Raw genomic sequence first — 72,089 nt, 5'->3', positions numbered from 1 at the left:
ACTTTTGTCCACTTTTTGAATGCATCGTATACTTCAGTAAAAGTTTACTAAAAAGTAAAAATAAAAAAGACGTTGTGCTTCTTGTTACCAAAATAAAACCATGGCAGATATTTTGGTAAATATTCTATTTTTCCCATCTTCTACTGTTGCTGATGACAGGGATGGTATTCAGGTGAACACTTTGTTACTTATAATATCATTTAGCTTTAGCCTGTGCAGCCAGTGCAGCTTCTTCACGCCACTTAGGTTTCTTTGCCAAGTTCCAACTTGTTAAGGATTCATGTGGTTCTACAGCCTGTGGGGGAGGGGGGAAGAAATATATATATATAGTTATATATATAATACATAAAACTATATATATATTTATATAATATAAATATATGTAAATATATACAAATATACTATATTAATATATAAATATATATATAGTTTTATATATTATATATATAACTGTTACTCTCTGGAAACTGGAAAAATTTGTATTTCAAATAGAAATACACAGGAGAGAATAGAATTAGAAGTTCTAACATATGTTAATAATGGGAAGAGAGAATAGACTGAATGGGTAAAGAGGCCATATTCAAAGTTATGACAGCATAGACTTTTTCAGAAGTGAGGAAAGCTGTAAGTCCTCAAACTGAAAGGCATACAAAGTCCTTAGGGAAATAAATAAAAATTTAATATATATTGATGGATACCTAGTGTGCATCTCACACTTAATATAGCCAAAATAGAGAGTTGACATATTTTGTTCCCCCTGCCTACCAGTCTTTCCCTAGCCATACACATCTCAATAAATGGCAGTATCATCCACCTACTTGCTCGAGTCAAAAAACCCAGGCCTTTTCACTTCTTTATTCCATTTTCTTTTCTGCTTCCACAATGAATTCACCACAAAGTTCCATTCTTTTTACTTCTCCAAATTTATCTGAACTTGCTAACCTTTTCTCCATCTCCATCTGCCACAATTTCTTTAAGGTACATGCATTGTTATTAAAAATGAAAAATGAATTGGGGACGGGAAAGTGGGACAGTGGTGGGACCATTTAGAAGATATTACAATCAACCAGGCAATAGATGTATATTGGTATGTCAGGAGAGATACTGAGGAGTGCTCCAATTTGGCTATATTTTGAAAGTGGAGCCAATGGGGTTGCTGATGACTTATCCATGAGCAGCTAGAAAGATAGAGTGGATATCAACTGAGAGGAGGAAGACAGTACAGAAAGCAGTGGCTTAGGGTTGTATGGGGGAAGATCTAGAGTTCAACTGTTGACACACTAAGTTTGAGATGATCATTAGACATCCAAAGGGAAATGTTAAGTAAGCAACTGACTATATGAATTTGAAGTGCAGAAGGAAGATATTAGCTGAAATATAAATTTGAGAGTCCTTGGAATGTAGAAGGTATTTAAATCCAGAAGACTTGGTAAGATCATCAAGGGAGTGGGTATAGATAGAGAATGGAAAGACTAAAGACTGATCCATGGGGAGATTCCACTGTTATGAAGTCCAGGAGAATAGGAGAAACTGGCAGAGTAAACTTGGAAGACGTGGCCAAGAGACAACCTACGTCAGGGTGGTACCACGGAAACCAAGTGAAGAAAATGTTTCATAAAAGATAAACAATTTTCATTCCCAATGCTCTCACTTCAGAGCTTCTGAGGATTTTTATGGAAGGACAATGGCTAGTATGCATTCTCCAACAAAGGGTAAGTGAAAGATGCCACATTGGCCTATTCCAGTGTTTTTCATATATCCATTTATAACCAGCTATTTCCCTATGTGCCAAAAATATTCTTTTCTTGGTTGAAGAATGGGGAGACTGGCTACTGTGTGCCAGAATTCCTGTAGAGGGGTGACTTTGAGGTGTAGGTAGACCAAATTCCTTTATAATCCTGATATTCTCAACCTAGACATATTTCAGCAGCTCCAGTAGATTGAACTCAGATTGAGCAGAATCCAAGGGAGGGAAGATACTGATTCGGCAGGAGAAAATATTTGCTAATCAGCAGAATTGTCAACTGCCTCTCCAAAATGTAATGAGATTTATCAGTACCCAAGCATCCAAACGTAGTGTCATATTGAGTCTAAATAAACAGTCTTCAAAGTAGGATAAGAACTACAATGTCCACTGAGGTCAAGAAAGCAATAGCAACACATTTCATCTTTTCTTAAAAAGAAAAACTGCTAACATTTAATAGAATAGTTGAGGAATAGAGAATTCCTATGTCAGAAGTTAGAGATATCTTGAAGAACCTGTGACCATTCTATAATACAGAAGAATATAAAAGCACATCTCACTTTGTTGTGCTTTGCTTTATTGTGCCTTTCTTTCTTTCTTTCTTCTTTTTATTTAAATTGAAGGTTTGTGGCAACCTTGCATGGAACAAGTCTATAGGCTCCATGTTTCCAACAGCAGGTGCTCACTTCATGTCTCTCACATTTTGCTAAGTTTTGCAATATTTCAAACTTTTTCATTTTCATGACATCTGTTATGGTCATGTGTAATCAGTGATTGCTGTTGGTACTACTGTACTTGTTTTAGGGTGCCACAAGTTGTGCCCATATAAAAGAGCAAACTTAATTGATAAACATTGTATGTATTCTCATCACCCACTAGCCAGTCTCCCATTTCTCTCCCTCTGCTTGGGCCTCCCTATTCCTTGAGATGCAACAATATTGAAATTAGGTCAATTAATAGCCCTACAATGGCCTCTACATGTTCAAGTAAAAGAAAGAGTTGTACATCTCTCACTTTAAAAAACTAGAAATGATTAAGCTTAGTGAAAAAAGGCATGTTGAAAACCAAGATAAGTCAAAAGCTTGGCGTCTTGTGCCAAACAGTTGACCACGTTGTGAATGCAAAGGAAAAGTTATTGAAGAAAATTAAAAGTGCTACTCCAGTGAACACCTAAATAAATCAAAACAGCCTTATTACTGATATAAAAACTGTTTTAGTGGTCTGGAAAGAAGATCAAACCAGCCACAGCATTCCTTTAAGCCAAAGCCTAATACAGAGCAAAGCCCTAACTGTCTTCAGTTCTGTGAAGGCTGAGAGAGGTGAGAAAGCAGCAGAAGACAAGTTGGAAGCTAGCAGAGGTTGGTTCATGAGGCTGAAGGAAAGAAGCTCTCTCCATAACATAAAAGTGCAAGGTGAAGCAGCAAGTGCTGATAGAGAAGCTACAGCAAGTCATCTAGAAGATCTATTATAGCTAACATCGTTGATGAAGGCTATGCTAAAAAACAGTTTTTCAATGAAGACAACATAGCCTCATATTAGAAGAAAATGCCATCTAGAACTTTCAGAGATAGAGAGAAGTCAATGCCTGGCTTTAAAGCTTCAAAGACAGGCTGACTCTCTTGTTAGGAGCTATTGGCAGCTGACGACTTTAAGTGGAAGCCAATACTCATTACCATTCTGAAAATCCTAGGACTCTTAAGAATTATAGTAAATCTACTTTGCCTGTGCCATGAATGGAACAATGAAGCCTGGGTGACAGCATATCTGCTTACATAGCTTTCTGAATACTTTAAGCTCACTGTTGAGACTTACTTCTCAGGAACAAAAAAGGTTCCTTTCAAAATATTACTTCTCAGTGACAATGCACCTGGTCACTCAAAAATTCTTATGGATATTTACAAGGAGGTTAATGTTTTCATGACTGCTAATACAACATCCATTCTTCAGCCATGGAAAAAGGTGTCATTTCAACTTTCAAGTCTTGTTATTTAAGAAATACATTTTGTAAGGCTATAGTTACCATAGATAGTGATTCCTCTGATGGATCTGAGCAAAGTAAATTGAAAACCTTCTGGAAAGGAGTCACCATTCTAGATGCCATTATGAATATTTGTGAATCATAGGAGGAGGTCAGCATTAATAGGAGTTCAGACAAAGCTGATTCCAATCCTCATAGATAACTTTGAGGGGTTCAAGGCTTCAGTGGAGGAAGTATGAGGAAGTAACTGCATATGTGATGGAAATAGCAATAGACCTAGAATTAATAGTGGAGCCTGAAGACAAAATTGAAGTGCTATAATCTCATGATAAAACTGTCACAAGATGAGTTACTTCTTACAAATGAGCAAAGAAAGTGGTTTCTTGAGATGGAAACTACTGCTGGGGAATGTGTTGTGAGCATTGGTGAAATTAGAGCAAAGGATTTAGAATATCACATAAACTTAGTTAATAAAGTAGTGGCAGGGTTTGAGAGAACTGACTCCAAATCTGAAAGAAGTTCTACTGTGAGGAAAATGCTGTTAAACAGCATTGCATGCTACATGGAAATCTTTCATGAAAGAAAGAGTCAACTGATACGGCAAACTTCATTGTCATCTTATTTTAAGAAATTGCCACAGCCACCCCAACCTTCAGCAACCACCATCCTGATCTGTCAGCAGCCATCAACATCAAAGCAAGACCTTCCACCAGCAAGAAGATTACAACTCATTGTGTACTGTAAACATAACTTTTATATGCATTGGGAAATCAAAAAATTGGCCTGTCTCACTTTACTGTAATATTCACTTTATTGTGGTTGTCTGGAACTGAACCCACAATATCTCTGAGGTATGCCTGTTTTCATTCATTTCAATACTGTTAGAATAGATATTAATAAATAAGAATGGTTTCTTGTTTGGCCAGAAAATGACATGGCATCTTTAAATACTTATATGGATAATCTTGTAAGCTTAAACAAAGTCTCTAAACAATTTATGGGGTTTTGAATCCATTTGGTACAAAATTCAAAACTACTATATCTTCCAATTATTTTTGCAAGAATGAAATAGCTGAAGAACATCAGGGAGGGTAAGAAATTACTGGGCACATTTCAACAAAAGCTTTGGCATAGTTGGTGGATAAAATTAAGTATTAGCACCACCATTTAGTAATCACAGCTAAAGAGATATTTCTTTTACTAGATCTATGTACCAACAACATGTGGCATATTTTCAATTACAATATTATAACGAATATAAAATTGCAAAATTATAGACAATAATAAAGCATTTCAATTATATTGTTATTACATGAAAATATTATGTTAATATATAATATGGTATATTATGTGTCATACATATTAATACAATTTTAGGGAAAATGTTTTTGTGTCATTCACAAACAAAGTGCAATTGATTGGATGCATGCAGTGACTCATGCCTGTAATCCCAGGACTTTGAGAGGCCAAGGCAGGAGGATCACTTTGAGCTTAGGAGTTTGAGGCCAGCCTGGGTAACATGGCAAAAAGTAATTTCTACAAAAAATACAAAAAAATTAGCCAGGCATGCTCATTCATACCTGTGGTCCCAGCTACTTAGGAGGCTGAGCCTGCAGAATCCCTTGAGCCTGGCAGGCAGAGGATGCAGGGAGCCAAGATCGTGCCACTGCACTCCAGCCTGGGTGAGAGTGAGACCCTGTCCTCCTCCACATCCCCCTCCCCGCCGACAAAAAAGAAAAAAGAAAAGAAAAAACAACACAAGCAAAACACAATTTATGTAAATTAAAGAAAAAAGAGGTGGACAGACCAACTGTGTCAAATGCTGATAGGTCAATCAAGATGAGTGTATCATTGGTGACCTTGAAAACAGCAGTTTGGTGGAGGGTTTGAGGCAAGAGCCTGATCAAACAGGGAATGAGACAGGAAATCAGAGACAGTGTATATAGACAGGTCTACTGAAAAGGTTTGCCACAGAGAAATGCAGCTATATCAAAAGAAGTTTTGTTTTTGGTTTTGAAGAGGGAAATAGAAACATTTCTATGTTTTGATAAAAAATGATACAGTAGAGAAGAAATAAAACTAATGACGAGCAAAGAAACCTGAGAATTCCTGCACAATTAATAAGAGCTTCTAGATTGGAGCAAGGATCATTTATAATAGGCAGAAAAGCAAAATATACAGGATTATGTGTCATAAGACTGGAAACTGCTCCTTGGGCTGCTACAATTCTCTCAGTGAGGTGGAAGGAAAGGTCATCAATGGGGAGGACTGTGGAAGTATAAGGTCCGAGGAGACAGAAAGCATGAAATAGTTGGACGGCTAGACTTCTCTTCCTGTGTTTAAGAGGCATGTGCATTTCATTTTCTGCAAACTCTGCCTTTTTGTATCTTTTACCCATTTTTTTTTAAATAAAAGGTTGTTGCTGTTTTATTTAGTGCAGCTCCTTATAATTTAAGAAAATTAGCTCTTAGTTTGTGATCTATTTTGTATTTCTCCCAGTTTGTCATTTGTGTTTTTACTTTATTTATGGCACTTTTTTACCAAGCAGAATTTTAAATACATTTATATGATTAAATTTACCTATCTTTTCTTCTCAGTTTTGTTTTATATTTAGAAATGTCTGCCCAACTACTCTAAATAATTCTCTCATATATTCTTTTGGTGATTTTAAGGCTTCGCATTTAATGTGAAAATCTTATATCCAACTGCAATTTATTTTATGTGGAAAGTATAGTTGGAATGTCCCAATATCATTTCTTGACTAATTTATCTTTCTCCGCTCATATACAGAGTCACTATTTCATATATTAAATCCCTATGTAGTGGGTTATTTATGTGATGTGAATTCAGTTCTATTAAGTTGCCTATTTGTATGTCAGTACTGCAGTTTTAATTATTGTTGTTGTTTTGTTTTAATATATTTTAGAGCTAGTCCTCCCTTAGAACTATTATTTTTAGTATTTCTTGTATATTTTGCTTATTTTTGTATATGAATTTTAGACTCAGTTTGTCTACCAAAACAAATCCTATTGCTATTTTTATTGCAGTCATGTCAACTTTACAGACTTAGAGAAGTTTGCTGTCTTTAAAATGTCAAGTCTTCCTATTCCAAATAAAAATTTCTTAGGTTATACCTTCTCTTGTGACCACTGGTAGTGTTTAAAAGTTGCCTTTATATAGATATTGCATGATTTTTAATTTCATTCTTACGTGCCTTAGCTTTTTTATTTGTTTGTTGCTATTTTAAGTAGGGACCTTATTTCTGATCTTTCACTGGGTTTTGAATAAAGAGGAGAGTGAAAATTTTTAAATCTTGTCATATCTTGCTTAAAACTCTTCATTGGATTCCCCAATGTATTTTTAAAAACCTGAACTATTTGCAGTGACCCATAGGCCGGATACTATCTGGACTCTCCCTGTTTCATACCATCTTCTCTTTGCTCATTATACTCCATCCACACTAGCTCCTTTTTATTTCTTAACACACCAGACCCTTTCTCATCTCTAAGCTTTGCACATGCTGTTCTTTCCTTCCCCTGGTCTTCTCATGGCTAGCTTATTCTCATCCTCCTCAGAGAGGACTTGCCTGACCACTCCATCAAAAATGGCCTCTCCTAGAGTGTTACTATTTTATCATCCTGTTCCTTTCCTTCATTGCACTAAGAATTCCTCAGATCTTTTTAGTTTATGTGTTTACTTGACCACTCTCCATTTTCCCTACTACAAAATACCTGTATTTTAATTCCATGATATTCTAATAATAAAATGCAGAGTGCCTGGCATGTCTCAGGTGCTCAAAAGTGTTTAGTGTATTAATGATAGAAAATCAATGTTTGCTGTCACACTTTTGGAGAAGAGGAAACAGCAATAACTAATGCTATACATAAAACTCAATTTATTCTCAGTTGCTACTTTTTGTGTCAGATTCACACAGAGAAAAACCCTGGCTATTGATTTATAATAGAATTATATTTGAAATATGGAATTTTAATAGGAAATGGAAAAATCTTTCCCTCAATTCAAATCATATGTATTGAAAATAAAATGATGACATCAGTAGATCTCTAATAGGCCAACTTGCTCATAAAATATATATTAAGTGTAATTGGTCTTAATGTCTCATTTGGAAACTTGTGATTACCATTAAAAAACATTAAAGTGCCATTATAAATAAATTATTAGAGAGTGATTCTAAGTACACAAATTGTCTAATTAATGTTTATCTTTTTGATGTAGCTGAGGCAATACACTAATCATCAAAATATTCCTAGAAACTAGAGAATCATCAATTTGGCAGGCAGTCATTTATTTAAGGTTAGGTTAAAAACATAATATTATCAAAGTTATTTATTTACATGCTTGAGTGTTGAGTCCAGTAAACATTAAAAAATTTCTCATTTGGTGAGAACCATTTCATAGCATAGATTTTTTTCCAGGCTAATAGGAATGAAAAGACATTTATATAATATCAGTAGGCTTGTAAGTCCTAATCCCTGCGTGAAGTTAGTGGGCTCAGATATACTTGGGCACCTGAGGAGTAAAGGACAGAATCACAGAAGTGGGCAGAATAGTAAATAGCTAAATATGCCCAGAGAGTGAGGTTTATGGAGCCAAGCAAACTATTATGAATGATATGTATGCACTATTGAAACGCAGTGTTCATAACCAAAAACGTTATAATCCAGGTCTAATGGCTTCAGTTGCAGGTGCCACGATGAGGAGGGGCACTGTTAAAATGGAGTGTGTTGAGAACAGCTCCAAGGTACAAAGAAGTTGTTAGAGTGGTTAAAACTGAAGAAGCAAATACTCTTAAGGATGTGTTAGAAATGTCAAAATACTTGTGGGGCTGCTCTTTGTGGTAAAAAGTGACCAGTAGATGGAAGGATTTTGGGAGGCAGAAAACAAAATTAGAGGGTAGTCAGCTCTTAATTTCCCTCTAGAGGTATTAAACAGAAACCATACATTGGGAATGGCAAGGAAAGGGCTGACATACAGGATCCAGACACACGAGATGACCTTGGCAATCACTTCCAACCTTTGCATTTCTAACTAGTTCATATCTCTGTGCAACAGCTAATTGAGTTCCTGATTTAATGAATGACCTAGTCTGGATAACCTTCAACGACAAAGTTCTCCGTCTTCTGCAGATTTTAACCAGGGTGTAAACTGTCTTGTTTTTGTTTTTAAGTTGAAACAAGCATTTGTCCCTCCCGGCCATATAGTGTTGATTTGTTGACTCAAATTTCCATGAACGAATATGTCTCCAGTACTTTTTATATATATGACTTCAAGTCTCAAAGACAAAATTGTTCTTATATTAAAAGACAGCAGTAATCCTGAATCGAGAACAATGTCCATGACATTTCTTAAAATTCACCCTTTGGTCTAAGGAGGTACTCACCCTTTTGGTGAGATACTCTTTTAAGGAGGTACTTAAAAAGAGGTACTCACCCTTTTGGAGGTACTCACCCTTTTAACTGACCTGCTCTTTTAAGGAGGTACTCACCCTTTTGGCTGACACTATCACAGCAAAGCAGGCGATAATTGTGAGTCCAATCATTATGTAACAAGCTTTCACTCGAGCTTTGTTTCTTGCAGTGACTATCATTTCTGGCCTAAACGAAGATGTGTATTTTGTTAAATATGTAAAAGTAATATGGTTTTCTGACAGGCATGATAGATAATTTTCCTTGTAAACATTCCAAAAAATTCCCTGAATGCAAACTGCATTCGGTGACATTTTCATGTGAAAGACATTGAAATGCACGCTGGTTATTTTTACCAATTTCAAATTAACAAGTATTTATTCAGATCTTAAACTAATGTTAGCCATTATGAAACCACTGTATAGAATATTAGTTTCTAATTCCACAAAATATAACTACTAAAGAGGCTAACTTGCTCTCCATTGTTTTTATTCACTAAGTTGGATAAAGGAAGAGTCAAAGCATATTTAGCCTCTTTGTTAAGTAGGCTTTGTTTTCCATTTGAACAGTTTTTTTTTTTAAACTCATTTTTATCACTTTGTTTTTTTCACTGGCCTCCCAATCTCTTGTCCCTTCACATGCTACCCCAAAAAGACACTATTATCCAGTTCGTGAGAATGTCTGTTAGAAAAATATTTCTTTCATGACTTTTGCAATAATTTTTTTTAAAAAAGTGATCAAAATCACAATAATTTGCCAAAGAAAAAGATAAAAGAGACCTTCATTTTCATGTTATTATTATTCTGAAATTTGATATACTTAAATTTTAGATATTCTTATTCATTCATAGTTTTACGCATGTTGTCCAAGATTTTAATACTACTACTTACAAAGTAGTGATACAAAAGCCATCATGCCTGTGGAACTTTTACGTTGAAATAAACTTTAACAATTTTCAATAATATGAAGTGGCAGTTTATAAATAGGCATAAAGAATTTCATTCATAAGAATATATTCATTGGCAGTCTTTTCTATCTATGTGAAGTTTAAATAGAGTGTAGTTGCATTGAAAAAAAAATCCAGAAAGACAAAGTTGCATTTTCTTTTAAAAATGGAAAACTTTTGAACTTTTCCACTGGTTGAAAGACTATAGAAAACTCCTATGTAGCCTATTTTCTTTAGATTTTAGGCAGAATGATGTAAGTTTTAAGATGTTAGTTGCAAACAGGTCCAATTAGTGAGTATGGAGAAATTATTAGATTATATTTGCTGCTAACTTTCGTTCCAGATGGAACCTAGAGGCTCTGATCTTTTTTACCTAGTCATTTGTCTTTAATCTATTATAACAAATTAGTTTAGCACTGAGAAAAACAAGACAAAGTACAGTTATTATTAAACATAATTAGTGTATGATACAAAAATTATAGGTCACTTGTTCATTATATGTCCATTAAAAGGTAAAAGCTGTTTACATTGTAAGTGTGACACTTAGTTTAACAGGAATCTCTCTCTTAAATAGTAATGCTTAAAAAATTATAGAAAAATAATAAAATGAAAAATACTCAAATACTTTTTGTTTCCAATGCAAAACTGCAATGCTTTTTATAGGCATCTTGTTCTTAGTGAAGTGTTCCTGCTTATAATACATCTTTTGACTATGATCTTGGGGAAATTAAATTGTTTCTGTAAAATGAGTCTGTTCACACATACAGCTATGTTAAATGCAATACTGGGTATAGGTTTTCTCGACAAACAATATACAATAATGTTGGTTCTTTACACTCTTGATTACTTGGTTAGGCCACTGGAAATAAAAATTCAAACCAATTGAGGGTGGTGGCTTATTTATTTTAATTATTTTTTACTTTTGTTTGGCATTTAATGTATTAAATTTTCCGGCATCAATTACAATTTGATAACCAGAGCTTATGATGATAAAGACTTTTGTGAGGCTAATTTTTGCTTTCAGCTAAGTCTGTAGTTTGGAGTGTATAGATCTCGTGGAAAAGTAATCTTAGAAAGTGCCTCTGTAGTTGAATAAATACTGAAAACGGATTTAAATGCAATGTTATTTCAAATTCCATGTCCATTTCCCATTTAGTGACTTGCTCCAATAAAAGAACGAAAATGCTGCAGAATTCATTATTGAGTGTACATTTCCCGCCATGTTCTCCCACCCCGCCCCCATCTATCTGAGATGCTCTGCTAACTGATAAACTGCAATTGTTTATAAACAATAACATTACAGGCACCATGTGAAAAACAGAAAAATAGGCCCAGTTTCCATTATCCATTCTAATAGGCATTCATTACATTGTACAAATACACAGAATCTCTAAAATCCTTCTTTCACGTTATGGCTTTAGTATTTTTTTTTAAGGTAAACTTAAAAAGTAGTAGATTGATTTTATTCTTAGTTTCTGTCCCTCTCTTTTTTACCCAATCCCTTGTAAAAATGCTGCAAAGGTTTTTGGGCTTGGCAGAAACAGAAACTTTGGAAAGATTTTTTTACAAGTTACATTTACTTATTATGAGCATTTAATTTACAGGTTACATTACTCTAGAGGGGGAGTTAACAGCTTGAGTTTTATCTTCTGTCTTGGTGGGTTTAGCATGCTGAAGACGCCCATGGTGCTGACTCCCGCGCGTCCCACCCTGAGTAAACCCGGAGCCTCGAGGGCTGCAGAAACGCGTCCGCCAGGCGTCTCCTGCCCCAGAAGAGGAGGCCGCATGGATGCGGCTTTTTTTCCAGAGACCCGGCCCCGCCCAGCGGCCCCGCAAGCCAAGATCAGGGAACCCCTTCCTTGGGTGGGGTAGGGGGGCGCCTCCGGCCAAAGCGTGGATTGCCGTCTGGCGTCCCCGCAGCCATCCAGATGCTTGCGAGGACCTGTTTGGCACAAGCGCCCCACTGCCTCCCCGTTCGGGGCTTGCTGGGGACCGGCGATCTGGGCGATGCTGGTGTCCCCTGAGCCTCTCAGTTTTCACCCACCTTCTGCAATCTCCCTGAAAGCTTAGTTGACTCTTGACACACCGCACTGGAGGCCGGGTGTGTGTAGGTGAACTCCGTGTGCGGTGGGTGCTATTGCTAAGTGTTGGCACTGCGGCCGCTTTCGCTCCTAGGTGGCCGCGGTCGGAAGGTGGGTGACCCCTCACCCTTGCGGCCGGGGACCGACTCTCTTTCGCGCAGCGCTCGCCACACTTACGGGATCCGAGGCGGGATCTCCTCCATCGATTTGAAACGCCCCGTCCACAGCAGGATTTTTTTTGTCGAACTGCGAAGGCCGGCGCTGCGCGGGAACTCGGTGAATCTCCCCTGCAGCGAAAGCAACCCAGATGGGCGAGGGGATCAGGGCGCCCTCAAACCGACTCCCGGGCCGGCCCCTCGCTGCCCTCCCGCAACCTCCCCGCTCCCAGGTCCTCCCCGTCCGAGCGCTGGCTCACCGTGACCTTGAGGCCCAGAATTGCGGGGGGCCCCGCCGCTGGAGTAGCAGGGGAGACCCCGGGGCGGAAGAGCCTGTGCAGGCCGCCGCGTGGCCTCGAGAGGCCCCCCGGGGCCGCAGCGGACTGTTAGCCCGCGGCCGAGGCGCAGTAGGCTCCCGACTCCCGCTTGTCCCGCGCCGCACCCGCACCTCCGGACCCAGCCACAGGCGTTCTCCCCGCAGCTCTCCTTGTCCCGCCCTGCAGCGCCCCGGAGAGCCTGGGACGTGCAGCTGGAACCCCTGGCGCTCGCACACTCAGTTCGCTGTCCCCGTCTCCGCCCCCGGCCAGCGACCCGGGATCAGGGCGTGAAGCCCCTAGGGGCTGGTTCCTCAGGAAGTCAGCCTGCCTCCGTTTGAAACAGGCTCACCACCGCCTGAGACAGTGCGTGCAGCTCCTTTTAAATTCTTTGTATTAAGTAAAAATGTGTTTCCGCTAGGCTTTTAGCCTTTGAGTCCATCGTTTGTTCCCCAGGAGAATAAATCTAAATCCTCTCCTCCAGGAAGAGACAACAATCCTCCAAGTGCAGGAAATGAAGACATTTCCCAGTAAGTGTAAGGGCACTCCACGAACTTCTGGATGAGATTTCTTGAAGTTAGCTCCTCACTTCATCCTCTCCCACCTCCATACCTTCTCTCTTTCCTATGGAAAACAACCTCAGTTCCTCCAACTGTCTTTCTCTATCTTTTCTTCTTCTTTTCAGAGACAGCCGCTGGCTCTGTCACTCAGGCTGGAGTGCAGTGGCATGCTGATAGCTCACTGTAACCTCGAACTCCTGGACTCAAGTAGTCCTCCCGCCTTAGCCTCCAGAGTAGCTAGGGCTTTGGTCGTGCGCCACCAAGCTCCACTATTTTTTTTTTTAAGAGATAGGATCTCACTATGTTGCCCAGACCGTTCTCCAACTCCTGGCCTCAAGCTATCCGCTGGACTCTGCCTCCCAAAGCACCGGGATTACCGGCGTGAGCCGCCATGCCAGCCTCCTACCTCTTCATCTCAACCCACAAACTCTCCACACTCTCTTCAACATGTGCCTTTCTTCTGTCACCTTCCACCATCTCCTCTATGCTAAAAGGTAGAAGAATCTATTATTTTCAGGCATTGAATGGTAACAGGGATTCAGATTCAATGATGGGAGAGAAGCGTTGTACAAGCAATTTACTGATCTTGTTCCACAGACAACAGACCTCCTGCCAAGTCAAAGTGCTCATCAGCCCAGCACCAGGCTCAGCTCACCCTCCTCTCCTGTCACTGCCTGTGAGGTTCCCTCCTTGTCTAGACACTGCTTTACGCTTGTTGGATTTCTAGATATTTTTCTTCCTAACTAGACTGTCAGGCTCTTGAAGGCAATAACTTTTCTGTAACTGCCAGCCCAGGTTTTTTTTTTTTCTTTTTACGTAACAGTGTTAAACAAAAAAGGAGGGGTTAATAGCTCTGTGAAGACATGCATTTAGAGGAGCGCTTGCAGAGGGACCATGGACTTTGCCTTCACACCTAGGTTTAAATCCTAGATTTGTGACTTAAAAGTTGCACAATCGTGAGCAGTAAATCATTTAAGTTATAAGGCTTGGTCTCTTTTGTAAAACCAGAATTCCTATCTTTTAGATTTATTCATGCGATGACCACCAATAACCAACTATGTGCCGGCTACCTCTCAGAGCTGGAGATAGAGCGGTGATGACATCAGGTGAGTATGAAGAAAAATAAAACCAGGTGAAAAAAAATAAGCAGGAGTAGAGTGAGAAGATATTAGAAAGCATGGTTAGCAATGTCCCTCTAAATGTCCCTGGTGTGTAATAATACTTCAGAAAATAATGGTTTCTTTCCCTTCACATTGTTTAGTCCCAAAACACAAGGGTATTTTAATTTATGATATCTCCTCTGGGGAACTAGGAGCTCCCTGACCTTCAGGATTTGTTATTATATTCCCAAGATATAGCTGAAAACTTGGCACTTAGTATATATTTAATAAGTATTTGTTAAATAAATGAATAGATGAATACAAGTCTTTGAAAACAGAATAGTCTGCACCTAGGCTAGTTTAAGAAAAGACTGAGATGCAGCCAGGCACGGTGGCTCATGCCTGTAATCCCAGCACTTTGGGATGCCGAGGCGGGAGGATCCTGAGGTCAGGAGATCGAGACCATCCTAACTAACATGGTGAAATTCCGTCTCCTATGATAAAAAAAAAAAAAAAAAAAAAAAAATTAGCCTGGGTGTGGTGGCAGGTGCCTGTAGTCCGGCTACTTGGGAGGCTGAGGCAGGAGAATGGCGTGAACCGGGGAGGCAGAGGTTGCAGTGAGCCGAGATCACACCACTGCACTTCAGCCTGGGCTACAGAGCGAGACTCTGTCTCAAAAAAAAAAAAAAAAAAAAAAAAAAGACTGAGATGCTTGAGGACAATCTATGTCCTTTTAAACTTCATATGTCCAGTGTATCATGTTCCTTACCACATGGCAGTCTCCAAATAAATATTTATAAAATTCAACTGAATGAATTCCTGCCTGAGAAAGTATGTTGCCATAGCTAATATTGCTCTTCCATTATTAAATGTGTTTTTTTCTATTAGTATTTTATTTGTCTTCACATCACTGAGAGGGAGTATCCATAGAGCTAGCGAAAGCCACCTCTGAGAAACAACCAATTGTTAATAATTCACTAAGAAATATTAAACAAGGGAAATACGTTTATTTCCCTGGAGGGAATCAAATGTCATACATACACACAGGGCTTCTATTTCGAGCTTCTCCAGTATTGCAGAACTACAGGTCAACAGAATAAGCTCAAGTCATGAGAGAAAGAACAATTTGCTGTTCTCTATCCCTGACAGGATTAAAATATCACTATTCGGCAGTGGTCTTCATAAAATAAATTACTTACAGCTGCATTAGAGATTTTTTTCAGTTCTATAATTAGAACAAATTTAAAAAATTTGAATAAACTTTTAATATAATAATACACTAATTATATTCCTTTATTTCTTTTTCTAATGAGGACATCACATTTTTATTTTATTTATTTTATTTTTCGAGATGGAGTTTCCCTCTGTTGCCCAGGCTGGAGTGCGGTGGTGTGATCTCGGCTCACTGCAACCTCTGCCTCCTGGGTTCAAGTGATTCTCCTGCTTCAGCCTACCACTAAATGGGATTACAGGCGCCTGCCACCACACCCGGCTAATTTTTGTCATTTTTTAGTTGAGACGGGGTTTCACCATGTTGGCCAGGCTGGTCTCGAACTCCTGACCTCAGGTGATCTGCTTGCGTCTGCCTCCCAAAGTGCTGGGGTTACAGGCATGAGCCACCATGCCTAGCCAGCACATTTATTCACTAAACAAATATTGATTGAGTGCTTCCTATGTGCTGGATACTGTTTTATTCCTGAGGTTATAGCAGGTAACCAAACAAAAATCTCTGTCCATTACAGAGCTTATTAATCCATGTGGTTTTAGTTTACTCACTCTGTTCTACGTTATTTTTCATTTCAAAGGTTCATGTAATTTGCAGTTTGTTTGAACATATGATTGTCAGTATTGTTCCTTCAAGCCTTGTTTTTGATTAGAATGGCTCACATGTTCATTTTCTATAGCTAATTTAGTTACTTCTTAAGATACACTGTTATAACTAGGACTAGATTTTAAATAAAGTAATTCCATAAACACTGGAGACTGTGGGTATTTTTTTTTTCCTTAATTGGAAACTGTGTGCTTCTTGCTGGACTAAGGCAGAGGATGCAAAGACAGAGCTGTAGTGCTGCTCCTGAGGAGTTCTCAGCCTAGCTGGGATGAGGTTCCCTCATCAGGAAATGACTTGCTCCCAAAGGAAGGCCTGAGCGGGACTTTAACTAACTTGTTTCTCAATCCCCTGCTAGTCTTTCTGTAGGGAAAGTGCTGAAGTGACAGTTTATCTCTAGAATCAGCTCACAGGGGTTTCCAGTGCTTGGGGTAACCTTATTAAGTGGGTGGTCCAAATGAGGACCTGATGATTCATTAGGCACTAAGCATATGCTTAGGACACCAACAACAGAAAAGGCACCGAAAACATGAGGGAGCGTTTTGAAATTATTCTGAAATTTAGAATTAAAACAACAACAACAACAAAATCCTAAACAAACAAAACAAAACAAACCTCATGGGAGCACCAGAAATTTGTAAAATGTCCTCCCACTTGTTTTCTGAAGATGTATTTACATATGGGTTGATGAAGGCCATAGCATTTTCAGCACTGAGGATGCCAAAGGTCTTAATTTGGCCTAGGTTCTTAGGGTCAGAGCTCATGATAACATCAGAACTTATTCTGGTTGTGATCTTTTTTTAAAAAAACAACCATAAATCAGATCATCTGTTTATCCTGGCAAAACATTCCAGTGGTTCCAAGCACATTGTGCTTAGAATAAAATGGAAACTCTTTACCAGGGTCTACAGGGCCCTGTATGACTTGGACCTGCCTACCTTTTCAAGCTCAACTCCAGCCACTCCCTCTTTTCTATATGGTCCAGTCACACAGGTCTCCTTTGACTTTCTCAAATGGGGAAAGCTTGCTCTCATGTCAGGGTCTTTTCATTTCCTTTCATCTCACATGCTCACCTCTTCCTCATTTTTTTTTTTTTTTTTTTTTGAGACGGAGTCTCCCTCTGTTGCCCAGGCTGGAGTGCAGTGGCGTAGTCTCGGCTCGCTGCAACCTCTGCCTCCTGGGTTCAATCAATTCTCCTGCGTCAGCCTCCCGTGTAGCTGGGACTACAGGTGCATGCCACCATGCCCAGCTAATTTTTGTATTTTTAGTAGAGACGGAGTTTCACTATGTTGGCCAGGATGGTCTCAATCTCCTGATCTCGTGATCCACCCGCCTCCCCCTCCAAAAGTGCTGGGATTACAGGCATGTGCCACCACACCCGGCCATCTTCCTCATTTTTTAGGTCTCAGTATAGCTGTCACCACCTCCTAGAGGCCTTTCCTGTCCAAGCTAGCGAAAGTTGCCCTACCCCTCCTCCCACCCTCTATTTCATTACCGTGTTTTCTCCTTGGCAATTGCCAAACTCTGTGTGTTTGCATACATGCTTTGTCTTGGAATGCAATCTCCATGACCAGGGAAACCCTGATGGTCTCAGGGCATCACTATATGATGGTCAGGATATAGCACAGTACCTAGCACACTTGCAGATTCTCAAATATGTATTGGATAAAGGAATGGATGGATGACAGATATTGCCTGACCTCATTCCAACAGAGCTCTCAAAAGAAGAAGCATATTTGAAATTGTGTCCATTTTTGTCTTTTCCTCTTTATACCCCAGCTCTTGGTGGTCTGGCTTTTTACCCTGTAGTTCTGCTCAAAATGAGATGTCCAGCAATATTAATGAGCTCTACTTACAGGTCTTCATGTTACTCCTCTTGATTCCCAGTTTCACTTTTGTAGTTCAGTCTTTTATTATCTCTCAACAATCCTATTATAATGACCTCCAAAGCATTTTCCCCACTTCTGGTTAATTCTTTCTCCAATCCTTCCTTTGCATAGCCTACAGAGAGCTTTCTAAAACATGGTTGTAATCATGCAAAACTTTCATGGTGCCAAGCTCTTCCCTATTCTTTCTCTAACCCTAACTCTCAAATCTCTATCCACAGAATACAAAAACAGCCCTGAGACCAGGCATAGGGGCTCACACCTGTAATCCCAACACTTTGAGAGGCCGAGGCAGGAGGACTGCTTTGAGCCCAGGAGTTCCAGACCAGCCTAGGCAATATAATGAGACCTCGTCTCTACACAAAATTAGAAAAGAAGCCGGGCATGGCGGTGCACGCCTGTAGTCCCGGCTACTCAGGAGGCTGAGGTGGGGGGATTGCTTGAGCCTGGGAGGCAGAGGTTGCAGTGAGCCAAGATCACACCACTCCACTCTAGCCTGGGTGACAGAGTGAGACCCTGTCTCAACAAAACAAAAAACAAAACAGAAAAACAGCCCTGGAAAAAATCACAATGATTCTGGGAGGGTTCTTCCAAAGTCTTCTGCTTTCATACTTTGCATGGTCCGATTCAAATTCTCTGTCCTTGTTATATCCCCAGACACAAAATGTCACTAACCACAGGAAGGTAGGTCACATTTAATTACTCTGTGGTACTAATAGTGATGTACAGCAGCTATCAACTAACATAACGATTTAGTTCTGGCTTGGAGGGCTGGGGTAAAAATTGTGTGTGTGACCAGTGCTCACTAGGGGATGACTGAGTTGGTTGAGTTGCTTATTGTCCCATTGTTTTAAACATTAGTCTGATAAATGCATTCAGGAGAAAGGAGGTTTGATTAACTATTCCTGCAGATAAGAACAGTTCAAAGCCTTTCATATTTTCAATAATACAAAGCTTTTGTTTTAGAAGTTGCAAATCTGAAATACATGCACATTGGAACAAGACAGCAAAAAAACATAAGTCCATTTGCAAGGGCTATGTCACTCCCATTCTTTAGCAGAAAGGTTATGTTTGTCTAGTTATGTAGTCTAGTTCAGTAGCTATCAAGACTTTCTTATATATGTCAGATTGTGTGCAATTGCCTAATCACTTTATGGTGAAGCAGCCTCTGGACCCAATGATTAATTTCAAACTCTTAAGCTCTGAGTAACAATTTTGCATGACAAAGTTAGCATTTTATCATTCCAAGAAATTAAATCTGCTACAGGCTTTCCATCCTTAATCCACAATAATGACTACATGGTTCAAATCTGTATGCTTGGATAGAATTTTCTTTTTCTCATTTCTTTGAGATGGAGTCTTGCTCTTGTTGCCCAGGCTGGAGTGCAGTGGCGCAATCTTGGCTCACTGCAACCTCTGCCTCCCAGATTCAAGCGATTCTCCTGCCTCCGCCTCCCAAGTAGCTGGGATTACAGGCATGCGCCACCACGCCTGACTAATTTTGTATTCTTTTTTTTTTTTTTTTTTTTTTTCAGTAAAGACGGGGTTTCTCCATCTTGGTCAGGCTGGTGTTGAATTCCCGACCTCAGGGGATCCACCCGCCTCAGCCTCCCAAAGTGCTGTAATTACAGGTGTAAGCCACCACGCCCCACCTGGATAGAGTTTTCTGATGACTTGCTAGTGCTTCTGCAGCTCCTCATCCCATACCACCCCCTCATAAACATAGGTGTCAGCAAAATTAATCACACTCATAATAGATACACAGTGTAATTTCCTACCTATGTAGTTACAGTAAAAGAAGGTTGTTCTCTCCTAATCACCACGAATGATGCCACCTCAGATTATCTTAGGACAACTACCCCTTGTCCTACATGCGTTGGTATAATTCCTCTTTAACTACTCTAAACCACTTGGCTCTCTCTTGGATTATAAGGCCATGTTCTCTTCGAAATTGGAAACCAACCTATTGGAACATTCTGCCTATTCAGGGGTAAAAATCAACTCATCAAAATAATTTTTTTTCCTGTTCCAAATCTTTTTATTTGAGACTACTCTTACCGATTTCCAATTTGCAGTGTAACCTTTTTTTTCTTTCATATTTCTTGTTATACCACTATCTACAAATACTAACTTAATAGTTTATCATCATGATAACTAAAATTTACCATAAAATTTGTTAAAGATAATTGGCAAGGAACTGTTACCAAAAATCATTTAATTATCAGTCTTCTCTAACAAGACCTCTGTGCTAGGTTAAAATACCAAAATTTAGGGAAGTTTTTCAAAATTGAAACTGGATAACCTAAGGCACAGAATGTTTTGGGGATTAAAAATCGGCTATTATATTTTGCTCATTCTTTTTCTTCTTTCATTCAAATGCAAAGTGTCAAACGTTTACTCTCAGAGGCCCAGCACTGTACGTATCTAGCCAAAAATCTATCTATACCATGCTATCCAAAAATCAAACCCTAAACATTGAAACAGCTGCCTCCTTGAATATATACTTAATTATTTTTGGAATGTCAGTGTCTACTTTGACTAAATAATAACTCCAAAGAGAAATAATTTATGGCACCTACAGAATGAGATGTATTAATTCAATAATGAAGCTCTGCTAAAATCATGCAAAAATTTTTGATGGTGATGGAAACTCTTGTACTTCAGCATCTTTATTTCTATTACTACCTTTATGTTCTGAATTTGAAGTGTTTCCAACGTTTTTCTAATAGTCATCTAAAACCTTCAAAGCTAGTTCCTAAAAAGCTAGACTGCTCTAAAAGACTCTTTAAAGAAGTGTTTGAAGCACTTGCTAGTTGTATAAGTGCTTTATTTAAAAATTGAATTGTAAGGTCGCTTTTATATATGCTACAATAATTGCTTTCATAAAATAAATTTAGTTATATATAAGTGAAAAATGTCGTGCCTCGTATAGTAATTGGTTGCATTAAGTACAAGATGAATCTCTATCACAATGTACAAATGCACAAAAACGTACAGAGTATACAAAGGAGAAAAATATAAAATTTTAGGGAAAGACTAAAATGTAAATTACATAATACAATACATTAAAAATGTTAGTAGTAGTCACTAAATACAAACTATGGCTATTATAATAATTGTAGAATATCAGGCTATATGAGGAGGCTCAATAAATGACACCTCTGTTTCCCATCAATTTTAAAGTAGTTGAGATATAAAAGAATAGTCTGCTAATAGCAAAGCAAAGTTTACCTTTATTATTCATAAAGTTGATTGAAAGCTATGGCGTCTGCAGGCAGTGGCCTTCCTAGTACTGAGCCCTAGAATGACATTGACTGACTTATGAAGTCCTAGACTACCTGGACCTGCAGACCCCCCAACCATGCCAGAGTCTACTTTATGAAATGAATGGCATAAGGAATAGACCAGAATGTGTCATTCCTCTTTGCAGGTAGCAAGATTCATAGAAGGGGCTGGGCCAAGTAGGCTCAGTTTTGTTTTCTTCCCTCAACTTCAACAATCACTAGGAGACTTCCCTAGGGTGAGATCACAATGTTCTAACATTGTTTTCATTATTCAACAAATGTTTCTAACAAATGTTTTCATTATTCAACAATGTCTATGAAATGTATCTATATTACTACTGTTGCACTAATACATTCATTTTACATGCTCTGTAGTCTCCTATTTTTTTTATACATTGCTTGCCTATTCTGTTTTTCAATTTTTTACTATTGTAAAAGATGTTTCAATGAGCGTTCTTGACAAATTTCATCGGGTACATGTGCAATAGTTTGTTTTGGGGTATTTACCTAGAAGTGGAATTTCTGAATGGAAGTGAATAAAAATCTGTATTGTATTCATTATAGATGAAAAGTAGGATTTGATAGAGCATGACAATAACGTAACTTTATTCTCCTAACTCCCCTGCACTCACTCCTCATGCTATTCCTTAAAGTCCATCCTGTGGACTATTTGTTCTCTGACGCTTGGATGAAATATTTTGCAGGTTTTAAACATGTTAGTACTTTTAGAATCCATTAGTCATTTTTAGTGATAAGAACAATCTCCATTATCCGTGCCTACTCATAAATGGGGAAAAAAGAATAATCTCCATTTTTAGAAATTAAATATCTAAATCAGTGCAATACTAGATATTATGAAGCTTATTTATTTAAATTAAAAATATTTATTTATCTATTCTCTTTTTACCTTTCTAAAAAATTTATTTCAATAGTTTTTGGGAAACAGGTGGTGTTTGGTTACATGGAAAAGTTTTGTAGTGGTGATTGCTGAGATTTTCGTGCACCCGTCACCCAAGCACTGTACACTGTAGCCCATGTGTAGTCTTTTATCTGTCACCTCCTCCCAATCTTCCTCCTGAGTCTCCAAAGTCCATTATGTCATTCTCATGGCTTTGTGTCCTCATAGCTCAGCTTCCACTTATGAGTGAGAACATGCAATATTTGGTTTACCATTCCTGAGTTCCTTTATTTAGAGTAATGGTCTCCAACTCCATCCAGGTTGCTGTGAATGCCATTATTTATTCCTTTTTATGGCTGAGCAGTATTCCATGGTATATATATACACTATATATATATATATTTTTAAACACATTTTCTTTATGTTGATTGATGGGCGTTTAGGCCAGTTCCACATTTTTGCAATTGCCAATTGTTCTGCTATAAACATGTATGTGCAAGTATCTTTTCCATATAATGACTACTTATCCTCTGGGTAGATACCCAGTAGTGGGATTGTTGGATCAAATGGTAGTTCTATTTTTAGTTCTTTAAGGAATCTCCATCCTGTTTTCCATTGTAGTTGTACTAGTTTACATTCTCACCAGTAGTGTAAAAGTGCTCCCTTTTCACCATGTCCATGCCAACATCTATTATTTTTTGATTTTTAAAATATGGTCATTCTTGCAGGAGTAAGGTGGTATCTCATTGTGGTTTTAATATGCATTTCCCTGACAACTAGTGATATTGAGCATTTAAAAAATAAATTTGCTGGCCATTTGTATAGCTTCTTTTGAGACTTTTCTGTTCAAGTCCTTCGCCCACTTTTTGAGATTTTTTTTTTCTTGCTGATTTGTTAGACAAATCAAACACTAGGGTTTGATTTAGCTCTGAAGCTCTAGCATTTCACATAATTTCCTTCCATGAAGGCCATAGCTATGATCAGCATGGAGCAACTGATGCTTTGTTCCAGGAAACTAACTTTATATGATGCATACATTTCGAATGAAGAGTTTTAAAGACTTTGAAATTGTAATTTTTATTTCATTTATATGTTGAAAATGCAAGTATATCTTTAGCATCAAAGAAACCCTTGAATTTAATACTGAATACAAAGAGTTAAGCTGGGAAAATCAGATGATATTTAGTGTTTATTATAACAACCAGTGAGCCGGGACACACACACATTATGAAAGATACTTGAAATGCTGAAATAATTTTTCTTGTTGCTTGTACCAGGGGTTGAATATTGTAACACTGGAAAATGTTTACTGAACGAATAAGTAGTGAAAAAGTTAAAAAATATTTAATGATTTTTTTTTTTTTGAGACGAAGTCTTGCTCTGTTGCCCAGGCTGGAATGCAGTGGCTCAATCTCGGTTCAGTGCAAACTCTGCCTCTGGGTTCACGCCATTCTGCTTGCCTCAGCCTCCCGAGTAGGTGGGACTATAGGCGCCCGCCACCACGACTGGCTAATTTTTTTTTTTTTTTTTTTGTATTTTTAGTAGAGATGGGGTTTCACTGCGTTAGTAAGAATGGTCTTGATCTGATCTCGTGATCCGCCAGCCTTGGCCTCCCAAAGTGCTGGGATTACAGGCGTGAGCCACGGCACCCGGCAATGATGATTTTATTCGTATGCATTATAATATTTGGAAGAAAGGACAATTTTTTTTTTTTTTTTTGAGACAGGGTCTTGTTCTGTCTTCCAGGCTGGAGTGCAATGGCGCGATCTCGGCTCACTGCAACCTCCGCCTCCCAGGTTAAAGCGATTCTCTTGCCTCAGCCTCCCGAGTAGCTGGTACTACAGAGACCCGCCACCACGCCCGGATAATTTTTGTAGTTTTAGTAGAGACGGAGTTTCGCCATTTGGGGCAGGCTGGTCTCGAACTCCTGACCTCAGGTGATCCATCCGCCTCGGCTTCCCAAAGTGCTGCGATTCCCAAAGTGCCGCGCCGGGCCATAAAACATATTTTTTAGTTTTATTGCCTGTATTCTTCAGTATTGTAATAAACGGAAACATCGATATTAGTGCTTATCACGAAATTGTTCTATAAATATTCAGTGAGGGTCTTAGTTCCAATTGCACTGTTCTGTCTATAAATAAAAAGTAAAAATATAATTGCCCACAAGGTGGCAGCAGTATCTTCAAATCGTTCTACAAATAACCGAAGAATGGGGCATTTTTCTAAGTTCCTAGAGTCGTCCTCCCACTGCCCTCAGCTATCTCACAGTCTGTATTCTGTAGCTCAAATATATATTTTTTCTTTCTGTCCTTTTTCTTTATCTTTTGGTTGTAAAAAAGTCTAAATATGGGCTATTCTCAAGCGTCAGAAGGAAAAGTGAGGCAATTAGAGTCATTTTGCCTATGTCTGACATGCTTGGAATCCAATTAAGAGTTTAAAGTCACTCACACAAAAGTTAATCTAATAACATTCTACGATAGTCTTTTCACTAAAATTATACGTGGTTTCAGGCATGTGTTTTTTCCTGATTCTTCTCAGCCTCCAGACAATGGCAACTGGCATTCCATTTACTAGAAAGTGATTGTGCTTTTAGGACATCCAGTTCCCATTTATTACATTTCTAGTGTAATTAGTGGCAATACAGCTTCAAGTTGACCAGGAACATCTTATTCTTGTCACATGTGCAATTTCAATAGACCCCATTAGGTTTAAAATATATATTGTTAAATAACATTACAGGTAGTATAAAATTATCTCATATTCCCACATTCTGAACACAAACTATTTTTTATTTCTCTATGCTTCTTTAGAATCTTTATCCACATTTATACAGAGTTCTGTTTTTCCTCTTTGTCCCACATGTAATCATTCCTAATGGAGAGTTCTAGAGCACCCATAACATTTTGAAAATTTCACTTATTATTTCATAAACATTTCAATTTTGCAGCATAATCTTTATTTTTGTAAATGGCATCTTAATATTGTATTATAAAGATATAGTTCATTTTATTTCTATGGCGGACACTTACGTTGTTTTTTATTTTACGTGTTGCAATTAATTACAGTATGGATGATGTTCTGGGTGGGTTTGAGTTCAGGTATTTTGTTTAATTCTGACTATAAATACTCTAATATCTGTCAAAGCATGTGTCCTGAATTTGATTTGGATTCCCAACACCTGCAAAGAACTATGTAAACGTGTGTGTGTGTGTGTGTGTGAGAGAGAGAGAATGCCAACAATTTTACTCCGGGATATTGACTTAAGGAAACAGTTCAAATGAAAAAAATATCTGAGTAATATAATGTTTCTTTACACTTTAAATTCTGGGAATATCAGCATCTCTTTGTTTTGTGTAACTAATGCTTTGCTTTTTTTCTCTTTTGGCATTTCTTTTCTCCTTCTCCTTTTCCTTCTCCTTCTTCTTCCTCTTCTTCTTCTACCTTTTTTTTTTTTTTTTTTTTTTTAATAACAGGATTTCCTTCTATCACCCAAGCTGGAGTGCAGTGGCCTGATTTTGGCTCACTGCAACCTTCACCTTCAGGCTTAAGTGATCCTCCCACCTCAGACTCCAGAGTAGTTGGACCACAGTTGTGTGCCGTCACACTTGGCTGATTTTTGTATGCTTTTTGGTAGAGGCCAGGCTGGTCTTGAACTCCTGACCTCAGGTGATCCGCCCACGTCGGCCTCCCAAAGTGTTGGGTTTACAGGCGTGAGCCACTGTACCCAGTGTTCTTTTAGGATTTCTGTTTCCAAATAATTGACATGGTGTTCATTTGGTGTGTAAATTTTAGATCTAAATCAATCTTTTCCATATTGTAGTATAAATGCCCCTTTCTATTTATTAAGTAATGTTCATTTCCTGAAATCATGTGATTCTTATTTTGTCAGATATTTAGATATAAAACATAAATGAATATATTTGGGTTTTAAAAATCCCATTTTATTTATATTTATTTTTGTATCAATATTGCATCATCTAATTATTGTTACTTTATCTGGAAGGACTTGTGCTTCCTGACATTTCTTCCACCTTTATTATTTTTTAGAATATTCCTTAGCATGTATTTTTCTATTTTCATTATATAAAGTATTTTTAAAAATGATTTTCATTGTGATTACACTAAATCAGTAAATGGACAGGTTAAGAAATGCCATTTTATTTACATTTTTATTCTGAAACAAAACAAGTTCATTGTAACGAAAATTGAAATAAAAATGAAATATAGAAAGAGAAAGTCTACTCAATCATTCGCTCTTTCTTTTATTTTGAAACGAAGTCTCGCTCTTGTCCCCCAGGCTGTAGTGAAATGGCGCGATCTTGGCTCACTGCAACCTCCGCCTTCCTGTTTCAAGCTATTCTCCTGCCTCAGACTCCCGAGTAGCTGGGATTACAGGCACACGCCACCACACCCGGCTAATTTTGTTTGTATTTTTAGTAGAGATGGGGGTCTCACCATGTTGGGCAGGCTGGCCTCGAACTCCTAACCTCAGGTGAGCCACCCATCTTGGCCTCCTAAAGCGCTGGGGTTACAGGCCTGAGCCAACGTGCCTGGCCAATCATTCACTCTTTAAGGGAAACCAGCATTATCAGTTAGATACATGTCTTTCCACTCTTTACATATATCATACATGTGAAAATTTTGCTATTCTGCAAATATCTACTCATATAAGCTCACCTCACTTTTTAAAATGGCTGAGCAGTCTTTTCAATAAAATGAATCATAGCTTATATAATTCATTCTTTATGGATATTTGTTGTTTGAAATTTTTGAAATGTTAAGAATTATTACAAAGAGCCTCCTGTAAATAAATATATCTTTGTGTAGTTGAGAATTTGTTTCTGAGGTCTAAATTTCTAACAGTGGATTTCCTAAGTCAGAGACTATGTTTTTTACTATTTTTTATTTATTTTATTTATTTATTTATACACAAGATCTCGCTCTGTTGTCCAGGCTGGAATATAGTGACGTGATCATGGTTCACTGCAGTCTCCTACTCCTGGCTCCAGCCATCCTCTTGCCTCAGCCTCCTGAGTTGCTAGGACTACATGACATGCACTAGGCTATTTTTTACATTCATTTGTAGATATAAGGTCTTGCTGTGTTTCCTAGGCTGGTCTCAAGCTCCTGGATTCAAGTGATCCTCCCACCTCAGCCTCCCAAGGCACTGGGATTACAGGCATGAGCTCAGCCTATATTTTTCTTTAATTGTGATAGATATTAGCAAATCTAGATATTTGGAGACAAATTGGTTTCCAAAAATTGCTCTGAATTACCTTTTCATTGATAGTACATAACAATTCCTACTTCCAAACTAGTAAATTTAACATACATTGAAGGTCTAAGAATATCTGTATCTTTACTGTTGGGTAAACACTCTGTGAAACCTATCCTTTCCTCCTGTTCAATATGTTGTTTTGATTGATTCATGGAAAAAGAGGTTTATGACTCTAACCTGATCCATTGACTTGGATGCCTGTAAAAATATCTAATCTCTCTCTGTTTCCCTCTGTTTCTCTCTTTCTTTCAAGTTTAAACAACATAGGTAAAATGTATGAAAAAAAGTGTTCATATAAAATTCTGGAAATTTTTTCTTTTTTTGATTTTCATTGTATATGACATGGTGTTCTAGAACTAAGTCAGGGTGTCTGAATTCACTTCAACTTGGACACTAAATAGAGATACAACTTTAAGCAAGACAATTAATCTTATTGTTCCTTAATTTCCTCCTTAGTAATAGTTACCCACCTCACAAGATGTTGTGAAAACAAATACTAACAGTGGTGAGGATAGTAATAATATTTTGGACAGTGATTTATAGCTTTTGAAGTACTTTAATGTGCTTTATCTCTTCTGATCTTTATAATAACCTCATATGATAGACTGGATAGACATTTTTATCATTTTTCAGGTGAAAAACGAAGACACTGTTAAGTTTCCGTAATAGCAAGAAAAGTTTCTTTGGGAAGTTAAAAGTATCGCACAACTATAACACCAAGAACAAGGAAATACAGATGTTTTCCTGGCAAGTAACATCAGAGAAGGCTGTGTGTATGGCGTTTCTTCTTCCAACATGCCTGAGGTTATTTACTAAGAGGAAAAGACAGTTCTGTGACCAACCTTTCTCCCTCACTTTTCCCACCAAAACTCCTTGTATATGGTTATAGGGAGGTTAACAGAAAATAGTAGAAGTTTGTGTGTGTGTGTGTATGATTTATAAGTATATATGCTATATAAATACTGAGACTTCTTGGGCAATCATTACTTTTATATAGCAATTCATCTCACCCATGCCCACTGACAATGGGATACTCAAGTTTTCTTCCCTCTGTCACCACTGGAACCTTCCAGCTTCTGTCTTTTCAGCTTATGCTAGAACTTCATTCCAAGCACTGACTTGGGACCTTGAAAAATCTGCTCTGGGTGAGTTGTACACTAGGTTATTAGGGTAACAACCAAAGCACAGTACACACTGTGTCTTAGAGAAAGGAAAAGAATCCACTCTTATGTGTCTTAGCAGAGGGACTTCTTATTTTCTCCCCCATCCTGGAGGGGCAAATGGTGTGTGTGCGCATGTGCACACGTGTGCAAGCACATGCACACTCATTTACATATATATATTATGTGTAGATATAATTGTGTATGTCTATATGTATATTCTGTGTGTGCGTATGTATATGTAAAGGGTACCCGAGAGTAAAGGAGGTTTGAACATAAACTTTAGCAGAAGTATGAACTAAATTTCTAAAACTTGGCTTATGCTTCATTTAGCTACTGATTCAATAAATCCTTTTACTTTTTCCCTGTTTTCCACAGAGCAAGAAATATCAAATCTTAAGTTAATTATAAATGGAATGATTAATAATTTTTCTCTCTAGCTTGGATTATGTCAATAATAAATAACTCTTTTGAATTATTATATTTACCATGGTATCAGATCAATAGTACAATGTGTATTTCTCATCATTTTACCAACATTATTATTATTGTTGTTATTATTATTACTATTTTGAGACAGGGTCTCACTTTGTCACCCAGGCTGGGGCACAGTGGCACCATCACGGCTCATGTTAGCCTCGACCTCCTGGGCTCAGGTGATCCTCTCACCTTAGCCTCCTGAGTAGCTGGGATGACAGGTGTGCACAACCACGTGAGGCTATTTTTTTTTTTTTTGAAGAGGCAGGGTTTCCTTATGTTGCCCAGGCTGGTCTTGAACTTCTGAGCTCAAGCGATCACCCACCTTGGCCTCCCAAAGTGCTGGGGTTATGGACGTGAGCCACCGCGTGCAGCCTCACCAACATTATTTAGCTCTCTTTCCCTGGAAGGGAAACCTGTGAACATGTGCTTGACGCTGTATTTTATTAGAGATACAGAGGGGACATAAGAAAGCAAAAATAACAGAGGTAACTGCTTTACAAAAGGCTAGGTTTAAAGAGTGGACAGACCATTTAAAAAATTTAATACAAGAGATAGTTATTCAGACCCTACTAACTGCCAGAAATTCTGGCTATCAAAACAGGTAAGATAATAGCCCTGTCCTAGAGCAATGCACAATTAATTTAGAGCTGTAAAATTTTAGACTCAGAAGGAAATCTGAGATAATTCGGTTCATGCTTTTCATTTTACAGGTGGGAAAAGGTTAACCATTGATGTGAAGCACAAGGGTTTTAGTTATGATGCTTTAGTTTCAAATCATAGAAATCCAAGTAAAATAAGCTGAATATAAAAGGGAATATGTATTGGCTCTCATAGCTAAAAGGTCTAAGGATAGTTCAGCTTTAGGCACAGCTAAATCAACGTGGTCATGTAATTCTCTCTCTTTCTATCACTTTACTCGGCTTCACTGTTCATTTTACCTCATTATCTCCTGCCTCAAACAGGTTTCCTACATTTGCAGGAAAGACGATTGTCAGAAATCCTATCATTCACAAACCTAAATCAGAAGGAGTTTTTCTGTTTCCCTCCGAGGCCAGAAAGGACCCACAACAACTCTTATGGCTCAGTCTGAGCCACTTTTCCATCATTCTGGTTGTACAGCGTTTCCAGTCGCACATGGAGTGGGAAGATTCCTAAAAGAATTGTGAAGAGGGTGGGGAACTTACAGAATTACACAGCAGATATGGAAGGAGCTGAGAACAGAAAACAAGCCTCCTAGACTATAAAATTTCCAATATCATTACAGGCTGTACCTGTTGAGGGCTGTGGTGTCCACTTCTATTGTCTGCTGTGATGTCCACTGCCAAATTTTGTACAAGAGAAACCACTATAGTCAGCCTAGATTTCAATGATTATTATTGGCCTTGTTCTGTTATATGTTTAATTGTAAACATCTTTAAGAACCTTAATAAATATGTTTTCTTATTGTAAAATTAATTTCAATCTATTTTGGAAATAAGTGGCTGCAAATGTAACAAATTAACCCTGTCAACACTTCACTTTTTCTTTTCTGTTTACCATCATAGGGGTCTTACTAGCTGCTCTCATTTCTATTTAGTCTTATGAAAGGACATAGCAATTCTTCTAATTTCATTGGTTTTACACTGGCAACTCCCAGAATTTTGCTCTCATGTTTTCTGTCGGAGTATTTACAATGGATAGCCCTTTAGATGAGAAATATACTACCACAGACTCACTGGTTAATTGGGGAACAGAGGAATACTATTCAGCCTTACAAATGGGGAAACCATGTTGTTTGTGACAACATGGATGAACCTGGAGGACATTATGCTAAGTGAAATAAACAGGCATAGGAATACTGCATGATCTTATTTACATGTGGTATCTAAAAAAGGCGACCTTACAGAAGTAGACAGAATGGTGGTTCTCAGAGGCTAGGGAGGGGAAGGGTAAATGGGGAAGAGGAGATACTGATCAAAGGGTAGAAAGTTTCCATTAACAGGAAGATAAGCTTTAATAATTTATTGCACAGAATGGTGACTAAAATAAATAATAATACATCGTATATTTTGAAATTACTTGAAGCATAGATTTTGAAGGTTTTCACCACAATAATGATAAGTATGTGTGTTTGTTAATTAGTCTGACTTAAATGTTCCACATTGTAAGCATACATCAAAACATCACATTGTACCCCATAAATATATATAAGTTCTATTTGTCAGTTAAAAATAAAGTTAAAAATATTTACAGACTGGATATTATACTTTATTTAAGATTCTATACTTTTAGTCATGCCCTTCTATGTCTAACAAGCTAAAACACAGATCAAGTCCACATATTTACAGATGTGAAACAACGGCTATATGTAAAACTGTGAATTTATTTGATTCATTTGTTTTTAGGTCTGAAAATTTCATTTTCTGGTAATCTAATTTTGTCTGCAAATGTACTTCCAGGTTACTAGAAAAATTAAGAGAAGTTATAAATGTAAGAAATTTCAATCACTTGAGATTTTCCTACAAGAGACTCTTGAATGTGAGTGCATCTACATACTATGTTGATTCTCCCATTCTTCATATTGTTTTTGTGCTTGGTCACTCATTAAAATAGAAAGCCCACACGTGAATTTATCAGGCTGTTCTTGTTGCATATGCTCTAAGCGTAAGGGGTGCAGTGCTGTAAGAGCAGCTCCACAGTGTTGGGGATCGAGTCCTCTTTCATCTTGTTGCTCTGTCCTTTTCACCTTGCAGATTTCATCTCATGGTCCAAGATGGCTGCTCTACTTTTGCATAGCGACTGGCAAGAAGGTGAAAAAAAGTATGGCGTGGAGATACTCCTTTCCTTTTTATGTCACAAAGGAAGTTCCACTTTTCACTCCTGTGTTTAGTTGTCTACAAGCTTATTTTCCATCTTCCCTTCACCCAAGTTTTGAGGATTATGCATTAATTGTTTTCCACTCTAACTTTCCGTAAGTCTTATTTTGCTGATAATGGCAGTAGGGGCCTATTTGAGGGTTTAGATTAAAGACAGTTTAAGAGATGTGGAGATTCTAATATCAGAGGGAAGGTCGGGAAAAGTCACTGAGTTACTGTTTTGAACAAGATTTCAAGAATATTCATGAGAATGTTAAAAGTTACTCATTCAATATTTATTGAGTACCAGTTTTGGTGTGGCCTTGTACAAAATCCAGACACATCATAACAATTATAGGTGGATCTTGCTCTTGAGATCGTCACAATCCGAGTTGACCTGCTTCTCATTTCATCCTGCCAATAAAAGCTATGGTGCAATGTGTGTTATTCCCTCATTCTCCATTTTGGCAATAAAGCGTTTTACTATGTGTGTCCCTGTGGGCAGGGTAGGGGATAACGATATGAGTCAATCTGACACTGCATTCTAAATACCTTACCCCTGCCCTGCCCCAGATTAGTTTGTCTTGACTAATGGAAAAGTTTCTATCTAAATAACAATTTGGACTTATTAGGACAAATTTTAAAGAGTTGAATACTTATATAGTGAAGGATTGCTGATTAGTTGGAATGGATAGGTACTTTTTTCACTTTTTTTTTCTTATTTTAAAAATAATATTTAAGTATAGCCTTTATAACAAAAAGGGAGGAAACCCTTTATTCCAAAAAGAGTTAGAAATTATTCAATTTACACCCAATTGAATTTAAGGGCCTCAAAAGTTAAAAGAAAGGCTGGGCACGGTGGCTCATGCTTGTAATCCCAGCACTTTGGGAGGCCAAGGTGAGCGGATCATCTGAGGTCGGGAGTTTGAGACCAGCCTGGCCAACATGGTGAAACCCTGTCTCTACTAAATACAAAAAAAGTTAGCCAGCCATGGTGGCAGGCACCTGTAATCCCAGCTACTTGGGAGGCTGAGGCAGGAGAATCGCTTGAACTTGGGAGGCAGAGGTTGCAGTGAGCCGAGATCGCGCCACTGCACTCCAGCCTGGGCGACTAAGCGAGACTCTGTCTCAAAAAAAAAAAAAAAAAAAAAAAAGACTTTGTCTCAGAGGAAAAAAAAAAAAAAGGTAAAGTAAAATAGTCATTCTCTTACTTGTGTTTTTCAAATGATGATAAGGATGTAGTTTTGGCTTCAAGGAATTTAAAACTTAATTTCTTAGGTTAAGTAGGATTTTTTTCCTCCAGAATAATTGTTGAAAGCTATGTAATTGCAGTAAAACTCACAACTCTTATGAAACAATATTTCTTTTATTGTTCTATTGGCACAACAGTGCTGCGATTTTTGTTTTGGGAGACAACACTTAAGAATATGAAAACTCTCCTACAACTTTGCTCTCATGTCAATAGGAGAAATTGTTTTCATATCAACAGACCAGTGAGTCAATGAAATCACAAACAGAATAATAATTTCTTAACATTTTCATGTACATCAGAATATTTTCTCCCCTTAACAATTTTTATGGCACATTATCACTATAGCAGAAAACTAAAATTAATATCTTTTTTTTTAAAAAAAACATTCAATTTGTGTTGAAGTAAGGCTGCAGAAAGTCTTGCTTAGCAAGGCAGGAAAATTCAACTTAATTCTAAGGACAATGGGAAGTTATTAAATTTTTCTGAAGAGGAGCTTGATAGTATTGGAATGAATTTGAGAAAGATTGATTCTGTAATGATGTATTCTACGTATTAAACTGCAAATCCTAAGGTAGGTAACTAGTTTGGGATATTTCAACAGCAAAGATGTGAAGTTGTAAGAGCCTGAATTGGGGTGATATTAGTTGTGGTGACAGTAGTAGTCCTAGAGAGGAAAGGGCAGTTGAGAGAATTATTACTAAAGAATTGACTCTTCACTGCAAAATGGTGAAAACACTGGAATGTAAACTCTTTGAGAGCATAGACCTTGCCTTTTTTTTTTTAACTTTTTAATAATCCCTGTGCATAGAATTATGTCTGGTATGCATTGGAACTCAATAAGTGTTAAATTAAGATAAAAGCAAGTAAATGCAATAAAATGTAATATGTGCTATAACAGGAGCAGAAAAAAAGGCTTCATAGAAGAGGAGATACTTGAATTGTGTCTAGTGGATTTAGCTAGAGTGTTTCAGAAAGACAAGAAGTGGAGAGGATATCAAGGCAGAGGGAAGAGCCCAGGCTCCAAGACCTGAAACAGCATGGTATAAGGATGAACAATCACCAACAATCACCAGCAGTTTGCCAATTCTGAAGTATGCTTCACTAAGCAGGAAGGAGTAGAAGTTGGTGCTGGACTTGAAGAGCCTGGGTATCAAGATAAGGACTTTTGACTTATTATAGATTTTTAAATAATTTAGTAACATGAAGAGGCTTTTACTATAGAAGAGATCTAGTGGAAGTGAATAGAAGGTTTAGCAATATCTCCTCTATATTTAGAGTAAAACATTTGAGGTCAGAGTCAAATGAGAAGGCTATTGCAACAATCTATAAAAGAGGTAATGAAGATCTGGATTAAGGAAGTGATGACAGGGATACAGATTATGACAAGGTTTTGAGAAAATGTAAGTGTTAGAAAATAAATACAGGAGATGAATTAAAGGTATAGGACTGTGAAGCAGGCAGTAGAGTCAAGGATGCATCCCAGTGGCCCACTAACCCAAAGGTGGTACTATTACATACTGAGAAATGAAAAATAGGAGGAGGAGGAGTAAGGAGAAGGAAAATATGAGTTCAATTTTATGAATATTGACTTTGAAGTATGAGGGGGGACAAGCAACCAGGTTGGTTGGAGAGTGACCTGGGCCAGAGATATGGTTTGGGGGGTCATTTGGGTCAAAGTTAAGACAGAGAGCTGGGTAATTTTGTAGCAAGAGAGTGTGTTACAGGAAAACAGATGTAGGTTGAAGATGAAACTCTGGGAAATACTCACATTTAATAGTCAAGTGGAGGAAGACAAATCTGCCAAGGAGACTAAAATGCAATGGCCAGGGTATCAGAGTAGAACCAGAAGAGCCTTCACATCAGACTTAAGAGTTTGACTCATAGAAGGCTTTATAAATTACAGAGGGAACCAAGAAGGGGAATTTCAATGAGGAAGAGTTAGATCAGAAATATAATTAAGATTCAAGGGAGATAAACACTTAAAAATAATCATCAAGTTTGAGATATAAAAAGTAACAGGTAAACTTTCCATGAACTATTTCATCAGAGGTGAACTAGAAGCCAGATTTTAAATGAACTGAGAACTAATAGGTCACAAGTCAATAATGACAATCTTCCTCTAAACAGTCTATTGTGAGATGGAGGAAGAAAGAGGGTGACAGCTAAAGAAAAAGTAAAGATTGGGCACAGTGTTATTTTGTATATTTATGGTTTATACAGATGTGAGCAATGTGAACATGGCATCCAAATCCTTATCACCAGCCCTGACCACCATCCCCTGAGCTCATGGTCTTTTGTTTATGTGAATATTTGATATATCTTAAAATTCTTCCAGGCATCTCAAATTCAACATTCCATCTTCTACTCTAAGTTACTTCTTCTTCCTATATTACATACCACCTTTCAATTAACCAGACTAGAAGCCTATAACTCATTCTTCACCAACCACTTCAAATAAATTATCACCTTCTATATAGCTTGAATTCACATACATATCCCCCTTTCTATTCCCTGGTACAGATCCTAATCCTCGCTTAACTAGACTCCATCCGCCACCTTGTATCAGAGTGATCATTCTGGGGACTTTGAGCTACTTGTCCCTTCTGTGCCAGACACTTTAATGGCTACCCATTGCCCACAGGACAAAGACCCATGCTCCTTAGCAAGAAACTCCAATGGGTGGAATTCTCTCATGACCTAACCTCTATATACCAAAGAGTGCTCCTCTCCAGTAATACCAAAATGATGGTAGTTCCCTGAATGCACCTTCTTGTCACACTTTCTGTTGTTGCTCCCACTTTCCTCATTTATCTAGAATACCTTTCTGTGCTTTTTCTAATTAGCTAACTCCTACTCATCTTTTAGGGTTTCACCTAACCATCATACTCTTTATTTAAAGTCTTCTCTTAAGCCCTCCCATCCTCTCCCAGTGTGGTTGAGTGCCATTTCTCTATACCACTGTAACACTCTATATACATTATAATCATAGACTTCCTCACACTGATTGAAGATGTTGATATGTGCCTATTTCTCCTGGATTTTGAGCTCCTTGAGATCAGCAATGACACCTTGCTGCTTTTGTACCTTGTTATTTAGCATATCACCTGGTTCATAGTAATTGCTCAAATGGCTGTTCAACTACACTGAACAGTGGAAGAAAAGTAAAAATGCTCAACAGAGGAGAATCCAAAGAGATTTGAAAAGAAGTGGTTGGGAATGCAGTAAGGATGACACATTATGGGACAACTTTGAATAGAAGAGAAGTCTTTAACGATGTGCCTAACAGGAAGCAGGTAAAGATGGAGACCAATGAAAGAGGTAGGAAATGAAGGGAGTTTCAGGTTGAAGGCGCAATTCAATAGGCGATTGAACAGAGTGACTGTTCAACTAAAACTTGGTAAAGATGGTGGCAAGGAAATATATATGACGTATTTGCTGGGAAAGTAAATGCATATCTTAGATGCAAAGACCCTGGAAACATTTTATTCTGGAATGTGGAATCTCCTAAGGCTTATTCATATACTTGAAATTCTTTTTCGAGGCAAAGTTTTAGATACACTTGTGGCATTTTCTCTGCATGTGTGTGCAAATGCTTGTGCCTGAAGATCTTTGCTTTTCTGCCAGGTTGCAGACTTGCCACTAGAACTGAGATTGGTCATTGTAACATTGCCGTTCATGGAGTCCAGTGAAGCATGACTCATGGCAATGCTGCTCACGCTATGGGAAGAATAACTGTAGATCATCTTGAGAAAGGCAGACTTGGTGTTAATATCTTGCTTACAAATAATAACATAGCATTTGGGGAAGAACGTGCAACACAGGATTCCATAGTTAGATATTAGTATGACAATAATCTCCACAGCTGGTACATATTTGCCAAATGTGGTAGCATAGATAGGGATGAATGTGATCCAAGCTATGAAGTAAATGAGCATGCCAAATGTTATGAATTTGGCTTCATTGTAATTCTCAGGTAATTTCCTGCCTTTGAAAGCAAATATGAAGCAAATGAAGGCCAGGATGGCAATGTAGCCCAGCATGGTGCCAAATGCAAGTATGGATCCCTCCTCACACTCCAGTATGATGACTCTGGGCAAGGAGACATTCACCTCTACAGTAGGTGCTGCAAAGATTAGCCAGAGTGTGCAAATGACAACCTGGATACTCGTGCAAGTGAAGATAATAAGGATTGGTTTATATAGGCACTTCAGAAATTTCTGTAATTTGGGATCAAAGCTGAAGGCTAGCAAAATTTTCAGGGACTTCGTCAAAATGCAGGAGATGCAGAGAGTAAAGCTCACTCCAAACAGTGTCTGCCTGGTTTTACATGTGAAGTCTTGCGGTTCTCCAATGAAAAAGCTCGTGCTGGCAAAATTGAGGAAATGACAGAGAAGGATCACATAGCAAATTCTTAATCCCCCGGATGATTTCACAACAGGTGTGTTCAGGTTTCTTGTAAATATTATGCCAACAACGAGAACAAATATGATTCCCAGTAGGGAGAGGATCAAGAGCAGGATGGCCAAGGAGTCATTCCAGTTGAGATATTCCACTTCCTTTTCAAAGCACATAGTGCTCCTAACAGGGGCCCAGTGAGTTTCATTGTTGCATAAAAGGCAGTGAGGCATATCTAAAAGACAGAGGAGATGCAGTTACATTGTCAACATTTAAACCAGGTGATAGTCCACAATACTACAAATTAGATTCGCCTTCTGTAATAGTTCTGACTAGAGAACAGATATAGATGATTGTCACGTTGGTTACTTATTAAAATAAAGCATGCTCAAACTTAGAGAAAGTGAGAGAGAAAAGGTAAAAGTGAGGAGAAAGGAAAAGAAAGAGAAAAAAGAGAGAAAAAAAAGCCAGCTGGATTGTGAATGTTTAGGAGATGAATATACTCAGAATACATGCTAGCTTCTTATGCATTTGCTATTATAGATGATGGCTCCAGCACTCTTAAGAATAAGGCTTTGGAATCAGACATAGCTTTTCTTATCTCTTCCACTTGTAATTCCTATAAACTTGAACAAACTAACGGAACTTTCTGAGCCTGTTTCAGAATCTCCCATATCTCAAAAAATAATAAAATGAAAAGACTCTGCCTTATTGGGATGCCGTACTCAATGAGATAATAAATGTAAAATGCTTCACACAGACCATTACACATAGTAGACCCTCAATGTATGGGAGCTGCTATCATGAATAAGGGTGCAATTCTTTTAAAAGAAGAGGCAATATGGCTAGGTTACTCTAAAAGCTTGAAGTCTCTTTCTAAAAGTGAGATAATGCAAAATTGCAGTCAATGGCAATTGAAGAATTAAAGTTTATTTTTTTTCCAAGTAGTGGGTAAATCGGAGCCTCTCGCACTGGAAGTGATAACTTTGAAAAGTATTTATGCTGATTCTGGCTGCAGGGCAGCACAAACAGTTGATGTTAGAGTTGTATCTCTAGAAGTGATATTACATTCCAGCCACCCAAAGTTGGTGAGTCCCAGCTGCAACCAAAGGGCCTCTGTCAGGGCATTCATCAGATTACACCCCACAGTGTCTGTACAACTCTTTAAAATTTTGTGTTCTCTTCTTTATTAACCTCAAAGTAAGGTTGTATTTCTGTTTATAAACTTCGCGACCCTTCCAGCCTCCTCCTCTTTCTGAACTCTATTCCCCTGAAAATACCTGTTCTTTTCTGTTTGCCCCGTAACCACAGTTGCTAGTGTCGGTCATTTCATTTGTCCAGTGGACATTTACTGGCCTCATCTAGGTATGAGAGCTGTGTGTTAGAGACATAGAAAGGAACAGCAGATGGTATCCGTTTAGGCTTTCCTAACTCCTAGCTTATCCTCCAAGTTGTCTTCAGTCTTCTACATTTCTACATTTGTTCTTGGAAGCGACTTACCCTGGTTACCAAAAGAAAACCCAGATACAGCCTTTAAAGAGTCCCGTACATCTTTATGGAAAATAAATGTTACATACTCCTTGGTGTTTTATTTCTGTCACTTGGAAGATAGTTGCTAGTTACCATGTTGCCTGAAAAACTCCCTCCCTAATTATCTAATTTTTTAGGTGGTGGTATAGCATTTTTATTTATTCATCATTTAAATGCTCACTTCCACTACTATAAACATTATTAAACATACCAAGGAATGGGAAAATTTTAAATGTGAGATAATAAAATGCAGATACATATAAAGTTCTGATACTCTCAGGTTGGAATAAATGACATTTTTTTTTGTGACACAATAACAGGACATGAATCTTGGAATATTTTCATTGGTATACTTTTCTCCTTGAAGCCAATAAGCAAAAAGAATAGGTATCTGGGGACTATTCCAGTTCCGGAGTTCTCAGCTTTTCTACAAGATGAATGGGAATGCCCTAATAAACAAGGAAATCTGATGCTTTTAAATTAGGCTGAACTCCAGGGAAAGTGCTCATAGTTTCTTTTTAGGCTCCTAAGGCTGCTGACCTCACTCTCGTACTTTAATTTGTGTATTTTGCTTTCATCTTGTGAAATTTTTAAAGATAGGGTTGGCAAACAGTCAGTTACCAGCATCTCATCCCTGTCAATAGTTGGTCCCTTGTCTCACAGAAGTTGCTTTCAGGTTTAACTTTTGTTCTTGGTAGACATAATGAGATCGCCAGGATGTGTACACCTGTTTCTCAACTCCAGGTGCCTCTGGGTTTCTATTATGTTTAGTTAATTCAACGTTTACTTATTTGTATTTTTTCGTACCTCAGTTACAAGCCGAGCACATCTGTATAGGGATACATGGACAAAATTGATGGAGAAGTTGCATCACTTTAAGAGTTACATACTTTAGAAAATATGAGTGAAGGGATGACATTTTCCCTTGGAAGTAAAGTAACTTTTACATCTCTATTGTTTATTGGCTGTGCACCTGTTGACACAATAGAGCAAATTCAAGATAAAATGAAACTTCACTGGAATTTAATTTCACAGGAGCATGGGAAGCTTTTTAAATTTTTTCAAATGAAAAAACGAACCAAAATCAAATTCATGCAAATAAAAAAAAAAACCTAAGAGGAATGATTCACATGTATCACTATCCATGTGGAGTGACTGTAATTACCTGTCTGATTACTGTAGTAATTTTCAGGACAGTTCTCACATTCATAGCAACAGATGTGTTGACTTCTTGTAGTTTTCTTCATTTGCCCAGGACTGCATTCCTTGGAGCATTTAGATTGAATTTGCTATATTAAAGGTGAAAAAAAAAAATCACAAGTAAATTTGTAAAAAGAATTATCCTAATCAATTATCCTTGGCTTAATTTAAGATATATTGACTAAATACTATTTTGGTCTGTTTTCATAGGATTATAGACTCTTTTTCCATCTTGGGAAATGTAAACAAGCTTTTAAGATGGAGAAGCTGCTTTAAGAAGAACACAGTTTTTGTCGCATTAAAAACTTCTGTAAGCAAATTATGGAAATTAGCCCTTTCAGAAAGTCCCTAGTAGAGGGAGAAATGTGTAATGCTAGAACTAAAGAAAATAATGATGGTTGGGAAGTTTCAATCCCATGTTGAATGAGGGGTTCCACTAGATAAGAAAATAGTACACGGCTAGAGTTTTGTATTCTTTAAAAGAAAGTTCTTATCATGCTGGCAAGGATCATGTCCTATCTAACTCTAAAAACTAAAAAAAAAAATTGAGTTTAAAATAAAATTTAAAATTTAATACTCTAATATTAGAATATTAGATTTAAAAGACAGCCCTAAATATATAATATTTAAATAATCTTGAGAATTCAAGTTATAATTTGCATGTCACAATTTGAATTACATGCAGTGTTCTACTTTTATGGAACCCTAGCTAGTAATTCTTTGCATTTCAGCTATGTTATTATTCTCTATTCATAGTCCCTTTTTCATGGCATATCTTGTGAGAGAAATTTGCTTTGTCTTGTCACTTTTACCGTCGGAGCAGGGCAGAATGGTTAAATGCGTCTTTCTCAAGATTCTGTTATCCATTATTTCCTACTCTGGAACACAATTGAAGTACTAAGCTAACCAGTCTTTCTCTGGAAGGTACAAATGATCTGTCTGAGATAGAAAAGATTCAGCAGGCCCTGGGTCTGCAAGCACTGGTTTTCTTCTTCTCTCCACTTATTGCTGACCTGGGTTTTCACCAGGTAGTATATATGCCTTGAGAATTCCCCAGGGTAAACTTTTAAAGTATCCACTCTCCTGGAGGGTGCTCAGAGGACACAAAAAGATTTAACTACGAGATAAAGCTGGACCTTGTTAGGGTCCCTTCTCTCCCTCCGCATCAAGAGCAAAGACAGTCTAAAATCTTGTACTGATTACTTTAGGCTTCAATTGATTTAGGATTATCTGATGTTTTGTACTATGAGTTCTTGTGACTTACCAGAAATGTCAATACCCCAACTAGCCTGCAAATGGACAAATCCAGAAATCTGACCTAAACGATTTCAGATACTGTTGGTTTTTAGTGTATCCTTGAAATAATTATAGGTGTCTCCATCAGAAGGGAAGACTTGTCTCTCTGTTCATAGTGGTCAGCCCCTTCCATTTAGTCACTAAGAGCCTCACATAATTACCTGTCATTCTATCACCTTCTCTTCATTAAGTGAATTCCCTACAGAGTCTGGAGATAAGTATTGATAGCAATTAACAGTGTTTCTTGCAAAAATAATAGCCATCTCTGTATTCAAAAAGAAAATGAATCAGAGCATGTTTTAAAAGCTTCAGTGTGAGTTACGGTGTTTAGCAGAGCGCTGGGTTCGTAATGTAGTTGTGAGGATAATGGTAAGAAAAATGAAGATGATGACAGCGAAAGTTTGAGAACACAGAAGAATGGCTACATTTATGTCTTTCAAGGAAAAAGTGTCTTACTTTACTAAAACTTTTACAGCCAGGGGAAATCTGATTAAGGAAAATGGTTTACAGCATTACTATGTTCATTCTTTCATTCACCAAATATTGGTTGAGTGCATATCTATGTTAGGCACTGTTCTAATTGTTGAAGCCACAGTGGGGAATGAAACATAAATATTTAGCTCATAGAACTTAAGTTCTAGTTGACAAGAGTGACAGAGTTAAAATAAGCAAAATGTACAGAATGACAGAAAGTTATAAGTGCTAAGGAGAAAAATAAGGATAGGACAGTGAATAAGAACTACTAGGTTGATGTTGCAATTTTTAAATAAGGTGTCCAGAGAAGGCCTCACTGAGGTGGTGACATTTTAGAAAAGACAGAAAGAAATAAGAAAATTAACCACATGAACATCAGAGAAAATTATTATAGGCAAAGGAAATAGCAAGGGCAAAGTGCTTGGGCTATGAGAAGGGAAGACACGCATAGAAGACCAAAAAGCCTATGGGGATTGCAGGAAGACTGTACAGTAAGGGGAGGGCGGGAGATAAGGTCAGGGTGGTAATGGGGGTAGATTGTGTAGAATTTTTAAAGACACTGGCTTTTACCCTCAGAGAAATAGGATGCCATCAAAGGATTCTGAGCAGAGCACTATGTTTTACAGGACCACTTGTATCTCTGTTTTGAAAACAGACTGAAGGGGGCCGGCGCAGTGGCTTACGCCTGTAATTCCAGCACTTTGGGAGGCCAAGGCAGGCAGATCACGAGGTCAGGAGTTCAAGACTAGCCTGGCCAACATGGTTAAACCCTATCTCTGTTAAAAATACAAAAATTAGCCGGGCATGGTGGTGCACGCCTGTAATCCCAGGTACTCAGGAGGTTGAGGCCAGAGAATTGCTTGAACCTGGGAGGCAGAAGTTGCAATGAGCTGAGATCGTGCCATTGCATACCAGCCTGGAAGACAGAGCAAGAATCCATCTCGGGGGGGGGGGAAAAAAAAAAAGGAAATAGACCGAAGGGTTAAGAGGGGAGGCAGAAAACCTTCTGCAATAATCTGGGTGAGAAGTGATTGCAACAGCACTGGAGTAGGTAGTAAAAAGTGGTCAGGTTCTGGACACATTTTGAAAGTAAAACTCATTGGTTATGGAGTGTGACTGAAAGAGAGGTGACAAGAATCCCAGCAGGTTTTCTCATGAGCAACTAGGGGAAGGGGGTTGCTGTTTATTGAGAGGCAAGTAGGTTGGGAGAGAATATCAGCTCTGTTTTGGAGATTTAGGTTGACTGCTACACGTTCAGGTAGAGATGTCAATTAGGCAGTTGTATATTTATTTGGGTTAGAAGTCAGAGATAAAAATCTAGTAGTCATCAGTCTCCTGTATAATATCATTTAAAGCCCCAAACCTGGATGAGATCACTAAGGAAAGGGGTAGACAAAAAGAGGAGCAGTTCTGAGCCCTGGGCACCTGAATGATTAGAGGTAGTGTGAATGATGAGGAACTAGCAAAGGAGAATTAGTGGCCAGATATACAGGAAGAAAATCAAGGGAATGTAGTGTGGTGGAAGCAAACAAGGAAAAGATGTCATTGGGGGGAGAATAATTAGTTGGTAAGTGAATATATGATAATATTCGGCTTTATTAACTTTGGTGAGCTAGACAGAAACAATTTCGATAGATTGAAGAGGATTCAAAAGAGTATGGGAGGAGAGAAATTGGGGCCATTAAATGCATTCAACTGTTTCAGGGAGTTTTACTGAAGAGAAATAGAGTATACAAAGAAAAACTTGAGGAAACAACAGAGGTTCTTTGTTTGTTGAGATGAGAGAAATAATGACCTATTCCTTTCCTTTCCTGCCTAACTGTCAGCTAAGATAGGAGCTACATTGATAATAAAGGCAGAGAGACTATGAAATTAACAGGGATTGTGCTTGGCCAGATGAGTATGATGAAGAGAGGGGAAGGTGAATTGGAGGTGTACAAGGGGGAGTTAAATAGTTGACCATGGAATTTGAGGAGGAAAGGTGGGGACAGTAAACAGGCAAGAGGGTCACTGGAGGTCTTGGTGGGGCAAGGACTTTTGCAGTTGAGGTACCAATTGCTTTGAGTGCTACAAAGCAGCCTACAACAAGATTACCTTAAGATTCCTGAACTCATTTTTTGTTTCCTGATCTGGGATGATGAAGACATCATTCTGTAGGTCATATTCTGCCATCTTGGTGACAGTCATGTGTCCATTGATCTCCTTCCAGAGCACATACATCTGATATGCCATGTATCGTTAAGAGCCCACTGGAAGCTAGAGATCATGAATTTAAAATGAAGTCCCTCCATCAGTGAATGTCACATTTTTTAGCACACCAAGTAACTATAAAAAGTAAAAACAGAAATAAGCTCTTAAAATAAATGTTGCAAGTGTGTTCGTTATTCTAATGATAACACTGCCTTATAAAGTATATCACTTAAAAATGAGAGAAAAAAGATTACAGATCACTGGTTCAAGAATTCTTAACTATCTGGCAACAAATTGAGAATGAATTTCACTTGGGTTCTAGCCTCATTTCTGCCTAACTTTTGCCGTATAAATTTGGAAAAGCAAGTTAATTTCTATGAATGGTTGTTTCTAAGTATCTGCGTTTATCCTACAGAATTTTAGAATAGGTCCCCTGGTATAGACACCTGGGATCTAACTGTGGTTCTATCTCTCATCAATGAAATCTTGACGGGTACAATTACTTTCTATCTTATTATCTCCAATGGTTCTTAAGTTTGTTTCAATGATTGAGTATGTAGTAAAGTGATCTTTAAATTATATTTCTAAGTTAATTCACAAAATGATTTATTTTTTAACTTGAGAGGAAAGAAATATAAGGATAAGTTGCCTGTCTTGCTACCCAGTTTGTACAGTGAGAACTTGTATACTACAGAGTTAGGACAAAAAATATTTTGCTTACAAATGGGGTAGCCATATTGAGGTTGTGCTGTAGTGGAAGAACAATAGACTAGAAGGTAGGGAAACAGGCTGCTGTTCTGGCTTCAATATTAACTTAATATATAAGTAAGCCAAATAAATATCCTCTCCGAATGCTTTCATAATGGCCCATTTATTACCTAAATCTATGGTTTTATGTGGCTTTTGTTAGGTATAAAATCTATAGAATAAGGCAGAAATTATTCTATTTGAAGACAATTCTATTCTCTTTCTTTTGAGTTAACTTTTTATGAGTGTTTCAATTTTTTGTCAATAGAATATAAAAAATAAGTTACATTTTCAAGTAAATAGATTAGCTATGATAATAACGTCAATGAGAAATGTTTCTTTAGCAGAATCTCTATATGTGTGTATTTATTTTATGTCTCCACAGATTTCTTAGCTCTTTTAATGGATATCAATTAATTAGTGTTACTTTAAAGAAGCAGGATATCAGATTTAACATGGTGGAATTCACTAACAAAATTTTATTCTAGCAATTGCCTGGAAGAAAAAAAAAAGGAGAGAACAAAAATGAAAGAATATGCAAGAGCCTACCTCCAATGTTCTCACTTCTATCTGTTGACTGGTTTGTTTCTTCTGTTCTTTCCTTAAGCAATATATACATGTAAACCCCAGTGACTCAGTTCTTTAGGGAGCATATCCTTTTCCACACAAGTGTTTGAACTATAATTTCTACCTCTTTTTTTCCTGTGCTTAATTAGGCTTTATAGGCTAAAGTTCTGACACATATTTGTTCTGTAAATAATCATAAAATTGTATAATGTAAATAAACTTCCACAATTTTATGCTTCTTCTTACAGGAAACAGGGTAGAAGCAAATACAACAGTATTTTTATTACTCATTAAATATAATAAAACATTTGCTATGAAGTAAGGTAAATCTTAAGCTGTTATTAAGCTGTTAAATGCTTTTTCACAGCATTTAAAAACATTTTTCATGGAGATTCTGAAATTCACCATTAATTGACACTACAAATTTAGAGAATGGGATTTGCATTTCAATTGTCATCTTATTCACCTGTGTATGATAATGCCCAGTTTTTAAGCACACATGGCCAGGAATCACACCAATTAAGGTGATATGGTTGATATTGCTTTCCGTTGTTCTAACTGTGCTGATGTCTGCTCTACCTCCCTAAGTAAGGTTACTGTGGAAAGAGGTATCTTCATGGCTCAGTTAGAGAAGAGCAGAGGAAACAGCCTTGCATCTGTGTCCTGATGCCCAGACTATGCCTTCTTTTGTGAAGTTTTCCATTGTGTAGGAGAAAATACACTGATCTAAGGCTGGGGCAGCAGTTTCATTGCTAACTATGTGAATCACCATGGGATAGATCTTTACTGTTAAGGTTTCTTCCATCTCTAAACTCTGACAAGTCTTGGTCACTAGAAACACTTCTTCTTACCACTTCTTCAAGATGCAATGTAAAGAGGATGAGTCCTGTCGGCCTACCATATTTTATAAAGATTAGAGGTGGTGTATATCAGTATCTAGAACCATATGTTTTAAAAATTATTAGTTATTATTATCTTACCATGCCAAAATTGCTCTCATGTCTCTCTTGACTTCTGGACTAATATGCAACTACCTTGCTACACTTACTAATACATGTTTCATAAATTCATCAAATTCAACATCTCCAAAATGGAATGCTTAATATTTCTTACTCCCACCAGACCTCCACTTTTCTCTACGTTTCCAGATTGACAAATAACACCAGTTGTCCCATATTGGAATCATCTGCAGCACTTTTCGTGCTCGCTGTCATCATTTACATCCAATCGACCTTCAAATGCTCTTCATCCTCCCTCTTCAATATCCACGTATACATCTTTTCATCCTTATTGTCTTACCTGTAGGCATTCTTATCTTATGTCTGATTTACCAAATTGGTCTTTCTCCCTTCAGTCTTGTGTCTCTCTAATCAATTCACCTTGGATGGAAAAAGTATCATATCACTCTCCTGCCTGAGAATGTCTTTAATTAGCTGCCCTATCCTCTGTCAAGTTCAAACCTTTGAACATAATTTGCAGCCTTTCCATTTAAGGGGGTGTCCCTATACTAGCAGTATCGGCATCATCTGGGACATTGTTAAAAATGTAGACTTTTCAATCCCACTGTGGAACTACTGAATTAACAGATAATAAGATTCCCAAGAAAGTCAACTGCACATCAAAGTTTGAGATGCCCTGATGGACAAGGCTCTAATAATATATCTTTCACTAACTCATTCAGTTAGTCCTTCACTAACTCATTACAGCTCTCTTGCAAGACTCCAGTCACATAGCATGATTTCCTGCTTCCTGAAGATGCTGTGCTTTCTTTTCTCTATTTTCTGGGACTTTGCTGGAATATTTCTGTTCTGGCTAACTGCTACTCTTCCTTGCATTCACACAGAGGTCATGTTTTTTGGAGAATATTCTCTGAATTGGTAATACTGGATTAGCTGTCTCACTTAAGTACTTCTCCGTCATCTTGTGTTTATATGAAACACTATAATGCACCATCCTACATTGTAATCAGCTCCTTAATTGTTTGATTGTACACATCACTGGACAGATAATTCCTTTAGGGAAGGAATTCTGTCCTGTTCTCCATAATATCTTCACCACCCAACACACTGCCTGAAACATTGAGACACCAAACATTTGCTAAATAAGTATATGAATTGAAGTTTAACTATTAGACATTCTTTCATCTCTTGCACATCACTTACTAGCTTATATATCATCAGAAGTAAAGGAAAACCAAAAAGAAAACCAAAATCACTGGTCACAGCAAGGAAGTGGTATCCTCCACACACATCTGAGGAACATCAAAAATCTGCTGAAGTAAAACAAGCATGACTGTGCTGTCCCTGCGTATGGCTCACAAATATCACCACATATGGGGTCAAAGTAAGTACTATCCTCAAACACTGGGAAAACTTAACCCCTTTAAAATTATTTGAATCTAAAATAATTTAGAATGTACTCTTTATATATTAGTGAATTTTGCTAGGGTACAAAGTAATCCTTAAGAATGTATCATTGACTAGGGACCCTAAATGTTGCTGATCTTTAAAATTTAAGTCTACAGAGATTTCTTTATAAAAGGATAACTCTTTGTATTATTTGTCTTACCGACTCTTGCACTGACTTGATATGGCTCACTCATGTCATGATCAAAGGAGCAAGTCATCCCCCTGTTCTTCCTTTCCAATCTGTTTCTGTTTGTTTCTAGATTAACAGGTTCTGGGGGCAAAAAGAATGACTCCAGTTTCCTCGTGTTTAAATAAAACATTTTAGGAGACTCTGCTTAGATGATTTCTTCTCAAATCTTATCATCAACATGTTTGAGACTTATTCCTAATTTAAAACACTTTCTCTATTTTTCCCCATATCTTCAGGCGGTGAATAACTCTTGCTATTTGCATTTCTTTGTCCTTATGAGGTTCTTCGTATAACCGCCCCCCCGCTCCACTTTATGTCATCTGTCTCTACGACTGTTCTCTATGTCTTTTTCTCAATCTCTTATTTCTAAAATTCTATGTGGTGGTATTATTATTGTAGTCTAATTTTAAAAATTAAAACTGTTTTTCTGCAGTGCACCAGGCCAAAAGCCTTGGAATATATTAGAAAACTTTGTACTGACCTTGGAATATAGTGAAGAATGATGATCTAAAAAAGATAATTTATGGCTTTTACCACCATCATTAAAGTTTTATATTACAAAGGGAATGCTTTCATATAGGTGTCTTAAAGTCATCAGACATAACTATATATATCTATATATATTATATATAGATATATATATTTTTTAAGAGTGTTTGCACTTGAGAAAAGGTCCTAATCTCTAGTTTTACCTCTTTATTAGATTTTTGGCTTTGTATTTATAAGGTAAAAAGTAGTTTAAAAGTGAGCAATTTAAAATACCCTCCCACCATTGCATGATCCTCCCAAATGTTAACTGGTCATACCAGACCTCAGAAATGGTATTTTTGGGTGTTTAAAGTAAAAAAAAAATGACAAAAGTAGAAAAAACTTGTTCTAGATATCCACTTGTATGATCAGAAGAATTGTCTTATTTCTTTTACCTTCTTTTCTCTTACAAATTTAAAAAATATATATTTTGTAACATGATTCTGCCTCAGGACACACAAGTTTGTCTTTGAATACACGTTATTGAGAAATTTGTTTCTAATAAGTAAAATATCATTATTAAAGGAAGCAATGTAGTTTTCAATGCCTTGTTCAAGGGCATTTGAGAAAGCACAATGGAAATTTTTCACTAAATGAAGCCATGTTAAATTTTAAGTTTCCCCAAACTAATCAAAGAGAAGAAAGGGAAAAAGTTCTTTTACACACAATTGCTGGTTTCTTTAAACCTGGAATATCATAACTGACCTAACAACATTCCTTTGACGAATACTGGAGTCCAAGTCCTTTACGTATATACATATACACATAAAGACTCTAATGGTCTTATGTGTATATGTATTTATTTACTCTACCTCCATCCTAATTGAGAGTCTTAACTATAAATGTTGGGATTATAAACCACCAAAGACAATGAAAAGCAAGGAAGGTGGAGTCAGAAGACCTAGACTGCAGTTGTATTTCTGGTACTTCCTGGCTTTAGTTTCCTCACCCATCATATTTAGTAAAAAACAAAAGGATTATTAAACATGTCAGCTCTAACTCTTGTGTTTTTTTAAGAGCATTTAAAAGTGATAATTTATATGACTCAAGGAAAATAGCATCATCAAAATAATTTTCGTGGGAAATAAAAGAATACAACTTTGGTAGGTCAGAGTAGGAAGTGAAGATAAAATACAACTCTATTATCTTCAAGAGTAAGGCACTATGATAGAAATGCAGGTTATTTAAACACTGAAAGTGTCTATTTATAAAAGGAATAGGATTAAGAGCAATGAATATAAATCTTTGCAAATTAAACAGACAGGGAAGGAAATGCGGAAAATGATGGTAGGAGAGTTTTTCTTGGATGTGTGAGTTAGTACCTCCCATGGTTGAAAAGCGTTGGGGTTCTGACAGTCACGAGCTTGACACAGATCCCGAATGGCATAACCAAGGGCAAACACTGCAAGTTGAATACTATGAATGAGTCCTGGCTCAGCATAGTCCCGGAGGAAGTCATTTCTCATGAAGAAGTTCCCTTCTATAGCCTTGTTAGCCTTGTAGGCCAAAGTCCTTTGAGAATGATTGAAAATGCATTGACTCAAATCAGTGTCCTTGACATATGTGCAGGCAGATAAATGCATGGCATATTCATGTAAGAGTTTGTTACTGTCACTGGGAAGCAAGTGCAGATTTTGAAGAAAGGAATGGAAAGCGGATATATTCCCTCTTCTAAAGGTAAACCCCACAACTTTGCCAATCTTTTTAACATTAGGAATGGTGGTAATCTTGGTGGCAGTTGACCAATTATCACTAGCAATCCACATCTTATTTATATTCATTTCAATGGCTTTATTGAAGAGATTGAAAACATGGAATTGCCTCAGAAATACCACAATGACATTAACCTGGGCTTCTAAAATGATTTTCTTCAGTGTCTGATTGATTCTGACTTCAATGGTATTATCTGAAAGAAAGGCTGGAAGAACCTCTTTGAAGGCTATGCACACGTTATTTGCTTCAGCCTGAATTATAAAAGTGTTAAGAGCCAATCGTCCATAGTCATCATCTGTGGTTATGATGCCAATCCAGTTCCAACCAGATTTCTGAATCAGGTGAGCCATTGCTTTAATTTGATGGAAGTCACTGGGCACAGTCCGTAAAAATGAAGGAAAGCGAATTTTGTCACTCAGGATTTCTGCAGTTGATTCATAACCCACCTGGAAATAGACAGAATATTTTAGTTATGGTGTTGATGAACTCCAGGTGACTGTTCACAGTAGGTGTTCCTCTCTTTGATTGCTGTAAGTTTTCACGACTTTCCTTAAATTCTCTAGCCTTTTTCATCCTTCTATGAATTACTACTTTACAAACAGCTTAAATCATGATACTTAGCCCTGATGATGGTTCAGAATCACGACTTTCTAATTATTTCATACTGTATTTAGTACAGGCCTTCTGAGAATTCAGGCTCTATCTCATTTTCCATTTACACCTCTATATTCCTCTATATCTATCTTGTATCTCTGGCAGGGGGCCAAGAGTGGATATTATTCAAATACTTAGAGGTAAATACAGGAAAAATGCAGTCCATCACATAAGCAAAATGCTGTTTGGAACATCAGTGTGTTCAAAATCTTGTCTAATGCATAATTTGGGTGATTTTATTCTAGGTAAAGTCAATCAGTCAAATAATCATCTTGTCCAGGGATCAGCAAAATTTTCCTGTAGAGAACCAGATATAAAATATTTTAAGCTTTTTTGGTCATGTATAGTCTCTGTCGTATCTTTTTTTTTTGTTGTTACAACCTTTTAGAAATGTAAAAACTATTTTTAGCTTGGAAGCTCAAGAGCATGAGAGCCACATTTGGTCCACAGGCTGTAGTTTTCTGACTCCTGATCTAGTCAAATAAGTATCAGCATTTTTGGAAGACCTACTTAATGTACACAAAGTTTTGCCTGATTCATAGCTTTGGTGAATTATTACCTTCTATAGATGCAATAGCAACATGTCACTTGTTCAGCATTTCTTTTTTTTTTTCTTTCTTTCCTTCTTCTTTTTTTTCTTTTCTTTTCTTTTTTTTTTTTTTTTTTTTTTTTTTTTTTTTTTTTTTTTTTTTTTTACCTACTTGCAGCTGCCGTGTGGTGTGGTGGAAAGACAATAGGCTTGGGAACAAGATAAACTGTTAGAATCCCAACTCCAATAAATTTGGGAATGTTATTTAATGTTTCTTTACTGTAAAGTTGTAAGATTCTTGCTAAGATTAAAGGAGAAAATTTAAATAGATAAGAGCACACTTTCAGTAAACCTAAGTAACCTTCCAAGTACCTGATGTTGCTATGCTCAGGCACATTAAGAGCTGAACTTTCTTAAAATTAGTGTTACCCATGGAACGTCCCCTTACCTTTTCTGCTGTCCATTACAGAAATTGCATTTTTGCATTAGCCAGTTGTTGTTAAGTCTGCTTTCCTTACTTATCACCTAACTAGTATCATACATAGTCTAGAACTTTTAAGCCAAAGCCTTATCTTTGATGTGTTTGATAAATAGTTCTTTTTGTTTAATCATTTTGGATTACATTTTTTTATTACCCACGTCACTATAATATAATGGAACTCTAATAGTCTTTGTATGTATATGCATTTATTTACTCTACCTCCAAAAAGTTATGTATTTTGAATTCTTATACACATTTTCATTATGTTACATATATATATATATATATATATATATTTTTTTTTTTTTTTCTGTCTGCTCACTTCTGTCAGATGGTCATTTCTTAATAATCTGAATATAAACCTTTTTCTTTTCTAACTTTTGGCTTCTCTTCTTCCTTAAGATTAGAAATCAGTGATGTAGAGAGTTACAAAGTAGTGTGATTTCACAATGAAAGCTAAAGAGACTTAATTGACCCTGAGCAATGTTCAAGAACTTAGTACACAGTGCTCTGACATCTGATTTGTTTTTTTCAGAGAACTTTTTGCTTACTTTCTGGTTATTGGCTTGCATTCCAGGGAAAGAAATAGCTCTATAGTCTTTGCTCAATGCCTTCCCATCATATTCAGAACAACATGCAAACTGTCCCAGGGCTTACAAGATGCTACATGACCTAGGCTTTGCCTATCTCTACATAAGCATCTCTTACTATGTTTCCTTTTGCTTCGACTGATCTAGCCAGATTGGCCTTTTTGCTATTCTTCAGGCATTCCAACTTTGCACTTGCTACTTTCTCAGATACTCTTTATCCTCCCTTCACACTCCTCACTCGAGCTTGAGACTAAATGTCACTTCCTCAAGAAGTCTTCTTTTGACCTCTCTGTCTCCTTACTCCTGAGTCTCTTTAGTTTCTTCATAGCATGTGACTGATGTTATTTTAAAAACAAGGCAGTTTAGGCCCAAAGATGTTTGTGTCTTATACAAATCAAGCTGAAAACAGTCAGAAACTAGACCTGATAGATTGAGGGGTAATTACTCCCTTAGTACTTTTCCACTATACCCTCTGTAATGGTATGCATCCTTTCTTTAACTAAAGAGAAAGAAAGGTTAAAGTAAAAGTGACTCCCTAACTAGTTTCCTCAGGTTTCTCTGATCCTTTCATAATAACAAATGTGATCAAAATCAATGTATGGAGGTAGCACAAAACCTACCTGTGGCATGAGCTGTAAATTCAACATCCTGGAGACAGCCATTGTTATTTCTGAATACCCAGAACCTATGACAGCCTTAACTCTTGGCATGTAGCTGGAATAGTCACACTTAAACTCCACAGTTTCTTTGGAGCAGTTGAATTTAGAAAGAAACCTCAGAGTGGCTGCCATTGCCACTGTGACTTCTGTACAAGTGTCATAGATTTCATACCCCAGTTTGACTCCAGATAATAGTGTTGAATTGTTGATCATCTCAATGCTGTGTATCATGGCAAGAGTTTGAAGAAAGACTGATATTTCAAAGCTGTTGGGAAACAAGTTTTTTTGAAATCAGAACATAACTCTTCTATGGACATGCCCATATCTCATTTTGCCTATATCTCCTCATAAAAATTTCTGGATTAGTGAATCTTATGTCTTAAAGGATCTAAATTTTATTTAAAAACATTTTTTCATGAAAATATTTATAAAGGGTAATATAAGAACCCACAGTTTCTTAAAAGGAGTCTATGCTACAGGATTAACTTTTCTTGATGATTTTTTGATCATTTTGAACAAATCAATATGAAGATATGTTTGATTTTTGTTCCTTTTTGTTGTTAGAGATCAGCATTTTATTGCTGTCAAAATGCTTGCTTTCTAGACTCATAAGCCTGTCTTTTAGTTTCTGATTCTAATCTGTGGGATTGGAAACCAGATAAATAAGACTCTTAAGAATTACATTTAGACAGCTTTGGTTAAAGCCTAACTGAGGCTTAGTTCTGAGGCATAGCTATTTCCACATTCAGAGGATATTTTTTATACATCTTGATCTGTGATTATTTCAGAGCACTGAGTTGTCTGATTACTGATTTACTGTTACGTTTATTTCAACCACCACTGTATACAAAATATTACAAATAGTGCCTAATATATAATAAGGGTTCAATACACTTTTTAAAAATGAATAAAGGGGGATATTATTGTTCAGGGTTTGATATTCTAGTTTCTTTTTAGTTAATTAGGTTTTGATAATTAAACTATTAGAATATTACTATTTGTCATTGTGAACCATGTTTAGATGGTTCTATCTCTACAAATGCATCTCTTGCTATGTTTTCTTCTGCTTCACTGATATAGCCAGATTAAACTTTTTGCTATTCTTTGGACATTCCAACTTTGCACTTCTTGCTCCTTGGCCAGATACTCCTCTCCCCTCCCTAAAATAATAAAGTAAGTAATAATAAAAATATATTAATAAGTTAAAGTATTTGAAGATTACTATTTGTCATTGCAAACCATGGTTCGCAATGACAAATAGTAATATTCAAATAGCTTAATTTAGCAAAATGTAATGAACTGAAAAGAAACTGTAATATCAAAACCCTGAATAATAATATCCCTCTTCATGTGAAGGACCTCTTCAAGGAGAACTACAAACCACTGCTCAATGAAATAAAAGAGGACACAAACAAATGGAAGAACATTCCATGCTCATGGATAGGAAGAATCAATATCGTGAAAATGGCCATACTGCCCAAGGTAATTTATAGATTCAATACCATCCCCATTAAGCTATCAATGACTTTCTTCACAGAATTGGAAAAACTACTTTAAAGTTCATGTGGAACCAAAAAAGAGCCCACATTGCCAAGACAGTCCTAAACCAAAAGAACAAAGCTGGAGGCATCACGCTACCTGACTTCAAACTATACTACAAGGCTACAATAACTAAAACAGCATGGTACTGGTACCAAAACAGATATATAGACCAACGGAACAGAACAGAGCCCTCAGAAATAATATCACATGTATACAACCATCTGATCTTTGACAAACCTGACAAAAATAAGAAATTGGGAAAGGATTCCCTATTTAATAAATGGTGCTGGGAAAACTGACTAGCCATAAGTAGAAAGCTGAAACTGGATCCCTTCCTTACACCTTATACAAAAGTTAATTCAAGATGGATTAGAGACTTAAATGTTAGACCTAATACCGTAAAAACCCTAGAAGAAAACCTAGGCAATACAATTCAGGACACAGGCATGGGCAAAGACTTCATGTCTAAAACACCAAAAGTAATGGCAATAAAAGCCAAAAATGACACATAGGATCTAATTAAACTAAAGAGCTTCTGCACAGCAAAAGAAACTACCATCACAGTGGGCAGGCAACTTACAGAATGGGAGAAAATTTTTGCAATCTACTCATCTGACAAAGGGCTAATATCCAGAACCTACAAAGAACTAAAACAAATTTACAAGAAAAAAACAACCCCATCAAAAAGTGGGTGAAGGATATGAACACACTTCTCAGAAGAAGACATTTATGCAGCCAACAGACACATGAAAAAATGCTCATCATCACTAGCCATCAGAGAAATGCAAATCAAAACCACAATGAGATACCATCTCACACCAGTTAGAATGGCAATCATTAAAAAGTCAGGAAACAACAAGTGCTGGAGAGGCTGTGGAGAAATAGGAACACTTTTATACTGTTGGTGGGACTGTAAACTAGTTCAACCATTGTGGAAGACAGTGTGGTGATTCCTCAAGAATCTAGAACTAGAAATACCATTTGACCCAGCCATCCCATTACTGGGTATATACCCAAAGGATTATAAATCATGCTGCTATAAAGACACATGCACACGTATGTTTATTGCGGCACTATTCACTATAGCAAAGACTTGGAACCAACCCAAATGTCCAATGACAGACTGGATTAAGAATATTTGGCACATATATATATATATATATATATATATATATATATACACACACACACCATGGAATACTATGTAGCCATAAAAAAGGATTAGTTCATGTCCTTTGTAGGAACATGGATGAAGCAGGAAACCATCATTCTCAGCAAACTGTCACAAGAACAGAAAACCAAACACTGCATGTTTTCACTCATAGGTGGGAATTGAACAATGAGAACACTTGGACACAGGAAAGGGAACATCACACACCGAGACCTGTTGTGGGGTAGGGGGAGTGGGGAGGGATAGCATTAGGAGATATACCTAATGTAAATGACGAGTTAATGGGTGCAGCACACCAACATGACATACGTGTACATATGTAACAAACCTGCACATTATGCACATGTACCCTAGAACTTAAAGTATAATAAAAAAATTAAAAAAGAAACAAACCCCAAAAAATCCCTCTTTACTAAAATTTTAAATTTAATTAAGAAATTTTAATTCCTTAATTAAACATTACAATTTCAATTAAAAAAGAGAAGTAAGCCCAGCTTATCATTGGCACAACCAACATTAGTGAGCACCACTCAGGACTCAGAGGGTCATCCTGTCACTGCCATTGCCATCATGCATGCCACACAAGTGTCCCAAGAGCCCAAGAAATCACCCACCTGCTGGTTCCATGGCTTCCACTACCAGTATTTGAGTAAGGCACCTGGAGGCCCAAGAATTGACCTGATTTGACCTAACACTGCTGCCAGGGTATGCTGCCCTGGGACACAAGGATGGGCATACTCAGCCCATTGCTAACACCACTGGGGCTCAAAGACTGGCTTACTTGGCATCCCAGTCACCAGCAAAGCTGCATCATAGTCCCAAGAATAACTTTACCCTAGGCCACTGAGGAAATGTCAGATGACACTTATGCTAGTCATGGCCAAAGAAATCAAAGTAATTATACTACTGCTGCAACCACAATAAAAGTCAAAGTACCCTGCCCAACCAAAACTATCTATTCATCCTCAGGAAGCGTTCTCCCCCTACAAAAGCAAATTTTTTAAAATTGGAAGAAGCAACTGAAACATCAGATGTACATATACTAACATAAGAACACAGGAAACATGAAAAAGCCAGAAAAGATGACACTTTTAAAGGAAGATATACTATAATAATGGTCTTTAAGAAAAAAAATTTAAATAACTTTTTAAAAAAAGAAACACGATAATTCTCCAGAAACATCTCAATCAAAAAGCAATTAATGAAATTCCAGAAAAATAATCCAAATTACAGATTCTAAAGAAGGATAGTGAGATACAAGATAATTCTGAAAAACAATACAAAGAAATCTGAAAAACAATTCAGAATATGAATCAGTTTACCAAAGACATAGATGTTGTAAAAGAATCAAACAGAAATTCTGCAACTGAACAATTCATTGAAAGAACAACATAAAACACTTGAAAGCTTCAACAATAGATTAGCTCCAGCAGATGAAAGAAGCTCTGAACCTGAAGACAGTTCAGGTTCAACTTTTGAAATAAGCCAGCCATGAAAATATAAAGGAAAAAAAAAAAGAATTAAAAGAAGCTAAACAGGCCTGGTGCAGTGGCTCACGCCTGTAATCCTAGCACTTTGGGAGGGCGAGGCGGGAGGATCATGAGGTCAGAAGATCGAGACAATCCTGGCTAACATGGTGAAACCCTGTCTCTACTGAAAATACAAAAAATTAGCCAGGTGTGGTGGCGGGCACCTGTAGTCCCAGCTACTCTAGAGGCTGAGGCAGAAGAATGGCGTGAACCTGGGAGGTGGAGCTTGCAGTGAACTGAGATCGCACCACTGCACTCCAGCCTGGGTGACAGAGCAAGATTCCGTCTAAAAAAAAAAAAAAAAAAAAAAAGCTAAGCAAAGCCTTCATGATATATGGAACACCATAAAGTGATCAAATATACAAATTATTGATATCCCAGAAGGTAAAGAGATATTGACATAGTTAAACATATATAACAAAATAATAGATAAAAATAATAGAAAAAACCTTTCCACATCCAGTAGGAGGTTTAGACATCCAGATACAGGAGACCCAGCAATCCCCTAAACGGATACAATGCACAAATTCTGCACAGCACATTATAGTCAAAATGTCTAAAGTCAATGACAAAGAAAATTCTAAAAACAGAAAGAATTTAGTCACCTCTAAAGGAAATCACATCATAGTAATGGAAGATATGTCAGCAGAAACCTTATAGACCAGAAGAGAAGGAGATGATACATTTTTTTTTTTTTTTTTTTTTTTTTTTTAAGACGGAGTCTCGCTCTGTAGCCCAGGCTGGAGTGCAGTGGCCAGATCTCAGCTCACTGCAAGCTCCGCCTCCCGGGTTCACGCCATTCTCCGGCCTCAGCCTCCCGAGTAGCTGGGACTACAGGCGCCCGCCACCTCGCCCGGCTATTTTTTGTATTTCTTAGTAGAGACGGGGTTTCACCGTGTTAGCCAGGATGGTCTCGATCTCCTGACCTCGTGATCCGCCCATCTCGGCCTCCCAAAGTGCTGGGATTACAGGCTTGAGCCACCGCGCCCGGCCAGGAGATGATACATTTAAAGTGCTGAGGCAAAAACCCTGCTAGCCAAGAATACTATATCCAGAAAAATAATCCTTCCTAAATGGAGGAGAAATAAAGTTGCTCCTAGACAAGCAAAAGCTGAGGGAATTCAGCACCGCTAGACTGGCCCTACAAATGCTCAAAGGAGTTCTATACCTGGAAGTGAAATGATGATGCTTATCATGGTGAAAACACAACAAAGTGTAAAACAATGGTAAAAAAGAGGAAGGACTCAAATGATACTACTACAGATATTCATCTACAAAACCACAATGACAAAAAATGAGAAAAAGAATGGAATATAGAATACATAAAACAAACAGTAAGCAACAACATGACAGGAACAAAGCCTCATATGTCTATATTAACCTTGAATTTAAAAGGATTAAATTCCCCTCTTAAGAGATATAGACTGGCTGTCAATATCCTACTGAATGGGCAAAACTGGAAGCATTCCCTTTGAAAACTGGCACAAGACAGGGATGCCCTCTTTCACCACTCCTATGCAACATGGTGTTGAAAGTTCTGGCCAGGGCAATCAGGCAAGAGAAAGAAATAAAGGGTATTCAATTAGGAAATGAGGAAGTCAAATTGTCCCTGTTTGCAGATGACATGATTCTATGTTTAGAAAACCCCATCATCTCAGCCAAAAATCTCCTTAAGCTGATAAGCAACTTCAGCAAATTCTCAGAATACAAAATCAATACGAAGAAATCACAAGCATTTCTATACACCATTGATAGACAAAGAGCCAAATCATGAGTGAACTCCCATTCACAATTGCTACAGACAGAATAAAATACCTAGGAATCCAACTTACAAGGGATGTGAAGGACTTCTTCAAGGAGAACTACAAACCACTGCCCAACAAAATAAAAGAGGACACAAACAAATGGAAGAATATTCCATGCTCATGGATAGGAAGCATCGAGATTGTGAAAAGGTAATTTATAGATTCAATGCCATCCCCATCAAGCTACCAATGACTTTCTTCAGAGAATTGAAAAAAACTATTTTAAAGTTCATATGGAACCAAAAAAGAGCTCACATGGCCAAGATAATCCTAAGCAAAAAGAACAAAGCTGGAAGTATCTTATGCTACCTGACTTCAAACTATACTACAAGGCTACAGTAACCAAAACAGCATGGTACTGGTACCAAAACAGATATATAGACCAATGGAACAGAACAGAGCCCTCAGAAATAATACCACACATCTACAGCCATCTGATCTTTGACAAACCTGACAAAAACAAGAAATGGGGAAAGGATTCCCTATTTAATAAATGGTGCTGGGAAAACTGGCTAGCCATATATAGAAAGCTGAAACTGGATCCCTTCCTTACACCTTATACAAAAATTAATTCAATATGGGTTAAAGACTTAAATGTTAGACCTAAAACCATAAAAACCCTAGAAGAAAACCCAGGCAATATCATTCAGGACACAGGCATGGGCAAGGACTTCATGACTAAAACACCAAAAGCAATGGCAATAAGAGCCAAAATAGACACATGGGATCTAATTAAACTGAAGAGCTTCTGCATGGCAAAAGTAACTACCATCAGAGTGAACAGGCAACTTACAGAATGGGAGAAAATTATTGCAATCTACCCATCTGACAAAGGACTAATATCTAGAATCCACAAAGAGCTCAAACAAATTTACAAGAAAGAAACAAACAACCCCATCAAAAAGTGGGCAAAGGATATGAACAGACATTTCTCAGAAGAAGACATTTATGCAGCCAACAGACACATGAAAAAATGCTCATCATCACCAGCCATCAGAGAAATGCAAATCAAAACACAATGAGATACCATCTCACACCAGCTGGAATGGAGATCATTAAAAAGTCAGGAAACAACTGATGCAGGGGAGGATGTGGAGAAATAGGAACGCTTTTACACTGCTGTTGGGAGTGTAAATTAGTTCAACCATTGTGGAAGACAGTGTGGTGATTCCTCAAGGATCTAGAACTAGAATTACCATTTGATCAATCTCATTACTGGGTATATACATGCACACGTATGTTCATCGTGGCACTATTCACAATAGCAAAGACTTGGAACCAACCCAAATGTCCATCAATAATAGACTGGATAAAAAATGTGGCACATATACACCGTGGAATACCACGCAGCCATTGAAGGATGAGTTCATGTCCTTTTCAGGGACATGAATGAAGCTGGAAACCATCATTCTCAGCAAACTGTCACAAGGACAGAAAACCAAATGCTGCATGTTCTCATTCATAGGTGGGAATTGAACAATGAGATCACTTGGACACTGGGAGGGGAATATCATACACTGGGTCCTGTAGTGGGGTGGGGGACTTGGGGAGGGATAGCATTAGGAGAAATACCTAATGTAAATGATGAGTTGATGGGTGCAGTAAACCAACATGGCACATGTATACCTATGTATGAAACCTGCACGTTGTGCACATGTACCCTAGAACTTAAAGTATAATAAAAATAAGTAAATAAATAAAAGAAAAAAAGAGATATAGACTGGCTGTATAAATAAAAAAAAAGCATGATCCAATTATATGCAACTTACAAGAAATGCACTTTACATATAAAAGCACATATAGAGTGAAAGTTAAGGGATAGAAAAAGATATCCCATGCAAACAAAACCCAAAATTGAGCAGAAGTAACTATATTTATATCAGATAAAACACACTGTAAGCCAAACATAGTAGAAAAAGTAAAATAAGGTCATTATATAATGATAAGGAGTCAATCCAGGAAGAGGAAATAATTTAAAATGTATATGCAAGCAACACTGAAGCACCCAGATTCATAAAGCAAAAATTACTAGATCTAAAGAGAAAGAAACTGCAATACAATAATTGTGGGAAACTTTAACACCCTATTCAGCATTAGGCAGATCATCTAGACAGAAAATCGGCAAAAATATAACCAACTTACGACCAGGTTCACCCCTGTAATCCCAGCACTTTGGGAGGCTGAGGAGGACGAATCACTTGAGGTCAGGAGTTCAAGAGCAGCCTGGCTAACATGATGAAACATCATCTCTACTAAAAATACAAAAATAGCTAGTCATGGTGGTACACACCTGTAATGCCAGCTACTTGGGAGGCTGAGGTGGAAGGATCACTTGAACCCAGTAAGTGGAGGTTGCAGTGAGCCAAGATTGCACCACTGCACTCCAGCCTGGGCAACAGAATGAGACTTCATCTCAAGAAAAGGACTTAAATTGAACTTTAGACCAGGTGGACCTAACAGACATTTACAGAACTTTTGGTCCAATAGCTGTAGAATACACATTCTTCTCATCAGTGCATGGAACATTCTCCAGATCAGGCCATATATTAGGCCATAAAACAAGTCTTAACAAATTTACAAAAATAAAAATTATATCATATATATTCTCAGGCTGCAATGGACTAGAATTAGAAATAATAACAAGAGGAACTTTAGAAACTATACAAATCAGCAGAAACCACATGCTTCTGAATAACCATTGGGTTAATGAAGAAATTAAGATGGAAATCAGAAATCTTATTAAAACAAATGAAAATGGAAACATGAATGTATTAGTTTCTTCTCACATTGCTATAAGGCAATAGCTGAGACTGGGTAATTTATAAAGAAAAGAGGTTTAATTGGCTCATTGTCCTGCAGGCTATACCAGAAGTATAGTGCTGACATCTGCTCAGCTTCTTGGGAGGTCTCAGGACATATACAATCAAGGTGGAAGGCAAAGGGGGGCCTTGGCACCTCACATGGCCAGAGCAAAAGGAAGAAAGAGAGAGGGAAGATGTAACACGCTTTTATATTCTATCCCTGGCTCCTCCCAAATCTCATGTCCTTCTCACATTGCAAAATACAATCATTCCTTCTCACCAGTCTCTCAACGTCTTAACTAATTCTAGCATTATCTCAAAAGTCGAAAGTCCAAAGTCTCATCTGAGTAGTCCCTTCTGCCTATGAGCCTGCAAAATAAAGAATTAGTTAGTTACTTCTAAGACACAATGGGAGTACAGGCATTTGGTAAATACTCCTATTTGAAAAGAGAGAAATTGGCTAAAGGAAAAGGCCTACAGGTCCCATGCAAATCCAAAACCCAGCAGGGCAATCATTACATCTTAAAGGTCCAAAATAATCTCTTTTAACTCCGTGTCTCATACCCAGGGGACACTGGTATAAGCTGGAGCTGGAGTGGCTGGGACATAAGAAGCAGCAGGGCCCTGGTCTCAGCTCAAGAAACCATTCTGCCCTCCTAGGCCTCTGGGTCTGTGATGGGAGGGGCTGCTCTGGAGGTCTCTGAAATTCCTTTGAAGTCTTCTCATTGTCTTGGCTATTAATGTTCAGCTTCTCTTTGCTTATGCAAATTTATGCAGCCAGCTTCAGTTTCTCCCCCAGAAATTTTTATTTGTTTGTTTGTTTTGTTTTTTCTAACACGTGGCTGGGCTGCAAATTTTCCAAACTTTTACATTCTGTTTCCCTTTTAAATATAAGTTCCAGTTTTACATTATTTCCTTGCTCACACATATGAACTAGGCTATTAAAAGCAGCCAGGCAACTTCTTGACTGCTTTGCTGCTTAGAAATTTCTTCTGCCAGATACCCTAAATCATCACTCTCAAGTTCAAAGTTCCACAAGTTCAAAGTTCCACAGATACCTGGGCAGGGGCACAATGCCACCAGGTTCTTTGCTAACGCATAGCAAAGATAACCTTGACTCCAGTTCCTAATAAGTTCCTCATGTCCATTTGAGACCTCTTCAGCCTGAACTTCATTGTCTATATATATCACCATTATCATTTTGGTCACAACAATTTAACAAGTCTCTAGGAAGCTCCAAACTTTTCTTCATCTTCCTATCTTCTTTGGAGCCCTCCAAACTGTTCCAACCACTATCCATTACCCAGTTCCAGAGCTGCTTCCACATTTTCAGGTATCTTTATCGCAATGCACCACCTCTCTGGTATCAATTTTCTGTATTAGCCCATTCTTGCATTGAATAAAATATACCAGAGAATGAGTAATTTATAAAGAAAAGAGGTTTAATTGGCTCATGGTTCTGTTGACTGTACAGGAAGCATGACGCTGGCATCTGCTTAGCAACTTGGGACTTGGGAGTCCTCAGGAAACTTATAATCATGGCAGAAGGCAAAGGGGGAGCTGGCACCTTACATGGCTAGATTAGGAGGAAGAAAGAGAGAGAGGGGATATGCTACACACTTTTAAACAACCAGATCTTATGAGAACTGTATCATAAGAACAGCACTAGGGGGATGGCACTAAGCCATTCATAAGAAACTGCTCCCATGATCCAATTACCTCCTACCAGGTCCCACCTCCAACACTGGGGATTATAATTTGATATGAGATTTGGGCAAAGACACAGATCCAAACCATATCAACAACATACCAAAGCCAGTGGGATACAGCAAAAGCAGTACTAAGAAGGAAGTAAATAGCAATGAACATCTACAGCAAAAAAGTGGAAAGATTTCAAATAACCTAAGAATGTACCTTAAGGAACTAGAAAAGCAAAAACACATGAAACCCAAAATTAGTAGAAGGAAAGCAATAATAAAGATCCAGCAGAACTAAATGAAATGCAGACTAAAAAAAACCCACAAAGGATCAATAAAATGAAAAGTTGATTCTTCAAAATTTATAAATCACTAGACTAGACTAACTGAAAAAAGAAGAGAGAAGACTCAAATAAACAAAATCAGAGATGAAAAAGGAGACATTACAACTGATACCACAGAAATACGAAAGATTATCGGAAACTATTAGGAACAATTACATGCTAACAAATGGAAAAACCTAGAGGAAATATGAAAATTCCTGGAAACATACAGTCTACCAAGATTAAATCAGGAAGAAATAGCAAACCTGAGCAGACCAATAACAAATAGCAAGATTAAATCATCAGTAATAAAAAGCCCCCAGTAAATAATAGCTCAGAACCAGATGGATTGCTGCTGAATTCTACCAAACATATAAAGAAGAAATATTAGTAATCTTCCTCAAACTACTCCAAAAAATTCAAGAGGACGGAATTCTCTCCAACTCATTCTATGAGGCCAGCATTACCCTAATGCCAAAACCAGATAAGGACACAATAAAAACAGAAAACCATAGACCAATATCTCTGATGAACATACACGCAAAAATCCTCAAAAAATACTAGCAAATAGAATTCAACAGTGCGTCACAAAGATAATACACCATGATTAAGTGTAATATCAACCATGCAAGGATAGTTTAACATATACAAATCAGTAAAAGTAATACATCACATCAACAGGATGAAGGACAGAAACTATGTGATCGTCTCAATAGATGTAGAAAAAGTATTTGATAAAATACAACACCTTTCACGATAAAACCTCTCAACAAACTAGGCACAGATGGAACATACTTCAAATTAATAAAGTCCATATATGACAAACCCATAGTTAACATCATACCGACTGGGTAAAGTGGAAAGCCTTTTCTCTAAGAAGTAGAGCAAGACAAGGATGCTCACCTTCACCAGTCTTATTCAACATAGTATTGGAAGTCCTGGCCAAAGCAATCAGGCAAGAGAAGAAATAAATGGCACACACATTGAAATAGAGGAAGTCAAATTGTCCCTCTTTGCAGTTGACATTATCTTATATTTAGAAATACCAAAAGACTCCACAAAAAAACCTCTTAGAGCTTATAAACAAATTCAGTAAAGTTTCAGGATGCAATATCAACATATAAAAATCAATAGCATTTTTGTACACCAGTAGTGAAATAGCTGAAAAAAAAATCAAGAAAGCAATCCCACTTACAACAGCTACAAAAAAAATACATAGGAATAAATTTAACCAAGGAGGTGAAAGATCTCTACAAGGAAAACTGCAGAATGCTGATGAAAGTAATTGAAAATAACACAAATAAATGGAGAGATATCTCATGCTCAAGGATCAGAAAAAATAATAGTGTTAAAATGACCATAATGCCCAAAGCAACATACACAGTAAATGCAATCCCTATTAAATGTCAATATCATTTTTCACAAATATTAAAAAAATCCTAAAATTAATATGGAACAACAACAACAAAAAAGCCAGAATAGCCACAGCAATCCTGAGCAAAATGAACAAAGCTGGAGGCATCAAACTACCTGACAAAATTGTATCACAAATTTATAGTAACCAAAACAGCATAGTATAAAAATAGACACATAGACCATGGGAAACAGAATAGACAACTAAAAAATAAATCCACATATTTATTACCAACTGATTTTTGACAAAGGAGCCAAGAACATATTCAGGGGAAAGGACTTCAATAAATTGTACAGGGAAAATTGGATATCCATATGCAGAAGAATAAAACTGGACTCTTTTCTCTCACTGTATATAAAAATCAACTCGAGGTGGACTAAGAACTTAAACATAAGATCCCAAATTATAAAACTATTAGAAGAAAACAGGGAAAGCACTTAAGGACATCAGTCTAGGCAAAGATTTTATGGGTAAGACCTCAAAACACAGACAACTAAAATAAAAATGGACAAATGTTACTGTATTAAAATAAAAATCTCTGTACAGGAAAGGAAACCATCAAGAGTGAAGAGACAGCCATTGAATGGGAGAAGATATTTGCAAACTATTCATCCAACAAAAGACTAATATCCAGAATATACATGAAATTGAACAACTCAACAATAAGAAAGCAAAATCTCATTAAGAAGTGGTCAAAGAACACGAACAGATGATTCTCAAAAGAAGACATATAAATGGCCAACTGGTATATAAAAAATGCTCAGCATCACTAATCATCAAAGAAATGCAAATTGAAACCACAATGAGATATTTTCTTTTGCCAGTTAGAATAGCTATTACTAAAAAGACAAAACAAAAACAAAAACAAAAACAGATGCTGACAAGGACATGTGGAAGACGGAACTCATCTACACTGTTGGAGAAAATGTAAATTAGTACAACTCCTATGGGAAACAGTATGGATGTTTCTCAAAAATCTAAAAATGATAAATGTAATCCAGTAATCCTACTATTGGGTATCCAAAGAAAAGGAAATCAGTATACTAAAGGGATACCTGCACTCACATGCTTACCATAACTAACACTATTTGCAATAGCAAAGATATAGAATCAACTTGTGTCCATCAGTAGAAGAACAGATAAAGAAAATGTGCTATATATACACAACAGAATACTACTCAGCCTCAAAAAGAATAAAATCATATCATTTGCAGCAACATGGATGAAACTGGAGGCCATTATGTTAAGCGAAATAACTCAGGCACAGAAAGACGAATATCATATGTTCTCACTCGTATGTGGGAGATAAAAACATTGATATCATAAAGGTAGAGAGCTGACATTATAAAGGTACTAGAGGATGGGAAGGTGGGTGGATAAAGATGGGAAGGAGAGGGGATAAAGAGAGGTAGGTTAATGGGTATAAACATATAGTTAGATAAAAGATAGAAGTTCAGTCGTTTGACAGCCCAGTTACTCTAGTTAACAACAATGTATTGTATATTTCAACGTAGCCAGAAGAGAGGATTTGAATTGTTTCCAATATATAGAAGTGACAGTACTCAAAGTGATGGACACCTCAAAAAGCCTGACTTGATCATTACACATTCTAGGCTTATAACAGAATACCACATGTACCTCATAAATATGTAAACTAATATGTATCAATTAAAAGAAGAGAAACATAGAAGAGAAAAAGGGTAAACAAATAGGTTGTCTGACATTAAACTGTATAATATTTTCAGAGTCCACCACGTGTAAACTCCATTAGAGTTGGAACCTCCTTGGTGTATTCACATTAGTGTGCCAGTGCCTATAATAGGGTACAGGTAATGTAGGCAATTAATAAGTAGTTGTGCAATGTTGAGTGAGTACCGTTTCTCTTGATGAGTGACAAAAAGGTAAGAGATTTTCAACTGAGTGATTTTTTTAAATAGGAAATTTCCTTATTTGGTCAAATAGCTATTCAGTGTTTTCCATCCTTAATTGTTGGCCTGCAATTGCGGGCCTCAACTCTGCAGCCATTCTTTGTGTGCCAAAGTAGTGTTCTGAAAATCTCCATTAATTGTTATTATGTTTTTTACTATTCTCTGGTATTCCTGCTAATCAATGATTATGATGACAATAGCTAAAAGTGCCTAACTTTTAGGGAGAATGCCAAGAAATCTTAGTATGACAGGGGATCACATTTTATCTAAAAGTATTTTTAGAGGGCTTGGGAAATACTTCGTCGATAAAGAAAGAAAGGTAAGAGAAAAAACAAGATTAAACTTAGACACAGAAACATAAAAGTAGAATGATAATTTTAGAGTTGGAAGGAGGCATGAAGAGCACATTCCATAGCAACAGCAGCTGATGCTGCCTGTGTCCTTAGAGATTATCCAGGCCTTTGTTTTACAAATGAGAAAATATACATGACAGTGAAACCGAAACTCAGAGTTTAAGTGATCTACCTAAGTTTACAAAATTAGCTTGTCTCAAAACTGAAATGAGAATTAGAATATCCTCTTCTCCTTAAGGAAAATCCATTTGCAACACCTTCCACCCAGCTTTACCTTTCCACATTACACTGTGCCAGTGAAATGTCTTTCTCATAGGTAAGCTCTCATCACACAAAGTGTTCATCCAGGAGGAAGGAGCACTTTGAGTTGAGGAGGGTCTTAATTTATCAGGAAAGAGTTAGACTATTTCTGGAATGAAATGAATGCAGTGTTGAAAAAAAAAATGTTAGTAAGAAAAAATTCAGCTACAGTCTATTTTAAACAAAGCATTAAATAATAGATCTGTGTTTAAAATAAAATACATGTTTTCTGTGATAGAAATACATGTGAGCTATGTATGCTTGTAGTGAAAAATAGGCCACAATGTCTTCTCAAGTGACTTCAGGCATTGTTTTATAAGGCAAAATCTAAATAAATATATTAATGAAAAGCATTCATATCCTCTGCACTTGGAAGTTGTTTCATTATACATATAGGGCTGTTATAGTACTCTTTTAAAGAAAAATTGCAAGATTAACCATATGCAACTTAAAAAATATATATGAGTTTATTTTTTAAAATGATTTAGATATTAATACAAGTCAACAGTTTATATGTCCTAGTCTCATGACAGAATCTTGAAATCTAAATGTATTTTTTGAGACTGTACTCACCCAACACACTTCTGGATTTGTGGTCGTCTGGGATAGTCTTCTGAGGACAACATTTTTTCATGAATAGCAAACAAACCTCCAATTATGATATGTCCCGGAGAAGTGGCGGCCACAAAGTCATCAGGGGTCTGGCAAGGCTGTGAAGTAGCAAGAATAATCATAAAGCAGGTAATTAGTATAATTAATAATGCCATGTTTCCCTCTCATTTGCTCAGTTCATGTGAGTTCTTAAGTGCATGGAGTGCCAACAAGATTCCTATTTCACCTGTAAACACCTTATAAGGTATAGGACAGTGTCAAGGGCCAGAAACACTCAGTATTCAGATACTTGATGATAGTCAAAACAGTTATTTCACCAATAAGAACATAGACTTTTTAACACTCCAGTGTTAGAGATAATGTGATAGCAGTCATGTGATGTAAAAGCTGATAGAATTATAAACACAAGTCTAACTGTAATGGTACTTTTTCACTCTAGTGATATGTCAAGGGCCCTGAGTCACGTTGGCATTTCTTTTGAAGCAGAATGTAGAACTTTCAAGAAGCAGCAGTTTGGAAAAGTTTTTCCACTTTAGAAATAGACAGTTCTACATTTCAAAAAGGTATCACATTCAAGGCACAAATAATTCAATATAGTTTATCAGGTGTTTAGAAAAAAACATCCTGCTTTTCTTTTTCCTGAAAAGCTCTATTTAAAAAATGAAATTCAGTTAAATTTGGGTATTTGTCACTCCCACATTAGGTATTTGTCATTTCCAGTTTCCCTGTGTTAGAAATACATAGCTTTTGTGAAGATGGGTAAAACTAAAAACAAGATGAAACTTGTCTGATACAGTATTTTGCTTTGAACAAGAAAGGTCTGTTCATAGATCATTGCCATTTCCACTATTGTGGATGCTATATTTTAACAAATTTGGGACTAATTTCAGGCTATATATTCTTAAATACTTAGGAATCTGAACTAACATAATTTGATGGGTGTCTTTTGGAATTTAACAGAGGATAGAGAAACCTCAATGATGTAGTCACCATTAAGAAAAAGTTCAAAGTTTTAAAATTTATTTAATAAAATCAGTCTTTTAAAAATATTTTATTAAAAATGAATATCTCATGGGCAAGCAGTTTCAAATCCAATACATTCAGTTTGTTTGATGAGTAGCAGATACATTTAAAGAAATTTCAAAAAAATGAAAGAGTGCAATGGCCACTGTGGCATTTTTTCATTATCTAAATTAGGCTTAGATTCCATGGTCCAGTAGGGTTATACCAGCTGAGGAGTGGAGAAGTCACAGCTCATCATGCAGCTTCAAATGTTTTCTTAAGTCTTAGCATTTTTACTAATGGCAGGATTTTCTATTAGAATGAAAACCAGTTAACTTCAGTTGCCCAGAAAGTTTAACAAACATACATGAGTCTGAAGACTCTTGAAATGTTTAGCAATTACATTTTACTCATCTTAATCTTATTACTTATTGGTGTATGTGTGTGTTTGGTGTCGGATGGATTTATATTTTCATGAATTTAGTTATTTTGCTCGGATAACCTCAAAGGTCTTATGTAATTACAAGTTCAAAAATGATTTCAGGAAAACTAAACTAAAAAATGAGAAATCCAGATAATTCCCAGCAAAATTATAGTAAGTATTAAGCAACTCAGAGTGATTCTGAAGATGCATTGTTCAGATGACATTTCTTTGAAAAATCAATGACAAAAGTTATGCCAATAATGTCTTTTAGGTTGCAATTTCAACAATATTTAGGGTCTTTGTAATCTGATGAAATGTAAAGATAAGGCACTTTAAAAATTTTAATAAATATAATCTAAGTTTGAAGAACTATGTCTTTAAAGGAGTCTCCGAAGGTAGGAAAACAAAACATCTAAAAAGACTTTTGCGCTGTAAAATGAAGTATCACGTGGCAGAAAGGGCCCAAACTTTGGAATCAGATAGACCTGGGTTGCTCTGCCCACTACTTAGCTATGTGACACTGAATGAGTTACCTAACTTCTCTGAAAAATAATTTTCTCATCTATAAAAGAGTTGAGGTACTCTATCTAACAAATATGTTGTGAGACAAGCTGGTTTGATTTGCACGGCTCCTGTATTCTAGCACGCACTGAATAATTAGTTCGTTTCCCTTCTTTCCCTTGCCAAAACTAAACTGAAAGTTATCATTTCCTAAATTTGTAGAGGTTTCTTTCTTTCTTTTTTTTTTGAGATGGAGTTTCGCTCTTGTTGCCCAGGCTGGAGTGTAATGGCACGATCTCGGCTCACTGCAACTCCACCTCCTGGGTTCAAGCGATTTTCCTGCCTCACCCTCCCGAGTAGCTGGGATTACAAGCGTGTTCCACCACGCCTGGCTAATTTTTTGTATTTTTAGTAGAGACAGGGTTTCACCATGTTGACTGGGCTGGTCTCGAACTCCTGACCTCAGGTGATCCACCCACTTCGGCCTCCCAGAGTGCTGGGATTACAGGCACGAGCCACTGCACCCAGTCAAATTTGTAGTGCTTTCTACAGCTGGCTAAATCATTGTTCAAAGATTTTTGTCAAGCATTAAATGCATGGTAGAAATGACTTTTGTAATAGTACTACTAGCTGGTTGTTGTCACGTTGGAATGCAAATCCATTGTTAAGTTAAACTTGAAGGAAGATATAGAATATGTTAATTACTTTAGAATTCCACTGGAAACATTATCGTCACTCTCGTAGTTTCTATTATTGGGAATAGAACTTTTAGCCATAATTTAGAATGTACAGTTACTATATTTTTTCTATTTAAAAAATCATTATAAATGACAACAATAACTACTTCTATTCCAAAAGATTTTGATTTTTATCTTAAGTAACTATTTCTGGAGGGTAAAACCTCCTAAAAATTTTTGAGATATGAATTACTGACAGGACTAGCTTATTGCTCCTTTTGATCTCAAGAGTCTATATTTCTTTGTAACTAGCCTTACCTGGAGGGCTATCTGGTTAAAATAACTTAGAGGGAAGTAAGAAAGTATCACTCCCCAAGTAATTATCATAAAGATACCATTATCCTGGTTGAACAAGCCTAGTAGGAAAATACCGTCAATGATTAAAGATACTTTATTCTAAAATGGTGAGATTGTAGCACTGAAGATGGGGTGGCTTCCCAGTGATGAAAGGCTGCATGAAGATGGGATCAGGCTGGAAATGATACTCTGGGAGCAGGGGCAGGGAATACCACATTCGCACTCAAGAAAGACCTCAAGAGGGTGAGGTTTGACACACATCTTATTTTATTTTAACATTTTATTTTTCCCTCCTGTT

General features: G+C 37.2%; 2 protein-coding genes across 2 annotated transcripts in view; both read right to left on the bottom strand.

Annotated features, from left to right (window-relative positions):
* Positions 1-12,927, bottom strand: part of FAM162B (family with sequence similarity 162 member B) — a gene marked incomplete at its 5' end in the record, with an annotated part of 13,131 nt that extends 204 nt beyond the window's left edge. Inside the window, 5 exon segments of the mRNA XM_021937948.2 lie at positions 1-295; positions 9,229-9,337; positions 12,353-12,414; positions 12,416-12,462; positions 12,591-12,927. The exon segment at positions 1-295 is cut by the window's left edge and continues 204 nt beyond it. Of these exon segments, the coding sequence (XP_021793640.2) occupies positions 197-295; positions 9,229-9,337; positions 12,353-12,414; positions 12,416-12,462; positions 12,591-12,927 (654 nt within the window).
* A 20,228-nt stretch (positions 12,928-33,155) lies between these two features.
* On the bottom strand, positions 33,156-69,762 carry GPRC6A (G protein-coupled receptor class C group 6 member A). Its single transcript, XM_003898267.5, is given in 6 exon segments — positions 33,156-37,834; positions 40,295-40,418; positions 44,194-44,424; positions 50,052-50,888; positions 53,317-53,620; positions 68,792-69,762. Coding segments are annotated over 6 exon segments (2,805 nt in total). The 5' UTR covers positions 68,986-69,762; the 3' UTR covers positions 33,156-36,719.
* Positions 69,763-72,089: the final 2,327 nt, after the last annotated feature.

This window comes from Papio anubis, chromosome 6 (genome assembly GCF_008728515.1).
Source record: "Papio anubis isolate 15944 chromosome 6, Panubis1.0, whole genome shotgun sequence".
Lineage (NCBI taxonomy): Eukaryota > Metazoa > Chordata > Mammalia > Primates > Cercopithecidae > Papio > Papio anubis.
This window is presented reverse-complemented; position numbering and strand designations above follow the sequence as displayed.